Below are 61,450 nucleotides of genomic sequence, written 5' to 3'. Positions count from 1 at the left end.
CACTTATGAGTGAATACATACCATGTTTGCCTTTCTGGGTCTGGGTTACCTCACTTAGGATGATTTTTTTTTCTAGTTCCAGCCATTTGCCTGCAAATTTCCTGATGTCATTGTTTGTAGCAGCTAAATAATGCTCCATTGGGTAAACGCGCCACTTTCTTTATCCTTTCTTCGGCTTATCTTAGTGCTGTGGAATATTTGTTTAAGATGTGTTATATTCGTGTGTGCTGTGGAACATTTGTTTAATGATGCAAAGATGTGTTGCATTCTTTTACGTTGCACTTGTTTAACTCTGTAAAGCTGGGTTACTTTGCCTTTCTAAAACACCTGATTGGTCCAATAAAAAGCTGACCGCCAACAGCTAGGCAGAGGAGGGGGATAGGCAGGGTTGGCAGGCAGAGAGTTTAAATAGGAGGAGACCTCTCTGGACGTGAGAAAAGGAGGAGAGGTGGACACCAGGGGCCAGCCACACAGCCGGCCACAAAGTTAGAAGAGAGAAAGATTATAGAATAAGCCCAGAAGCAAAATGAGGTTAAAGAGAGATGGGATAATTAAAGTTAGAAAAGCCAAGCTAAGGCCAGGTGATCATAAGAATAGAAATCTTTGTGTATTTATTTGGGAGCTGGGCCCCTAAAGGGTAAACACACACACACACACACACAAAGCCAAAAAAACTACACTTTAGTGGCATCCTTAGAAAGTGGCTTTCTCATAAGGCAGTGTTGGGGTTATCAGTCCGTTACAGTGTTCTGTTTCCAGCTGGATATGGTAATGTAATGTTCCTGACACTTTAGCTGGGATTAGTGAGTATGGACACAGTCCATACGGTATCGAGTTTGAATAGGCTTGCTGTGTACAAGGAGTGGGTTCACTGAGGCAGGTCAGGCAGGTGTGGTGTAGAGAGTGTGGGGGTGCACTCTGATTTTTCCTACAATAGGAGGAAGTGGTGGGCTCTGCGGAGCAATGGGGATCTCCTAGGCTCGAGCCTGTTCCAGAGGTGGCCAAGGGTACATGTCTACTGAATTGGCTACTGGTTTGGGGACAGATACTTCACAAGGAGAGAAAGGCAGGGGTAAGAAAATCAGCTCCACCTCCGTGGGTGGGACCTCAGCTCTGTGGCAATGTACACCCAGGATAGGGGGGCAGGACGGGGATGGAGCAAGGCATTTACGGCCAAGGGAGAGTTTCTCTCTAGACCGTCTTAGGCGATAGGCTTTGAGGGTGGAATCACAGCCAGAGCCAGAGAGGCATTCCCGGCACTCTGTAAGTGGGGAGCGATGGAAACTGAGTTCCTTCTCTGAACTGCTGGCAGCAGGCGCCATGGGTGGGAGAGCCACAGGTGAACCACAGTCACGTCCCCAGTCCTAGAATCCCTGGTTCTGTGGCCAGCACCCTCCACACCCCTCTGCATCACACCGCCAGCTTCCCGACACACGACATTCTCAGTGTGCACTGATTACTTCAAGTCAAATCTGGCTTATGAGGTTGCCATATCCTAAGCCTACTACACGCTGTGGAAAATGCATGTATTTCTGACCTCCAGTGCAGTCCAAATTGGGGAAGTACAGTTCCTTTCCAAGATGGCCCCAGCACCCTGGGGGTGGGGCACTGGGAGTCCATCTGCTGTCACTCACCTCCGCACACAGCTGTAAACCTGCTGCCCTGGAGCGCTCATCTTGCTGGTCAAGAGCCTTGGCTTTTATTGATTTGAGAAAGGGTCTCAAGAGTCTGGACTCGGTGTGGACTAGGCTGGCCTCGGAGTCAGAGATCGCCTGCTTCTGCTGTGCTCAAGATTACAGGTGTGTGCCAGCCTTTTCTTTTCAGGGTGCACTGGTGTTTGCCTGCGTGCATGCCTGTGTGAAGGTGCCAGATCCCCTGGAACTGGAGTTATAGACAGTGTGAGTTGCATCCAGGTCCTTTGGGAGAGCAGCCAGTGCTCGGCTAACGGCTGAACCGGCTCTCCAGTCCAGCAGCTTATATTTTTACATTTATTATGTGTGTGAGTGTGGGCACGCACATGTGAAGGCACACATGTGGAAGGCAGAGGACAACTTGCAGGCATTGCTTCTCTTCTTCCATGGTGGTGGGTTCCAGGGACTGGAGTTGGTCATCAGGCTGTGACCAGGGCTTCTGCCTGCTGAACCATCTTGCTGGCCAGAGATCTTTGTTTTTTATGACTAAAGTGTTAATTCTTTCTAGTTTTATATAGATAGCTTCCCACAACTTTTTTTCCCAAAATATTAATTATAGCTTTCTAATATGTGATTCAAACACAATCTTATATACAGATATTTCAACCTGTATAATCAAAAAAACCTTTCATGTGACTAATGGGTATATACATATGCATATACATGTGTGCATACCAGTGGAGAGGGGCAGAGGCCAGAGGATGCCCTGTACTCAGTGTTGAGGCTATAGGCCTATGTGGACACTTGTGACATTGGGCACTCAGGGACCTGTTTACACAGCAAGCACTTTTACTCACTGAACCATCTTCCAAGCCTCTCAAATAGGTTTTTTTTTTTTTTTTTTTTTTTTTAAATGTGCTGGGTGTTTGGCCTGTAAGCATGTCCATGTGAGTCAGATGTCTGGAACTGGAGTTATAGTCAGTTGTGAGCTGCCATGTAGATGACGGGAATTGAACCTGGGTCCTCTGGAAGAGCAGCAAGTGCTCTTAACTACTGAGCCATCTCTCCAGGCCCTCAAATAACCTACTTTATCTCTTGAAAGTACATATAGAAATTGTATGGTATCAGAAAAGGCTTTATAGTAATCCAGGGTAGGAATGTATGTGGGAAAGTGAGGGGAGATAGAAAAGGCTATCCATAGGTTGGAATTTTTTTTTTAATTTGTTTATTTATTACGTATACAATATTCTGTCTGTGTGAATGCCTGCAGGCCAGAAGAGGGCACCAGACCTCATTACAGATGGTTGTGAGCCACCATGTGGTTGCTGGGAATTGAACTCAGGACCTTTGGAAGAGCAGGCAATGCTCTTAACCTCTGAGCCATCTCTCCAGCCCAAGGTTAGAAATTTTTTAAGCTGGATCAACAGATGGGGACATTTTATTAAACTATTTCCTCCCTACGTATTAAAAACATGTTGGGGCTGGAGCGGTGGCTCAGAGGTTAAGAATACTGGCTGCTCTTTCAGAGGTCCTGAGTTCAATTCCCAGCAACCACATGGATGCTCACAACCATCTATGAGATCTGGTGCCCTCTTCTGGTGGGCAGGCATACATGCAGACAGAACATTGTATACATAATAAATAAATTAAAAAAAAACAGCACTCGGGGGATGGAGGCCTAGCCTAAATTAGACCCTATCTCTTTTCTAAAAACTCCACTAGTGAGGAAGATGGAGAGGAACGCATGTGGCATACAGTGGGAGTCGCGGTCACAGCACCTCTGACTGCGCCATCAGTGCCAGGATGGTGGAGCAGTTTCCCCAAAGTCACACGGCACTGGCCAGCAGCCAGCTGTGCAAGCAACAGTAACCACAAGAGCCATTCACTGAAATTCAGTTTTTATTCCAAATGACTGTAATGGAAATACAGCCGCTAATACTCAAAATGGTGTGCTCAGCTGGAAACAAAAGTAGTGGTTTTGGAGGGAGTGGCCAGCAGGTGCTGGCCTTGGCACCTGGTTATCCCAGGAAAGCATAAAATAGGTGGTGTTCCTCTTCCAGTCTGGAGGTGCAGCCTTTACAGTGAGGAACACAGAAAGTGGGAAAAAACGGAAGAAAAAAAAATCACATGATCCCAAGCCTTTGACATGAACACACAACAGGGGAAAAGGCTTTTGGTAGCAAAATTTTCACAATTCTTAAAATGGGAGTCTTCAAAAGTTCTTAAAATTCAAAAGTTTTAAAAAAATAAAACGAAACAAACAATCCTGGAGAGGGGACAGTCATACTGGCTTAGAAGAGCTGACGCATGTCGTGAAGATGACCATCAGTCCTCCTCCTGAAACAGTAAGGCCCAGTGTGCCTGATGAACCTGAACTGATTGTACTGGCGTGTTGCGAGCCCGCCTACGGCTCCTCCTGGCTGAGGCCGAGGCGGCTTTTCTGCACCTCTAGCTCCTCTGCACTGACCACTGACGGGTCGATGGCAGCATATTTGGTTCCATGGAACTGCAGCAAATGTATCTGGGAAAGTGCAGAAAGACTTGGGTTATTATTAGTGTTGTCTTGTTTATGGTGCTGACATGAAGGGGCTTCAGGGTGCTAGGCAAAGTGCTCCACCACCAGGACACCCCATCTCAGTCCCGAACCTTCTTGGTGAGTGTATGTGGAGGTCAGAGGTCAACATCAGAGCCGCTCCTCAGGACTCTAAAACATTACACTCTCCTTATTTCGTGTGTGTGTGTGTGTGTGTGTGTGTGTAGGCCAGGGACAACCTGTGGGATCGGCTGTCTCCTCCACGTCATTTCTGGCCCTGAACTCAGGTTGTCAGACTTGGTGGCAGGTCTTTCACTTGCTGAGCCCTCACTGGCCCTCTCTTGTCTTTTGAGACAGTCTCTCAAATGCTTCAAGTCTGACAAGTAGGCTAGGCTGACTTGCCAGCAAGCCCTAGGGGTTTATATTATGGGGACGGAACTCATCTTTGCATGGCAAACACTTTACCAACCAAGCCATCATCTCCCCAAGCCCAGCACCTTCATTTCTCAGTGACTATATTACAGAAGGCGTAGCACGTTATGAACAAGCGTGGTGGGAAAACATAAAAACTTCCTAGAATTACACACCAGTACAGGGAACTAGAGAAAAGCTGGAAAACAAACAAGAATATGGGTTTCACTATGTCACTGAGACCGGCCTTGACCTTACAGCACCGCCCCCCCCCCCCCCCCCCCCCCCCCCCCCCCCCCCCCCCGTTGGTCTCAAAGTTCTATGGTTACAACTATGCACCACTGTGCCTGACCAGAGAAATGGTGGACCTTTGGCGTCAAATTGTTTTGTTTTTTCAAATCCAGCTTCTCTACGTTCCTGACAACTTTTCATGGACATCCTCACCCCCACGGCCCCCATGTATAGAGTATATATGCACTTTGCATTTGTGGGCACATGGGGGGCTTTCTGTAGAGGATCAAGGTCGATCACTCTCCATCTTACTCACTGAGGAAGGTGGTCGCAATCAAATCCAGAGCTCTCTACCATGGCCTGTCTTTTTAATGTGTACAGGTGATTTGCCTGCATGCATGTCTAAGCGTTGTATTCATGCAGCGCCCATGGAGACCAGAAGAGGTGGATCCCCTGGACCTGGAGTTTCAGTTGTCAGCTGCCACTAGGAGCTGGGAGTAGAACTGGGGTCCTCTGGAAGAACTGCTGAGCCATCTCTCCAGCACCCTGGTATGGCTAGTCCCCAGCTTGCTTTGGGGAATCCCCAGATGCTACCTTCCCAGGCTTGAAGTCCAGGTAGGCAACCATGTGCACCAGGCATTTATGTGAGTTCTGGGGGAGTCTGAACTAAAGTCCTCACGCCTGAATGCCAAATACTTTAATAGAGCCGCCTTGCTAGCCCTTCATAAACATCTTTTCTTCTTAAAAATTATATGAATACTTTACTCACATGCATGTATATATGCCACATGTATGCCTGATGCCTGTGGAGGCTGAAGAGGACATTAGATCTCTTGAACTGGAGTTAGAGATGGCTGTGAGCTACAGTGTGGGTGCTGGGAATCAAACTCAGATCCTGTGCAAGAGCAGCAAGTGCTCTTAACCACCGAGCCATCTCCCCAGCCCTTCTTAGACATGCTGCTCCACCGGCGGATGTCTGTCCCGCCTCCCGCGGTGGTGGGAGGTCCTTCCAGTCTTTCCTACTGTGGTCCGTGGCATGATGAGCATCCCCAGGCACCACTATTCTCTGTTTAGGACCACCTCCTTAGGATCTACTTCCATGAGTGCACGGGAGCACTAAAGACAGGACTTGCTATGGAAGGCACCTGATGCTTCTTGCCAAATCATCAAGGCAGTCACTTGTCACCCTATTCTATAATCTCTTGAGAGAATGGAGTGTGTTTTTATTTTTGCCAATAGTGCATAATCAGATCACTTCATTTTCTGAGACTCAGACTGTTCCCATTCAGATGGTGTCTTGCTGTAGCTGAATTCCCTGTCTCCAGGAAGCAAGGTCACAGTGCAGGAATGCAGGCTGCTCATCCTGAAAAGGGCTGCCGAGGGAGAGTCGCCTTGGGGGGTCTCTACAAGTGCTGTGCATCCCAGGCTGGCCTTACCTGCACATAAAGATTGACCTCTGCACTCCTGCACAGGTAGGGGAAATTGCCTCCCGTCTTGAGGTGAGCCCTCCGGGCATTAGGGTACAGTTTGTACATCTCTTCCTTGGCTTCCGTTGACAGCGCACTCTGGTCAAACACCTTTGGAAGCACACAAGGTGAAACCTCATGGTATTTTTAGCACAGGACAAAAGTATCCCATTCCTGAGTGCCAGAGCAGCCAGCGCCCACCTCCTGGTGCTGTGCCTGGTCTCATTCAACTCTAACCCAACGGTGGGAATACAGCTGTGTAGTAGAACGCTTGCCTAGGGTGTTCTAGGCCCCATTCCCACGGAAGAAAATCCTAATTTTAACTGCAGCTATAGATTTCGCTGCCAAATGTCTGTTGCATCGCTCATCTGTAGCTAATTAACAAAATATTAATAGTGAATAATCACTGGAAATGTTAATTTCAAAAAAGATGAAATCTTGGGACTGGAGAGATGGCTCAGTGGTTAAGAGCCCTGGATCCTCCTCCAGAGGACCCTGGTTAGGTTCCAAGCCACATGGCAGCTCACAACTCTCTGTAACTCCGGGGATGCAACACTTGTGGCCTCCATGGACACTGCATGACATAGTGCACGCACATACACGCAGGCAAACACCCATACACACAAAGCAAAATAATCATTTATTTATTTATTTAGGCAGGGTCTCTCTATGTAGCTCTGGCTGTCCTGAAACTAGCTCCATAAACCAGGCTGGCCTCAAACTCAGAGTTCTGCCTGTCTCTGCCTCCCGAGTGCTGGTATAAAAGGCATGTACCACTATTACCTGGCTAAAATAATCTTTTTTAAAAATTAGAGACTAAAGGCAGGAAGTTCAGACTTTCTGGGAACAGTGGCTCTGGCAGCTGAGCACATGTGGTTTTTAATATCTTTCAGATGCTTTCAATATAAGCATGCATACAAGATATTTTTGAAAATATTTTAAAGGACATATAAATTTTGTGTGTATACGCATGCATGTTTGTGGTATGTGGGGGCCAGAGGTCAACCTCAGGTGTCATTTTCAAGAATTGGTGTTTTAAGACAGGGTCTCTCAATGGCCTGAAACTTTCTAAGCAGGCTAGACTGGCAGTCAGCAAACAGGACCCTGCCTGTTTGCACCTCCCCAATGCTGGTATTACAAGCATGTGCCATGGGACTGGAGAGACAGTTGGGGCATTAAAGGCTAGGCTCATAACCAAAATGTCAGAATGTTCGGTAAAAAGAACCAGAACCCTTGTGCACTACTGGAAATATAAAATGATACAGCCATCGGAAGACATGTCAGTTCCTCAAAAAGTTTAAAGCCAAATTACATGTGTGCCACTATGTGTGTGCGTACCCGAGACGCCAGAAGACGGCATCGGGTCTCTTGGAACTGAAGTTATGCATGGTTGAAGAAACCATGTAGGAGCTGGGAACAGAACCTGTGTTCTCTACAAGAGCTCTCTCTGCAGCCCCAAATTACAAGATTCGAAAGCAAGAACTAAGATCCTTTTACCCATGTTAATAGACATGTAATCGTCGACATCACAAACAACCAGCATGTCTACTGAAAGATGAAGACACCAACAAGATGTAAAGTTTATGTTACAGAGTATCATTCAGCCTTAAAGGAATGACATTCAGATACATTGTGGGGCTAGTGAATCTTTTTTCATTTTTTATTTTGATGTGTATAGTTTTTTTTTGCCTATATGTATGCCTATGCACCACAGGCATGCAGGCCAGAAGAGGCTCCTCTGAACTTTAGTAAAGAAGGCTTGTGAGCTATTATGTGGGTGTTGGGAATGGAACCCAGGTCCTCTTCAAGAGCAGTCACTGCTCTTAACCACTGAGCTCTATTATAATTTTTTCCCAGATTTTTATTTTTAATTATTTATACATGTGTGAATCTGTGTGGATATATGCATTTAAAATCAGTTTCTCCAGAAGCGAAAAGAGGGTTTCAGATCCCTTGGAGCTGGAGTTATAGGCGCCAGATGTAGGTGCTGGGAACTGAACTCAGGTCTTCTGTAAGAGCAGCAAGTGCTTAGCCACTGAGCCATGTTTCCAGCCCCACTACAGACAACCTTAAGAGCATTGTGCTAAGTGGAACAGTCTAGACTTGAACAAATGGTGTATCTAGAGCAAGCAAGTCCACAGAAACAAAGTAGATGGTTGGTCATCAGCCAGGACACGGAGCAAGGAGAGCTACTGGGTTCAAACTCAGGCTCTTGGCCTGGCAGCAAGCAATATTTTTAAATGTGATTTTAAAAAAAGATTTATTTATTTAGGCATGTTCTGCCTGCATGTATGCATGCATGCCAGAAGAGGGCATCATATCTCATTGCAGATGGTTGTGAGCCACCATGTGATTGCTGGGAATTGAACTCAGGTCCTCTGGAAGAGCAGCCAGTGCTGTTAACCTTTGAGCCATCTCTCCAGCCTGGCAGCAAGCAGTTTTAGTTGGTGGAGCCATCTTGCCAGTCCTACCTTACAGAATTTCTTTACTCTCACAAGGCAAACCTCCAGATGTGAAATGTTTAGTATCTGTGGTTGAGAAAATATAGACACACCAGCCAAGCTTGAGGTGTATGGCTGAGTGGGGAGTGTCTTCCCAGCACACGGAAAATCACGGGTTCTGTTCCTACACCCGAAAACAACCTCCCCAAATCAGGTAAAGACTACTAGGCTTACTGAAATTTGTCTCTACTTTATGTATCTTACTTAGCCGACATGAATGTCTGCACCACATTCATACATGATATCTGAGGCGGTTAGAAGAGGGCATGAGATCCCTTGAACTGGAGTTACAGATGGTTGTAAGACACCATGTAGATACTGGAAAACAAACCCAGGCCCTCTGCAAGAGCAGTCAGTGCTCTTAACTGCTGAGCCATCATCTCTCCAGTCTGTTTTCTTAACTTTTGGTGAGGGAAGAGTTGAGACAGTCTTATTACTTATCCTGGTTGGCCTAGAGCTCGCTGTGTACACCAGGTTGTCTCCAACCTGAGTATTTCCCTGCCTCTGTCTCTCCAGAGCTGGGATCACAGGCCTTCACCAGTACACCCAGCACAATGGTGTCACTCTTAGGAGGAAAACTCCAGGCTAAGCAGCAGATTTTGGAACTGAAGAAACCAAGGTATGTTTGCAGAAAGCAGCATGGTTAATGTCACAAAATAATGACATCTTGACATATACATTTTAAATAAGCACCTAATATTACTTCAAAAGAAACTTACATCCATGATGGTTACAGGGATGTCCCGAATTTTATGAGGTTCCACATAAGAATTCTGACAATTGAGAGTCAGTCTTGAAGCCAGTTCACTCTGACCCAAACTCTCCAGCTGCAGGAAGAAAGACAGGTAACGGCTGCAGTAATTTTGTTTGTATGCTTACAGTAGGTCCATAGATAACATCTATGTTTATGGTGTTGGCAATGTGTATGGTGGAAGATCCACCAATGAGAAAACACACTGCATCTGAGACACTGATCTGGGACTGCAGGGCAGTGGCCTTTTCTACTGTGGCACCCAAGTCGAGCTTTGTAACTGGAACGTGGTTTTCCTTTGGCTTCAGCCTGTACTACCTGCTTAGCCCAGGTGTCTACGGGACAACACACTGATCTGTGCAACTCAAAGGGAAAAAATGAGTACGTAAGGATGTCCTGCGCCTTGGTTCTGAAACACCAGTTTGCAGACGTGTTTGTCAGCTTGACCTGAGTTGTACAGGAGCTCAAGGGAAGAGATTCCAGCCGGCATGACAGCACACCCTGCACGCAGGAGGTGAAGTTTGAGACCACAAGATACCTTGTCTCGAGAAACAACAAAACTTAGCCAGGTAGTAGTGGCCCATGCCTTTAATCTCAGCACTTGGGAGGTAGAAGCAGGCAGATCTTTGAGTTGGAGGTCAGCCAGGGCTACCTGGAGAAACCCTGCCAAAGAGGTGAAAAAAAAAAAAAAAAAGAAACAACACAACCTCTGCCCACCCCATAGGAACCAGATTCTCAGATGCCCAAGAATTGCAGACGTATTGTCTAGTGTGAGGTCTCACAAGGTTTTGTTTTTAGAGACAGTCTTGCTGTATTACCTAGGCTGGCCCCAAAGTGGAGACCCTTCTGCCTCAGCCTCCCAAGTGCTGAGATTACAGGCATAATTACCATAGCCAGGCTGAAAAAAATTTTAAACAAAGATTTAATTTTATGTTTAAATTGTATGTGTACAGTTGCCTGTGAGGCCAGCTAAGGGTGCTGATCCTCAGTAGCTGGAGTTTCCGGCAGCTGTGAGCTCCTTGACATGCTAGGACACAACCCTCATCTTCTGGAAGTGCAGTACATGCTCTCAACCGCTCTATAATTTTTGTTTGAGGTTTGTTTTACTTCTATATATGACACAGACAACTTGAGTGTCAGCAAGTGGGTATGTGTGCACATGTGCAGGTGCCCTCAGTGACCAGAGGTGTTGGATACTCCTGCAGCTGGAGCTACCATCAAAGGTGGTGCTGGGAACCCAACTCACACCTTCTACAAGAGCAGCCAGTGCTCTTAGCCACTCAGCCATATCTACAGTCCCTTAAATGTTATTATTCATTTGGTTTTGAGACAGGGTTTCTCTGTATATCCCTGGCTGTCTGGGAACTCACTCCATAGACCAGGCTGGCCTCAAACTCAGAGATCCGAGTGCTGGAATTAAAGGTGTGTGTAACCACCACTTGGTCCTTAAATTTTATTTTAAACTGATTCATAAACAATGTACATATTAGTAGGTACCTTTCCAATGTATGTACAATTAGGTAATGTTACATCAGGTTAAAACGATCTATTTCCTTAAATGCTTACAGTTTACCTTTAAAGAATCTTCTACTTTTTAAAGAATCTATAGTATTTTACTATTACTGTATGTTGCAAAATTAAGTAGGGTCTCACTTTAACCCTAGCTGTCCTGGAACTCACACGCATCTGCTCGCCTCTGCCTCCTGAGCTGCTGGAGACACTGACGGAGCTAAGCCCTCCTCAGCAGTGGGGTCTGTTTGAAGGTCTTAACACAGAGGATTGCTTAACAAAGACCTCCTTCCCCCGTGCACAAAAAAGTCCCAGTACGAAGTGTTTGGCAGGATCTTGATCCTTACCCTGTCCACCATGAAGTCAATGGCATCAGCCATCATCGGGTCCACTGGGCCAGAGGAAAAGTTCCCAAGAACTATTTTCTTGAGCATAAATGCTGGCATCAGCCAAAAGCTGCAAAAAAAGAAGAGGCTGGTGACTGACACTGAATTCTGCACATCAACAGCGAGCCATCTTTAGCACTGAAGCTCCGTCATGACTGGATGGCCCACAACCAACTCCTATGGATCCCCCAAAGCTCCCAAGAGCGACACTTCAACTCAGGACTCAGCAATACTGCAAAATAACTCAGCACAGGCAAGAATTCTGATTACAAGTATGTTTTTTCTAACTAGCTTCATTTCCAGTGGGCATTTAGAAAATTCAGCATTAGGAAAAATATTCTTGGCCAAGCAGTGGTGGTGCACACCTTTAAATCCCAGCACTCGGGAGACAGAGGCAGGAAGATCTCTGAGTTTGAAGATAGCCTGGTGTACAGATTGAATTCCAGGACAGCTAAAGCTACACAGAGAAATCCTGTCTCAACAAACAACAACACATGGGGAGAGAGAGAGATTTTCCTTCCCTTTGGTTGATAGCATTTCTTGATTGATGTTTTGTGACAGATTTCAAAATACCAAAATGAAAGCTATTTTCTCTACTGAAATTTGCCACTATTACATTAACATGGGCTAATTTGAGAAATTCAATCTTTATGGATTTCTGCATATGATCTTTATTATATTACATTTTATATGTGTGGGAGCATATTGGCCACAGCATGTGTGTGGGAGGGAGAGGACAATTTGCAGGAGTTGAGGTCTTGTTTCCCGCTAAGTGGTCTGGGGATACACTGAGTTTGTCAGGCTTGGAGACAGCGCTTACCTGCTGAACCAGCTCAGTCCTCTAAACAGGACGCGCGCGCGCGTGTGTGTGTGTGTGTGTGTGTGTGTGTGTGCGCGCGCGCGCGCACACACCATACACACGCCTGGTGCCCTCAGAGGCCAGAAGAGCGTGTCCAGTCTCCTACTGGAGTTACAGGTGTTTGTGCGCTGCCACATGGGCACTGGAAACCAAACCGGGGGCCTCTAGAAGAACAGCCACTGCTCTTAACTGCTGACCCACTCTCTAAATTAAAAAATATATATTCTGGGCGGTGGTGGAGCACACCTTTATCCCAGCACTCAGGAAGGAAGCAGAGGCAGGAAGATCTCTGTGAGTTCAAGGCCAGCCTGGTCTACACAGAGCAACCCTGTTTCAAATATCACCCCCCCCCAAAATGTATTTATTGTATGTGTGCACTCATAGTACACATGTGGAGGTCAAAAGAGAACTTGAGGGAGTCAGTTCTCTTCTTCCGCCATATAGGTTCCAGAACTGAACTCAGGCTTGTAAGGTTTAGCAGCAAACATCTTCATCTGCGGAACCATCTTGCTCACCTTCTCTATGTGCTCCTTAATGGACAGGTATTCCCCGTGGAACACACTCACTCACTCCTCTCAACTGTGCTGACCTTTCTTCCCGAAGGTCCAGGCTATCTCCTGACGCTTACTGCTCAAAGCTGAGTTCCCTCTTGGAAGGACCACCACTCAATGTCTGACAACCTCGTAAGCGCCTCCCACCCCAGCCACTTTCTGAGCTCTTAGAGCTGAGGATGCCCTCTGTGCTCTTTTGCTCTGACAGCATCTTAATACGTAGCCCAGGCTGGCCTTGAACTTGTAATCCTCTTGCCTTAGCCTTCTTAGTGTTGTGATTGCAAGTGTGCACTGTGATAGCAGGCTTGGTCATTTTATTTCCCACAACGCTGGGATCTAGCCTAAGGCCTTGTGCATGTTAGGCAAACATTGAGCTACTTCCCCTCCATCAGGCACTCTGTTTGGAAAAGGGAACAGAGCTGGACTTTATTTCCATTGCAAATTAGTTCATTTGTGTACATTTTTCCTCCTTTCTTTAAAAAGGAAGACGTGTTTGTGGGGACAGACTTTAAAGCCAAGCGTGCTGGCACATGTCTATCATGCCAGTGCTCCAGAGACTGGGGCAGGAAGATAGCCTGGGCTACAAAGCGAGTTTTCCAACCTTCAGAACTGTGACCCCAATCAAGTTTTCATAGGCTGTGTATTTACCCTTATGCATAAGTTACAGCTACATGATACACTCCTCCGAGGAAGCCAAGTGTGGGAATACATGCTGAGAATCGCAGCACTCTACAGGAGGCACAGGAAGAACAAGAGCTTGGGACGAGCCTGGGTTACACGGTGAGTTCGAAGCCCTCCAGGGGAGCATAGGGAGATGACGACCGAGAAAAAAATTATGTAAAATCTCTAGTTGGTTTACAGACGAATGAATGCTTAAATAGAACAGAACTGATCTCATTAGACTAGAGGTCTTTAGGCTTACATGACTTGTGTGAATTTCAGTGGTGACCTATGTATCTTGAACCTATTAGCAAAGCGGGGTGAAAACTACATCTGGGGCTGTTAATAAACAGTTTCCCCAAACTGATTGCACATAGAAGAACATCAGGGTCGCGTTACTCTTTTTCTCTGAAGCTTTTTTTTTTTTTTAAAGATTTATTTATTATATATACAGTGTTCTAGCTGTATGTTTGCTGGCCAGAAGAGGGCACTAGATCTCATTACAGATGGTTGTGAGCCAACATGTGGCTGCTGGAATTGAACTCAGGACCTCTGGAAGAGCAGTCAGTGCTCTTAACCTCTGAGCCCTCTCTCCAGCCCTCTCTCTAAAGCTTTTGGAACCTGTCCTGGAACTAGCACTTGTAGACCAGGCTGGCCTCGAACTCACAGAGATCCACCTGCCTCTGCCTCCTGAGTGCTGGGATTAAAGGTGTGTGCCACCAATGCCCAGTGGTCGCTTTATTCTTGATCATCACCCTGAGTATGGTCCTGGGTGCTAAAACTGGAATTAACATGTAATTCAATAAGCAAATGCTACAAAAAGAAGCCAAGCTGAATTTTGATGAAAAAAAAAAAACCCATAAAATCATAAAATACATTTTACTGAGAAATATTTTGCTGAGAAAAAAATCTTATCTAAATTTGGAGATTTTGTCAAGTTTGAGACTGGGTCTCACCATATAGCCCTCGCTGGCTTGGAACTTGCTGTAGCCTCAAATTCACTTCCTCCAGAGTGCTGGGATTAAAGGCATGTATCTCACACATGGCCTGAAGATACATACTTTAGGGAAGGAACTGAGGCAGGAAAGGAACCAGCGAACACGGAAGAGAAAAATGTGAAGTGTAAGGATGAAGGAAGACTTTGTGGTCTGATGAGAAAATTAAAGACCTTTTTTTAAGAAAGGATTTTTTTGGGAGAAAATAAAATTTTTGTCCTAAAGTAGAACGGCTGGATTGTTCCAAATGGTACAAGAAAGGAAAGGAAACACCATAGAGCCCAGAGAGTAGCAAAGTTTGTGAAGGACAACTCAGGAAGGAACTCGGGAGCCATGGAGTCGGACAGCGTTTGCAGGCAGCCACCTTCCCGGCAATGCTATGGAGGTCTTTGGGTGGGGGGCACTTTAAGACATAAGGCTTGCTTAATTGACAGATGACAGAAAGACTTCCTTCCAAGGAGTAACTCCCCTCTATCTTTGCGATGCATCAACTGTACATGCTGCACAGGAGAGGAACAGGACTGACTGAAAGGCTGCAGCAGGCATGCCAGCTCCATCCAAGCAGCCCCCCAGGGGCCGACAGAACCTATTCCAATGATGAGACTACACTGGGATCCAATCGACAGGGGAATGCCTCCTTTGGAGAAGTACTCTATAAACCTTTTAGCAAGGGGTGGAGGGGTTCTCAAACAAGAGACCCAACAGAACTCAGGAGTTACAACAAAGCTCCCATCTACTCCAGTTCCTAGAGAGGCGCTCTGACCATGAGGTGGTCAACAGCACACGGGAAAGGTGAGCATGACCTCTTTTGTTTTCATACAAGGTCTCTCTCTCCATGTACATACAAGCTCAGGCTGTTCTCAAACTCGTGATCCTCTTGCCTCAGCACCACACCACAACATGTGGCATGAGCATATTTAAGAACAGGGTGGGATATGGCTCAGTTGGAAGAGAATGCCTTGGGTACATACCCAGGACTGATAAACTGGTATGGTGGTCCACACCTATAATTCCAGCACTTGGGAGGATCAAGACTCCTAGGCGACCTCCAGAGCACTGGAAGCCAGCCTAGAAAATATGAAAAGCTGTCATAAGAGACTGGCGAGAGGGCTCAAAGGGGTAAGTGCTTGCCCTGCAAGCCCGGGGACTGGAGTTCAGATCCCCAGTGCCTGAGCCAATGCTGAGCATGTGGGAGGTAAAGGCATGGGACGCCCGGAGCACGCTGGCCAGCTAGAAAGTCCTGGAGCTCCAGGGAGGGATTCTACCTCTACGAGGGCTGGAGAAAAACGTGTGCGGTCAATCTCTGGCCTCCACACACATACACGATACCCTCACCGTACCTGCCACAAAAAGCTGAATAAGGGAAAACTGTAACCGACTGAGGGAGCTTTTGGTACAAACCTGTTTTGGGGAAGCTGATGTAACACTTAAAGTTTAACAATGCACAGCACACAGCAGCCGCAGGTGTGTGGGGTGCGGGGCAGACATAGGCCGACTGGAGGTAAAGGTCTCCAAAAATGTAAGATACCCAAGGCAAAGGACTGACACCCCTAGTGCAAGGAGGAGGAATGGTAGAACAGAGTGCTCTAAAGTGAAGGTACAGGAGAGGAAAAGAGTAACTTACTTAGATACAGAAAGACACTATACAAACTGCCCCATAATAGGAGCCTGGGGTAAACCTGACAGAGGGTAATGAATTGATTTCCTGTTGGAAGCCAGTGCTACTTGATCAGAACCAAAATACTAGGTTGGCAAGATTTACAGCCACTCTCCTGATGGAGTCTTGGGAAAGGCAGAGGACCCATTTTTGTAACCATCCTGGAACTCTCAGCATCTATACTGACAGATGCCAGAATGCCTGATTCCCCTTCAAGGACAAGACCACCTACAAACCTCACATGCTCAGGAAACAACCTTTCTGCCAGGGCAACCAAGCATCAAGGTCCAGCTGAACAGACCTGAAGTTACCTGTGACAGGTAAGGCTCACGGCGAGACAAAGTTTAATTTCCCTGTAAGAACTGCCTTAAAAGAAGGGGCAAAGATCCTCATCACAAACAACACCCCTTGGGAAGAAGGAGGGATAAAACCTAGCCTCTTTTATATTATAATTAGATTTATTCATGTGTGTGTACCATGTGCTTGCTTGATGCCCTTTAACACAAGACTTATTAGCCAGGCATAATGGGATGTGCCGTTAACAGCAGCACTGGGTGGGGGGTGGGGGGCCAGAAGCTGGCAAATGCTGAGCTTAGTAAGATCTCTCTCAATAAATAAAAAGTAGAAATTTTAATATTTATATAAATAAAATCCTGCCAGACTCCATATAATACTGGCACTCAAAAAACTCACCTTCAACTGAGTATCAAGGTCTAAGGGAACTAGAACTCTCCAGAATCTGCACCCTAAGGCCTCTCACTCTGCGGACAAGTCTATTTGCGGTTAAGCGGCAGAGCCTGCCAACACAGGAGCGACTGCACAATTCAGACTGCCTCGTGCAAAGCCACAGACATGCACACACTTACCTAATGATCTCTTTGTCCTAGAGCAGCAGATCTCACCTTCCTAATGCCACGGCCCTTTGATACAGCCCCTCGTGTTGTGCTGACCCCCAACCATAAACTTATTTCACTGCTACTTCATAACTGTAATATCTGATATGTTACTCCTGTGGGGTTGTGACCCACAGGTTGAGAACCACTATCTAGAGGCAAGGAAACATTTGCCAGTGTATAAACAAGTCCAGACAGCACTTGCCTGGATCTGGGGTAAATGGCTGTCTTTGTTTTCTTCCCTTGCAATTATGGGTTTAATGTAAAACCACTGTATGGGCTTTTGTTTGTTTGAGACAGTTTTCTTAGTGTTGGGGATTTCAGGTATCTACCACCACATCTTGCTGCTACCATGTCATTTTCAGTGACATTAGTCTACAAAGGACAAGGGCTGGGGCTGTAGTTCAGAGGCTGCTCGTGAGCACATACCAAACCCTTGGGACGGCCTTGTGCATGCTCCCTACACATCCTTTCTTTATTAAAGACGAGGAATGGGAAACTACCCAGCCATTCTCACAGTCCCCGTGTGAAATATGAGCTACCTTGCAGTGAATTGTACCACTCTGCTCCCAAATGCTGTCTGATGCCCCTACCCCAGGTAAAACTGCCTATAGAATATTGAACTAGTACATCCAACCATCTGGGCCTCTCTGATCAGGCTTTGCCTACTGCTGAGCTGGGCACATGGTAAAAGCATCATGAGAAACACACAGGCAAGAATAATGGCTCAGGAGGCAAAAAGCATCATATAGGGCTCTAGGCTTAGCCAAGGGAAAGCGGGTTGCTAAAATCCTGCAGTTACTCGTGGCTGCTCACAGCATCCCTAGGTGATCATAAGCTACGGTTATGGCCACCAGAAGGGACAACCTAGTGAGTGGAAGCTGGCTCACTCAAAGCAGTGAAGACGGCTGCTGGAGTTGATGACAGCTTGGTTCTGAGTCTCTGGTTCCTCAAATTGATTTATCTCAATATAAACTTTTTTATCACATACTGATAAAAGACCTGAAGAACAGGCCTTTGCTTTGTGTGTGTGGCGCATGCCAGAGGACACAGCTGTCTTCTATCACTGCCTTATCTCCTTGAGACAGGGTCTCACTGAAGTTGGATCTCACTGTTTTCAGGCTAGGCTGTCTGGCGAGGAATCCTATCTCCACCCCTACCCTACCAGCACTGGGGTCATAGTGTGGATGTGCCCTGCTTATACATGGGTGCTGGGACCTTAACTCAGGCCCTTGTGTAAGCACTCTTACCAAGCCCCTAGGGTTTCATTTCTGACCACTAGTCCTAATGGAAAGGCTGTGCTCTGGAGGTGACTCTGATCTAGGAAGCCCTTGCAGAGACTGTGACACAACAGTCTCCCAATGGGTATGAATGTACACGCGGCTCATTTTATCCAGGACTGTTTAACACGCCACCCTAAACTTCCTGGTCTGCACAAGTTTAGTGGTATGCCTGTAATCCCAGCACTAGGGGAACAGAGGCAGGAAGATTTTGAAACCAGTCTGGGCTGGAGAGATGGCTCAGCAGTTAAAAACACTGGCTGGTCTCCGGCAGGCAGTGATGGTGCACGCCTTTAATCCCAGCACTTGGGAGACAGAGACAGGCAGATCTCTGAGAGTTCCAGGCCAGGCTCCAAAGCTACAGAGAAACCCTGTTTCAAAAAAACAAAAAAGAAGAGCGAGCACTGGCTGCTTTTCCAGAGATCTTGAGTTCAATTCCCAGCAACTACATGGTGACTCATAACCATCTATAATAGTATTTGATGACCTCTTCTGGCCTGCAGGCATATGGGCAGGCAGAGCACTTGTACCTTAAAAAAATTTATACATATGTGTGTATGTATGTATATAGACATCAGGCATGGGGATGCACATTTTTTAATCCTAGCACCCAGGAGGCACAGGCAAGAGGACTTCTGAGATTCTGAGAGATCAGGACTGTACAATTACACATTGAGTCCCTTTCCAAGCAACAAAACTAGCATGTGTTAAAAATCTGAAGGGAGATACAACCAAACCTCTGGGATCCAGCAAAGAGAGGCAAGTTAGTGTCCCTCCAGTGCTCTAAGACCTCTGAGTTTTGTGGATACATTTTCTAGGTGGGTAAAGGCCTATTGGACTTGTATTGTTAAAGAACTTTTAAGGAAAATATCCTGGAATTTGGCTTCCTTAAAGCCAGTGCCGGGGTGGGAGGGATGACTTGGCTGTTAAAAGCACCCATTGCTTTGTTCCCAGCGTCCATGTTGGGGGACTATAAAAAGGCCTGTAACTCCAGGGGCTCTGGTGCCCTCTTCTGGACTCCATGGGTATCTGCACTCACATGTGTGCATGTAGTATTTTAAAAAATGAAATCTTAAAAGAACAATGAACCTTCTTCTACCCCAGCTGTCACATAACTAGTGTCTCAAATACAACATATTACTTGAAAATTACACTCTTCTAGGAGGCCCTAGGCAATGAAAAAGACCAAGAGAAAACTGTTGCAAAGTCTATCAAGAAACCAACTTGGAATAAATAGTACCTGAGGCGGCTGTGCAACCTGAGCTCTGGTCTAGAACCCATGAAAAAGTCACACTGTGAGACGGGAAGCTGAAGAAGCACCAGGAGAAGCGCCCAGAAGCTTGCTGGGCCAGCCAGCCACAGGATGTAGCTTGACAGAAACAGAGACCCTGATGCTATAGAATATTTTTTTTCTTTTCTTTGTGCAACAGCTCTGGCTGTCCTGGAACTTGCTTTGTAGACCATGCTGGCCTTGAACTCAGAGATCTGCCTGCTTCTGCCCGCCCCCCAAGTGCTGGGATTAAAGATGTGCACTACCATGCCAGGCTGAATATTATTTTAAGATGTGTTTATGTTTCTTTATGCTGTGGAATATTTGTTTCAGGATGTAAAGATGTGTTGCATTCTTTTATGTTGTGTTGTTTAATTCTGTGAAGCTGTGTTACTTTGCCTGTTTAAAACACCTGATTGGTCTAATAAAGAGCTAAATGGCCAATATAGGAAGGCAGGAGAAATGACAGGTGGGGCTGCCAAGCAAGAGAACAAGGAGAGCAGGATGCTAGGGGCTGACCAGTCAGCCATGGAGCAAGAATAAAAGTAAGATATATGGAAGAAAAGGAAAAAGCCCAGAGGCAAAAGGTAGATGGAATAATTCAAGTTAAGGAAAGCTGGCTAGAAATAAGCCAAGTGAAAGCCAGGCATTCTTAAGACTAAGCCTCCATGTGTATTATTTATTTGGGAGCTGGGCGGCAGGCCCACCAAAGAAGTAAAGTAACTACCACCAACACTGCCTCGAGGTAGGAGGAACAGATTCCTGAAAGTTGCCCTTTAGCCTCCCAAAGCACTCTGGATATGTGCCTACACTCACACATCATATCAGTAATAAATGTAACACTGTACCATGTGCTAGGTCACTTGAGATCTCTCCCTTTGTAGGAGAATATGCTGACTTAGTCAAGGACCAGGGGTGACTGGTTATGCAAAACACTGGGGCGATATTAACCTTTATCCAAGTTTGCCTCTAGGAGGCTGCATAAACTACAGCCACCCACCCATTTCTGCCTGGCGAGCAGGTCCTACAGACCTCCCAGGAGCAAGAGAAGAACATGAGCATGCAGCAAAGTGGACCAGCCCAACTCAAGTACTTTCGAGAAGCCATCTGTCAAAGGGCCTAGATTAGCCTGTGGATCCAGCACTATGGGGCAATGTGGGCACTCAGACTCTCATGTCCCCACCAAGGACAGTCAGATTCCTGAACTGTCACAAGGTAGAGGTTTGTGACAGACACTGGTAGTACTTAGCCTTCCCTCTTGGTGGTAGCACAGAGAGGTGTGATACCACCCTTGCATTCTGACAACCTCCTGTGTTTGGGCAAAACAGCAGCCTTGGGGAAGACGGCTAATCCATTCAAAATGGCTGAGTCCTACAAGATTTCTGCTCAATTTTTCCCTTTAGTGAGAAATTTACTAGAATTAAGTAAGACATAGAGATGCGGCCTGAGGCCTTACCCAGAAACTACACAGGAAGGCTTTTATCCTGTGGTACAGTGAATGGGGATGGTGCAAATCCATCCCTGTCCTGGGCTTATTCCAAAGAGGAACGGTGGGTGTGCCCCTAGACAAGGAGGAAGGTTGACTTTTCACCTTTAACCAGGTCTGTAGTTAAAGCCCCAAGCCAGAACGCTGCTCAGTATACAGCCAAGAGCTGGTTTTGCTGGGATGGTTATACAGAAGTTCATCAGAGCAGGGCAGGATTTCTTCCTCCAACTTAAGCAATTCCATTTTGAAATCACCTCTCTTTTCTCATTAAGCCCCGGAGTCAGTGCCCTTGTCCCACAGGGCTGTGGACTGGATGTCAACACAGCAGGAAGAACAGCTGGTTCCCTTTGTTGGGAAGGCCTGGGCTTCCTTGAGGACACAGATCTTTCTCAGTATTTAAACCAGCCAGCCCTTCTAATCAACACATTACCAGGTCTCCACAATAAAAGCTTAAAACCTGTTCTAAACACAATAAAATAAAAGTCTCTGTTAAGGTGATCGTTTGGGACCCTGGTCTTCAGGTTTTCTGGGTCTTGCAACTTACCAAATCCTTTCCCTTACCCCAACAACTTGTCCATAATTCACTGGGTCTTTCTCAAGTGGGAAGTAAATGGATGTGTGTTCCGAGTAGAGACTAGCCTTCCTGACGAGTACATGTTTGCCTGAAGATACCATCTAATTTATCAAGTAAAATGTTAAAACCAGGCTGGGAAGATGACCCCATGGAGTAAGCGGTGAGGATCTGAGTTCAGATCCCTGCAAACCACAGAAAGCCGGAAGGAGGAGCATAAGCCTGTCATCCTAGAACACCTACAGCAAGAAGGGAGACTCCCTAGAAGCCCATGGGGCCAGTTACCATGGCATACACAGTAGTGAACGTCAGGACTCACACCCAAGGGGTCCTGATTGCCCCACATGCACCATGGCTCGCATTCACACAGGCAAAGATTAAAAATAAAATGTTAAAATCAATGAAAGGATTGTTGAGGGGAACCTGGTACCTTACTGGTAGCTCCTACAGAAATTCTACGATGTAAAATTTTCTGGAGCAGGGACATGAAGTGCCATGATCATACCACCGTGAACTGAGTGCTCTCGTCTCTCTCCATCACCCCTCAGGGCAACAGCCCAGAAAAGGAGGAAAGCAAACTGTATTAATAGCAGAGCGTGACAGAAAAATGGGAAAATCCACACGAAACTGTCCATCTAGAGAACTGCTCTTACAAGTAAGGACAGAACACCATCTGTGGGGCTCCAGAGACTGTGGAAACACGTGACTACACGCTGAGCCCAAACCGAGTAAAGGAAGAGCTGAATGTGGCATTCACAGCATTCTTTTCCTGCATCACCTTCTATTGCCACTGAATCAAAACTCCCCCAAAGCCAACATTTAAAATTATGTTCTTACCTGTTTGCAGTCCACGTTTGGTTGAAAATAGATGTGTCACTGAAGGCATTGCAGAGGATGAGGGAGTGGACTCGCGGAGACTTGTGAGTGTATTCAGCAAATTTCTGAGCCAAAAAGCCTCCCAAAGATGCCCCAAACAGATGGACCTAATTATACACAAACACAAGGCAGATCCTAAAACACTGAGTTGCTTCAATTTTTGTGAACCACAGAGTATGCCACCACTACCTAGCAGGCTGAAACGGCAACAGCAGTTAGAAATGTACAGACATTTAAATGTGTACACCCCATCAAGAGAACAACACAGGGAAGGTTAAAGACATGGCTCAGCAGTTAAGAGTGCTTGTTGCAGAGTCTGGAGGAGCAGAGTTTGGATTCCAACAGCCATGGGACAAGCCAGTATTCTGACCCTGCCTCAGAGGAATAGATGGAGAGTGACAGAGGACACCCAACACCCTGTGCAACCTCTGCAAGTACACGTAGCTGTGCGTACACTAATACAAGTCTTTTTTTTTTTTAAAGATTTATTTATTTATTATGTATACAACATTCTTTCCATGTATGTTTGTATGCTAGAAGAGGGCACCAGATCTCCTTATAGATGGTTGTGAGCCACCATGTGGTTGCTGGGAATTGAACTCAGGACCTTTGGAGGAGCAGGCAATGCTCTTAACCACTGAGCCATCTCTCCAGCCCCCACTAATACAAGTCTTAAACAAGCAAACAAAAACCCCGGGAAGCCAAACTGGACAAGGCTGTCGAAGCGAGTGAATGTTTATCACTGACATGTGCACAGCCATGTCAAGGACCCATGGGACTAGCAAAGCCTTCCCTTGGACCAGACAAGAGTGCTGATGAACAATGGACCTTCAGCTAAAACCAGTGTATGCAGACATTATCAACCACAGCTTCCTCCTTCTGGATGACTGCAACCTGAAACTGCTCCCCACTACCTCCTACTGAGACTAGCAAAACCCGCCTCCTTGTTGAGTGGTTTACAATAAAGTCGTTGAGGTTTCACTGGTACATCTCCATCAGAGCACATGGCTCACCCAAACCCAGCTTTTCTGTATACATGACTGTCCTTTCTTCATGCCTTGTCACCCCAGCCAGGTTTCTAAGATCCAGCCTCATGGATTGCAGAGTGTGAAGGCTCATACCTCTAATCCTCCCCTCACTGGGAGGTAGAAGACCTAGAGTTCAAGGTCATGCTTGACTACATAGTGAGCTTGAGGCCAACCTGGGCTATGAGGCTCTCCCTGAAACAGAACAATGATCTAATGCCCTGTTAGAGTTTCGATTGCTGTGACGAAACACCAAGACAAAAAAAAGCAAGTTGGGAAGGAAAGGGTTTCTTTACCTTACACTTCTACAACACTATTCGTCACTGAAGGAAGTCAGGATGGGAACTGAAACTGGGCAGGAACCTGGAGGCAGGAGCTGATGCAGAGGCCATGGAGGAGTGCTGTTTACTGGCTTGCTCCCCAGGGCTTGGTCAGCTTGCTTTCTTATAGAAAGCAGGACCACCAGACCCAGGGGTGGACACACCCACAATAGACTGGGCTCCTCCCCCATCAATCACTAATAGAGAAAATGCCTTATAGCTGGAGCTCATGGAGGCCTTTCCTCTCTGACGACTCTAGCTTGTGTCAAGATGACACACAAAACCAGCCAGTGCATGCTCTAAAACCAAAACCTTTTTGAGGACATAATTCTGATAAAATCTCAGATTATACAGCATTTTGGATCTTTAGATCAGGGACACTCAACAGATAAAGTGTATGTGACTACTCCAAAATCTGAGCCACCATCTCAAGCATTTCAGACAGGGCTGCTCAACCTGTGCTGACCCATGCTGCCTTGGAAAGGACCTCAGACACGCTATGCTAAGCAGAAAAAGCCAGTTCTTATATAATTACACTTAGGTAAAATGTCCAGAGCAGATAAGGTCATAGAGGTTGCAGAGCTAGGAGGAAAGATGGGGGACGACTGATAATAACTTTCCTATGTACGTTAAAAAAAAAAGTGTGTGCAGATGCAGGTGCATATGTGCCCTGGCATGCTTGTGGAGAGGGTGGAGGAGGCACAGAGGTCCTTGTGCTCACAGGAAGGCACTAGGGAAACCAGGATGTTAAACGTGAAGGGCTGTCTCTTCAAAGGGAGATGTGTATCATGTTTTCCTCCCAGAAGGCTGGAAGGTGGTTAACAGCCTGGTGCCCTTTGTGATATCTGTGTGATAGAAACCAGACCAGATCCTCCCCGAGACCCTATGATGTCACATGTGGTCAGTCTACAGAACACATCGTTATGGATGATGTCACACATACTCCAAGAAAGTTCTGATATACTCATGCCTTAAGCTCTACTGTGCACACAGCACAAGATAATTATCACCAGAAACGTTTCGAATGCTATGCTTAAATATGCCTAAGATACACGCTGGTGTCAGACTCTCCACCGGCTGCCAGTTGTGTTGACCCCGACTGCCTTCTTATCTCACAGAGACCCCCACAACTGGCGCCCAGTGTATAACTGGCAACAGGGCAAGCCACAGTTCTCCACCTGCCATGTGGCCCCTTGGTGACTTTGGTGACAAGTACCTTTACCATCTCATTGGTTCAAAAAATTTCCTTTGGTGGGGGGTGAAAAAAAGGCTCCAAAGTTGACAGTGCTGACAGCTACAAATATATCTTGGAATTTTAAATATGTGACTTTCTACTTTAAAAACAGTATATTGTGTGATATGTGAACTGTATCACAATAAAGCTATTACTACAAAATAAAAGACAACCTAGCCTTTATAAGATGCACAGACATTATTAGTGTAGGTACTCACTTTATCCAACTGTAAGTGGTCTAAAAGTTTTCTGAATCCATCACAGAATTCAAGATGATCCCAATAAACTGGATACTGCAACTGAAATAGAAATTTTATGTTAAAAACTTAAAATGCCGCAACTCAGTATTCGAATAGTTCAGGAATCACATGACAACATTTCCCATTGCCCGCCTTTGCTTCTTTTTCAAAGTGTGTAAAAATGGCATCATTTAAGGTTTTTATTTTTTTAAAGCTTATCTTTAGGTGTGTGTTTGTGTCTGAACGCCACATGCATGTGGGTGCCAATAGAGACCAGAAGAGCTGTCAGGTCTCCGGGGGCTGCTATTACAGACGCCCATGTGCTGCCATGTTGGTTCTAAGAACTGAACCCGAGCCCTCTGGAAGAGCAGCCAGTGCGCTTAAGCACTGAGCAGTCTCTTCAGTCTACATACAACAATCTCAATACGTATCAATTTCCTTTTCAAATAGACTGAGGGGCAAGAACAACTTCTGGAGAATTCCTCCAGGTAAAGAAACCCAATTTCATTCTGAATTGAGAACAAGAGGTTCAAAGAGCCAGGAGAACTGGAGATAAAATCTTTCCTTAAGAAAGCCCCTCCCTGCCGGGCATTGGTGGCGCACGCCTTTAATCCCAGGCAGAAGCAGGTGGATCTCTGTGAGTTCGAGACCAGCCTGGTCTACAGAGCTAGTTCCAAGACAGGCTCCAAAGCTACAGAGAAACCCTGTCTCGAAAAACCAAAAAAAAAAAAAAAAAAAAAAAAAAAAAAAAAAAAAAAAAAAAAAAAAAAAAAAAAAAAAAAAAAAAAAAAAAAAAAAAAAAAAAAAAAAAAAAGAAAAGAAAGCCCCTCCCTTTAGTAGGATTTCTTTAAGGAAATGTTCAATAAAATCATCCTTTGCAATTTTCTTAGATTTTCTGATTTCCTGTACTTTCACTATGACAAAAGACCCTAAAAATTAGCCTGTCTGATAGCGCTGGTGATAATGAAGACAAAAGTATAAACAACAAACTCATTTCTAGGGACTGAGACTTGTCCCCTAAGAATTTCTTCGTGTGTGTGTGTGTGTGTGTGTGTGTGTGTGTGTGTGTGTGCGCGCGCGCGTGCGCGCGCGTGCGCACGTAAGCTCAACAAGTCCTTTATCACTGAGCTCTATCTCTGGCCTCATTTACAAATACATAAACCCTACCAACAAGCTTGTTTTGTTGTTTCAAGCCCTTAGATTTATATTGTCATTTAAAAAAATCAGTAGGATAGATCCTGCTATGTAAATTATAGGATAATTTTGGACTTGATATATTTTATTATAAAATTCTCTTTGCGGAGAAGGCTTCTCGACTAGGATGTAGATGACACCCTAAAAGAAAGGGGATGTATTCATAAAGGCTTTCATTTGAAAGTCTTCACACTAAGACCAGGGCTTGACTCAGTGGTAGACATGTGCCCAGCTTACATAGGTTCTGAGCTTAATCCCCAAGACCAAACCCAACTACATTTATAGGTAATAAAGTTGTACACGATTTAATACCCTCTTCCCACATGCACAGTTAAGACAGTAAAGCTGAGTAAACTGACAGACTGTATTACATTCTTCAGAGCTGTAGATGGCTCAGTGGTTAAGAGCACTGTCTGCTCTTCCAGAGGACCAAGTTTGGTTTCCAGAATCCACTCTGGGCAGTTACAGGAGTACAGCTCCTCGGGCATGCCACGTGCACATACACAGATGCACAGACAGACAGACAGACACACACACACACACAAACAGTAAACAAACAAACAAGCAAGCAAGCGTAATTTTCAAAAGAATCTTGCAGGGTGTGCTGACTTGGTTCCTGGCACTGAGAAAACAGAGGCAGGTGGATCTGAGAGTCTGAAGCCAGACTGGTCTACAGAACTAGTTCTAGAACAGTCAGGGCTACACAGAGAGAACTTGTCTCAACAGCACACCCAACCCTGCCACCCAAGCCAAATCAAACTAAACCAGAAAGGAACCTCAAAGGCAAAGAAAATCAGAGGTAAGGCCTCTGAAACCAGCCAGTGTGAGGCAGGAAGCCCTGCCATCATTTGCTTTCTGGAGGACAGACTCCTGAGGGCAGCTCAGGCTCCACGCATGGCTGTGGAGGGCTTGGGTGCTCACCCTCCTGGGGGTGGTGGTGGTGGTGGTGGTGGTGTGTGTGTGTGTGTGTGTGTGTGTGTGTGTGTGTGTGCTGTGTGTGAAGGACGACTGAGCACCCAGGACACAGGAAGTTAACCCAAGACTCACACCATCTGAGGAATGGGGAAGAAATGAGAGATGAAGCCAGAGAGCGCCTGGAGCAGCGCTGGAGCCAATTGTTCTCTCAAGAGAAGGGCTGTCAGGACAAAGAGCACTCGGATTTTCTAATGGGACCCCCATGTGTAAGCCAGTTTCCTTCCGTGATGGTTAATATGGACAGTCGGCTCTACAGGAGGTGTGATGAGGGACTATCCATCACACGAGCTGGGGTCACAGACCGAACACGAAAGCAAGCTTTCTCTCTGCCGCTACCTGCAGTCGCAACACAACCACCTGCCCCAAGCCCTCGCAGCCCTCACGCCCGCTATGATGATCTATACCCTTGACTGTGAGTCACGCAAACCCTTCCCTCCTCACGTTGCTTCTGTCGAGTGTTCTATCCCAGTAACATGCCAAGTAACTAATTCCCCTTCCAACAGAAGGTAGCTGACCACTTTCTCTCTCCCTCAGACAGTGACTGACTGGATCTCCATAGGGAGCTGGGGAACGGAACACCGCAGGTCCCAGAGGCCACTGCGGCTATACAAAGCTGCAGACAGGCTCTTCCTCACCAACCTGTGCTGAGGCACAGGCATCACAACGTCTGTCACAAGCAACAGTACCTTCCACGTAAATACTCTTGATCTACAGAGAAAATTCAGAAGGAACAGTGGGAAATAAGAGCAAGCCCTAACTCTGCTAAGAAATAATACTCGGGAACAAAGCCTTTCTGACGAGACCTTGAGGATACTTTAAAAGAGGAAACAAGCGCAGGGCGCACAGCTTAGTGGTGTGGAGCTCTCGGCCATGACTGAAAAATAAGACAGGAGAACACAATCTGACTCCAGATAAAAAGCTCCCATTACTATAGTTAGTGAGAAGCAGAAGGGCCAAGGGGCACAAGCCCGCGTTTCAATGCTGAAGTGTCATACTTACAGCTATCACCCGATAACCCCAGCCAGTCAGAGCCAAGACCTGCTGGAAAAACACATCTGCCGTCCCGCTGACAGGAGGGAGGAAGATGAGAGGACACCGGATGCTTCTGGGGCCGGCATCATAGAGCGACCATATCTTACTGTCGTCGTCATCGACGATTATCTGGAAGGAAAGTTAAAAGGGAACAAAGGAAAATCGTGAGCCAGGGTTTGAAGGTGCTGGTTTTAATAGTCAATGGCAATCTTAACAGAGCTTCCACGTTTGTTCCAGGGTAACATGGGGGTCACAGATGGGCGCCCCACAGTAAACTGCTTTGGTTTCTTTTTCTTTCTTCAGTGTGTTTTGTCAACTTCCCAAGAGTCACCTTTTCTCTTTTTAACTGACCTGCTTACCCAGAGTAAGAGCAAGTCTGTTTTGTTTACCACTAAACAGTAAACTCTACATGGCATTTTATATTTTCCGTGTGTGCACACGCATGTATGTGTGTGCATGTGTGTGCGTGCGTGCGTGTACACAAGAGCAGTTTGCAGTCATTCCTAAGTGCTGGCCCAGAGGACTGGCTAGGGTCAGCAGGGTCAGAGACTGAACAGGGCAGGCCAGGAGGAACTGAGAACCCACTCTGGGGAGGCTAGACAGACCCCAGGAGCTTCAGGATCCAATCTCGAGCAAAGCTGAGAGGGAGGGAGGGATTTCATCAGCGGATGAGGACCAGGTAGGTGTGTGTCACTGTCCTAGGAAAGGCTTCAACATTCACTTGAGGTTGGGAAGTGGAAGAAAGCGGTTGTTTTAGGGATGGGAGGAAGACGAGGTCACCAGAGGCCTTTGTGATTCCTGACAGGGAAGAAAGGATGAAACGAGGCGAGTCAAGAACATCACCCAGAAATGCAGACAGTGGGGAGTTACTCAGTGCCGGCTAGCTGTTACTACACTTCACTGTACCAACACTCAACAATAAAAACAATATCCATTTTTTTTCTGAATTCTAGCTAGCAGGACTGTGGACTCGTGTCCATCTGTGGGGAACAGCTGACGAACAGGGGTCACCGGGGTCACTAAGAGCTGACAAATGGGACAAGGCAAAGTCCAGGGACTCCAAATAATTTCCGCCTGGCCTTCCCCAGATGGTGAGAATACAGCTCATGTTCTTGACCTTTGTGTTTGCCATTTGTTTTGATTCCTAGATCCCCTTGTGATTGTGGTTTAAAAAAGCACACAACAAAACCGACGACCTTTCCAGCCCGCACAACGAATCCCAGTCTTACAGAATCAGGTAAGAAGAGCACAGACCTGAGTCTTCCAGGGATGGACTTGTTTGACTGATCGAACTTGGAGAGTATCACAAACATCAGGGTCTGAAATAGCAGCTCGTGCACACACTCTGAAACAGCGTGCTCTGAAGTGACAGAGGCACTCTGAACATGAGCCAGAAATACCACAAGTATTTAGCTTCAACTTCCCCTGAATTCTCTGAATGTCAGTTTCATCAGAGCTTCTTCAGAACACACAGAATCTGCTTGACAACCTTTTTGTGTTTTGTTGTTTTGTTTTTCAAGACAGGATTTCTCTGTGTAGCCCTGACTGTCCTGGAACTCTCTCTGTAGACCAGGCTGGCCTCGAACTTAGAGATCAGCCTGCTTCTGCTCCCAAGTGCTGGGATTAAAAGCATGCGCCACCACCATCGGCTCTGCTTGACAACTTAAAACCAAACTACTATGGAATTTCAAGCAAATTTATACTAACAGATAATTGGGGGGAAAAAACAAGCCTATCAGTGAAATGACTTCCAAGACTATTTAGTTGGTTTGGTGTTTTGGGGCTGGCAATCAGCTTGTTGAGGAAGTGAGTCTATCAAGAGAAGCTCATGGTAGTTAATTGAAGGGGGGGTGAGGTAGAGGGACCCCACTTCTTCTATGATGGCAACAGTCTCTTAGGAAACAAAAAGGAAAGGGAGTTCCCTTAGTAAGCAGCCCAGGTTTGTCTAACTTTGAAGCCAGATTAATTTGATTTTCAAGCCAAAGTCTAGCAGGCTATATGATCTCTAGTATGCTAATTAACTCCATGGACCTCAGATTTCTTGTCTATAAAATATGCACCCTAGCACCCATCTTTCTAACTGTTGGAAGAATTAAATAAGATGCCAGAGGAGGGCTAGAGAGATGGCTCAGTGGTTAAGAGCACTGCCTGCTCTTCCAAAGGTCCTGGGTTCAATTCCCAGCAACCACATGGTGGCTCACAACCATCTGTAAAGAGGTCTGGCGCCCTCTTCTGGCCTTCAGGCTTACACACAGACAGAATATTGTATACATAATAAATATATATTTAAAAAAAAAAAGATGCCAAAGGAGTCTCCACAATAGTGCTTCGCCTATTTGCAGGAAGCCTATGCCCAGCAAAATGCAGCTCAGATGTCTGTATGAATTCATACTTGCACAATACTTTCTTAGCTGTCTGTCTTGCTAAAATGATTAGCACACAACACAGATGATCCTGAGACCACAGTATTCGAATGCTGCTGCAGGGGGATCAGCCCTTTGTTTTAGGAGTAGCATGGGGCTGGCTCATACTCAAAAGCAAATTTCAATTGAACTGTTGAGGATTTACAAACATCCTAAGCAAATGGGCGCCGGAGGATGACCAGGGCTGAGTAAGTATGCATCTGTGCTGTGGGATGAGACATTTGAATTCTTGGTCCTCAGTTAGGGGAACTGTTTGGGAACGTGTGGCCTTGTGAGAGGGGATGTGTCGGTGGGCATGGGCTTTGAGGTGTCAAAGACTCTCAGTGTCTTGTGTCTTTCTTCACCTCGAGCTTGTTGATCAGGATGTAAGTACTCAGCCACTGCTCTGGCACCAGGTCTGCCTACCACATTCCTTGCTGTGAGAACCAGAGACTCGATCCTTCTAAAACCGAAACCCCCAAGTAAAGTCTTCTAAGTTGCCTTGGTCACGGTTTTTGTCACAGCATCACCGCACACACAGTTCTATGAAGCTTACGTTTCAGGAACGGAAACAGAAATGACTGTACTTACTGTATAGAAGTTGTTGCGAGCATTTCACTACATTATCCAAGGCTGAGGATGTAAAAGGAATTGCAAACAAGAAAATCATCACACTTGATTCTACTGCAGTCAGTCTACGAAGATGCATGTGACAGGGAAGCAGTGACCCTTACACTCTAAAACACCCAATCATAGTATTCAGCAGTAACCTTCGCTCTCACACAGTACTGAGGCACAGCTTCTGAACCACACATGACGATTAGTGATTACGAACAGCAGTAAAAGCATACTTGCCTTCTTAAGGGGAACTGTGCTTCTAAACCAATTGTAATCTGGAGAGACTTTGATCTCCCCCATGATGAGCGGAAATGGAGGTGAACCCTGAAATTAAAAACAGGTAACAGTTTCACAGTGAGAATTCTCATAACATCTGAACTCAATGCAGAGGCTGGTCTAGCTGCACCGACAAAACTTTAACTAACGAAAGGGGCTGTTTACCTCATCAGTACAGACTTAAACTAGAGAACCAACCCGGCTTCTGACAGCATCTTAAGAATCCCTTTTAAGTGGGGCGGTGGTGGCGCACGCCTGTAATCCCAGCACTTGGGAGGCAGAGGCAGGTGGATCTCTGTGAGTTTGAGGCCTGCCTGGTCTACAGAACTAGTTCCAGGATAATCAGAGATGTTACACAAAGAAATCCTATCTCAAAAAACAAAACAACAACAACAACAAAAGAATCCATTTTAATAACTTCCCATCTGTTTATAGGATATATATGATAAAGGGGTTAGTAAGCCCGTCATAATATGCCACAAATCTAACTTTAGTTCACATGTAGTTAATACCCAGTGGGGAATGCAAATATATCATTCTCACTGATACTAAAAGGCACATAAGCTGGGATGTAATTGGGTGTAATAGAGCACTTGCCTGGCATGCATGAAACCTGCGTTCAATTCCCAAGTGCTGAAAAGTTACAAAAAGTCTCTCTTGAAATACCTGGGTCATAAATGCAAATATGCTGTAACAATACAACAAAATGTCTGTCTCTAAGGGAAAAAGGTATGTCTTTTGGTTTTGATGGCTCCATGACCTCTGCACTTGTTTCCTCTGTGGGATTCATCTTTGCTTCCCCAGAGTCAAGAATGGTTTGGCAGTCAGCCCACCTGATCTGCTGACTGAGGGATGACTAAGTCTTAAAGAGATGAACGAGGCCCTCTGTGAACCCCTCCTAATCCTGTTACTGCCGGGCTGTGAACTGGGTATCTTCTGCTCCACCATATAATGCCATAACAGGAACCTGAAAGTAAGGTTCCCGGCTGAAGATTCTTATTGCCAAGAGAGGCACTTGTGCCCACCTACCAGAGAAGATGAAGATTCAAATACTTGCCTTGCATGGTGTTCCCTGCTTCAAGAGCAGGACTTAACTCTAGGCTGCCTTTGAATCTCCATTTTAGAAAAAGCTCTCAGATGGCAGGGGCAGAGGATTGTAAACTCAAGGGAACACTTCCTCATTCTCTGGGCCTCCCTCAGGGACAAACACTGGATGCTAACTTTGAGAATCACTAAACTGAACGTCCAGGAGACTGTGAATGTAGACCGTGCAGTATTAAACTCTAATTACAGTGCTAGCAGGACAACGGTCTCTCATCTCAAAGCAGAGGGAGACACTTTAAGAGAGGGTTGTTAAATCGTAATTTTGTTTTCTTTTGTTTTGAGGAGGGATTTCTCTGTGTAGTCCCAGCTGTCCTGGAACTCACTCTATAGACCAGGCTGGCCTCAAACTCACAGAGATCCACCCACCTCTGTCTCTGGAGTGTTGGGATTAAGGGTGTGTGCAACCACTGCTTGACTAAAATTGTTAAGTTGTTTAAAAATACAAAGTAAATCACCACCAATCTGATGCTGAAAGCAGTGTGCACAGAATTGGTTAATAACACTAAAACAAAAAACACAATCTTTAACAAAATCCATCTTATCTTAAATATTAACATGTTTAAAATATCTAAGTCATTTAAACTGTTTTTGCAACATGACTTTCACTACTTTTAAAAATTCTTATGATTTGGGCCGGGTGGTGGAACTACAAGAGCTAGTTCCGGGACAGGCACCAAAGCTACAGAGAAACCCTGTCTCGAAAAACCAAAAAAAAAAAAAAAATCTTATGATTTGATAATTTCATGCATTTATGTAATAAATTTTAGTCAACCTACCTCTTCTGTCTCCCATAAGCTATTACTTTTTAAATGAAAGCAACCAGCAGCACATACAGTTAATTAGGGAATATTTCATACTCTGACTTGAAATGCCCCACAGATAGCATCTACGCACTACCACTGGAGACATTTTCTAGAAACAATTTCTGCAGGAGGGAATATTAAAAATACATGAAACGGTCAGGTATTATGGCACTAAGGGAGGAAGACAGATCTCTGTGAGTTCAAGGCCATCCTGACATACATAGTGAGCTACAAGCCAGCCAGGGCTATACAGTGATAGGTGAGACCTTGCTTCAAAATATCAGCGTGTTAAAGTTTACTTCTAGAATCAACGAACTTACAATAAAAACTGTTCATAGTTTTGGACTCAGCGGCAATCCGTAACCCAAACTACAGCACAAACACATAGGCAGGCACACAGCGCACTGAGTTATCCACTTCCTTCCCACAGCAGTGGGTAGAAGGGCCGTCCTTACCAAAGCCTTCAGTGTAATTCACAACCGCCTCAGGATTGTAACGTTCAAATCTAATCTTGATAGATAGGAGGTTTTACCCCGCTGTGAGGACACTTTTGTGAAGACGAGTGATCCTAACACTTGTGCCAGTTTGGCAGTCAGGAAAAGCGAGACAGACGCTGCATGTGGCCAGCTGACGGCTAGGAAGGACGAAAGGGAACACCTGCTGCAAAGGGAGGCAGCTGTGGCAGTATGAAAAGGAGTTTGTTCTAGCTCTCTTTCATCCGCCCAAGTCGGATGCTTTTCCAAGGCACAGGAGAAACATTCTGTCCAGGGCCCAGAAAGTTAGCTGAGATTGTGACCAAACTGGTCGGGATGAAGAAAGAATGTGGGCGGTGAGCTCGGGACAGGCTTGATTCAGTTCATTATGAAACAAAAGCACTTGTTCACGCCAGTAGGGAAAGGGCTAGAGATAAGCTTCAAGCACGATTAAGGAAACCCCTCCTCCAGGATGCTGAGGACACCCCGTCCTTTCTGGACCTGGTGTTGCTGGACAATAAGTCTGCTATATGAGCATGCACTTGTCCTTCAGGGTTTCAGTAAAACCTGCACCTTACAGCTGAGGAAATCACCTTTGCAATTGTTTACTTCGCATGGCCAGTCACATATTGCTGGCCCTTTATCTCAATCTATAATGGGCTTACATAGGGACAACCTGTGATTGTTATTACAACCAATAAAGAAGGATTGGAACTTGAGAGCCTTCAGGTGGCACAGTTATCAGGGCTGGGGATTGAACCTATGGCCTCGGGAACGCTAAGCACGAGCTTCTGCCACTAAACTACACCTAAAGCCCTGCAGCTGCTATTTACTGCAGATCTTCACCCCTCGCCACACCTGTGTGTATTAAATAGCCATCTTTCTATCTTTGGGGACGATTTCTTCGGGGAAGATTTATCCCTTTCTCCAGAAACCTATCCACTTATCTCTAAATGTCAGGACAGGAGACACTGCCTGCATGGCATCTTCTGATGCCTCTTCTCAAGGTCCTATTATAAAAGCCTTTTGAAATATAGCTATTAGATAACTTCCTAGTCTGTGGAATCCTTGCACCAAGAGGAGCTGGACAGTTGCAGATAGAGACAAAGGAACTGCATCAGCACATAACTTCTAACTCCCTGGGAAAGAAGAAAATGAGACCCTCCTGCCGTTCGTCATGACTCATTAACAAACCTCACACCTGGCGTAAGGCAGGATCTCTGAACAACTAGCCTCTACTCAGTCCTTAAAAGTTTACTGAAACCAATGTTCCTGAGCTTCTGCCCCGCGGCCCCACTTGTCCCCTTGAAATAAGGATGTCTGAATAAGACTTCTGTGCACCAACCCCCGTAGCGGCCGCCCTGAATCCCACTAGTTACAGCCATAGCCACACAATAGTGGGCTCATAGGCACACCGACCATCCGCAATGAACCGAGGCTGGGCCTTAGACACAGACACATACACACACGGTTATGGATCACGTGCATGGTCACAAGGACCGGCCCACTCGTGGACTACGCTCACAAGTCACGCATGCTCGATACACACCCACCTACAACCCTACACGCACCACACACCCACACTTCGGCTTTCCAAGGCCTGCCCCTCACCTGCCGTGGCCACCCCCGCGTCCCTTTCTCTCCAGCCCAAATGGCTCTTCGGCCCAGTTTAGGGCGCTGCGGAGGCAGGCGGCGGGGAGCGGGTGACACCGGCAGCTGCAGAGAAGAGGTTCCGCGGGCGCAGCAGACAGAGGGGGCGCGCGGCCGAGCAGCCAGAGGCCGCCGCCTCCCAGTTCTAAAACCCGTAGCTCCCTGGGCGCGCCTCCCGCTTCCGGGTTCTGAGGGGCGGGGCCGAGCGACGAGGAAGGGGTGGGGCTCTGGCGGTAACTATGACGACGGGGCTGGCGTGGAGCCCCGGATGAGAGCGTCCTTGCTGGCTGAGTTCAATTGATTTGGAGGGATACAGAGGCTGGAGCCAGGGTAGACGCTGAGCAAGGGTCGGTCCTAGGTCACCTGTCTGAAGTGTGAAAGTCTGGCCGGTAGGCTCCAGGGACCTGCTTCTGCCTTCAGTTTTCGGGTGTCTTCATGCTTTAGGGGAGACACCTTCGGGTCCTAGCTTTGGTGAATGGAGCTTTATATATTTTGTTTAGTTGGTTTTTGTTGTTGTTGTTGTTTGTTTGTTTGTTTTTTTATTTTTGTTTTTGGAGGCAGGGTTTCTCTGTGTAACAGCTCTGGCTGTCCTGGAACTCACTTTGTAGACCGGGCTAGCCTCGAACTCACAGAGATCTTTCTGCCTTTGCTCCTGCCCAGCCTCGTGCGTGCACAACCACCACCCGGCTATATATTCTTTTCTTTCTTAATTAGTATATATCAATTAATTAATAACAATAGCTTCATTAGGACATTTTCATACTGATCATCACCCTGTTAGTCTGTCTCCCTCTCATGCTCCCATCTTCTTCCTCTTCTCAACTACTTACTTTTTCTCAGCAATTTTGTTTTTACCTTTGTGCAGTTACCGGGGGCCTCCTCGGACCTCCTTTCAAAGACCTGTCTCCTTTTGCGGCTTTGTGCTGATGTTGAGGGGAACATAATCACCACTAGGCTTGCCCTCAGACACAGGTCCTTTTCTGTAAGGCACATTCTAATCACTGTTCTTACAAAAGATGTTGCAGACGTCATGACTCCTTTCAGTAAATACAGTTTTGCTCTGAAATAATGTATGATCATATTGAATTACCTGTAACTCTTGTTTAAAAATTTGTAAGAATTGTAAAGCAAGATCCTAATGTTTTAGGGAATTCTTAAAAATATTATTTTTAATTGTGTGTGTGGAGGGGTGAGCATGTGATCCACATGAGTGTAGTGTGTAAGGAAGGCAGAAGAGGTATTGAATCCCTAAGAGCTGGCATTCAGGCATTTGTGAGCTGTCCAGCTTGGGTGTAAGAGTAATATATACTCAATGTCTGAGCCTCTCAGCTCCTTGGCTTTACTTCCTACCCTCATGTGTGTATGTTGGTGCCTGCAGAGGCCAGAAGAAGGGCTTTGTGTTCCCTGGAGCTGGAATTGCCTATGGTTGTGAGCAGTCTGACTTGAGTACTGGGAACTCAATTTTGATTTTCTGGAAGAGCAGCTAGTGTGTTAACAACTGAACCGTCTCTCCAGTCCTAGAGAACACTTCTATCCTGTTAATAGGACCTATGAACTTTGCCCTTACTCAGACAACTGTTTTGAAATTACTGTCGAGGAGGATGCCAAGTGAACTGCATCCTTAGTCATGGTTGGCTAGGAGTGTTAGTGTTTACCGTGAATCCCAGCACTTGGTAGGCAGAAACAGGTGGATCTTTCTGAGTTCAAGGCCAGCCTGGTTTCCACACTGAGTTCTAGGCCAGCCAAAGCTGCATAGTGAGATCTTGTCTAAACACAACAAAACCACTGATCTATGACTCACAAGTCTTAGGTTCCAGTCTAGAACTTAGATAAATCCCAGACACATTTCCCCCAAAGCATCGTGATGTCTCAGCCCTTAAAAGGCTAAGGCAAAATGATCTCAAATTGAAGCTTTAGTGATTTTGTATCTCAAAGCTAACTGAATTGCTCAAAATTATAGCAAAAAGTGGTAGATACAGCACTTTAAAGGAAATTCTACCAGCTCTCAAGAAGACTGAGAGCTCTTCCCCAAGCACGTGGTAGATCGGCTTTGCTAAATATTTGATTTTATTATAATAGGAAAGACCTAAAATGTGTTGTGTCCCTTAGAAAAGTCCCATAGGGTCATTTGGACCTCAGTTGTTCTACAACACATGGCAAGCACACTGTCCAGTCTTTGACTCCACACAGAGCATTTAACATCTGTGTGTCCAGCTGTCTGGTAATCCACAAATGTGGGCGGCAGACTTCTGAGCCAGGCGGGCCATAGAGCAGACAGACCTGGTGGGCAGAGTGCTAAGAACTTGCAGCTGTCCTGAGTGGCATGTGCTGGATGTTCCCACAACATCTATGCCTGTGTGAGGAAAGAAAGTTGGATGTTCACAAAATATGCTGTGAATGCCAAGCAAAGTAAACAGAGGGCCAAGTGGCTTGTGGAATTTCCCAAACTTTTGGTGGGTGGAATGAGAGCAGGGTGTGTGTCTTAACACAGTTTTATTCTGTAGCCCTGGTTGGCCTGGAACTCAGTATAAAGACCAGGGGTAACAGGGTGCCAGACCTTAGCACAACTGACTGCATGATTGAGGTGCCATTCAGTCTGTAAAATTCAACATGTGCACAGCACCATCTGCCAGTCACTAAAACAAAGACCTAATCCATCACAGTCCCTCGCTATGGGAAAGTCTCTAAATGTATTAACCTCGCTCTTTGGCTTTGTGGCTCCGCTTCTAGCTAACTGTTCTTGTTATCCAGTGTATGCCAACCCAGATCATGGTTTTTGTGCTTAAAAGCTCACCCTGAGAAAGGCTTGGGGCTACACTGGGATCCTGAACACTCAGTGTAGTCACACCAGCTAATAAAGACTTTTTATCGGCTTCAGCCCATGTCCGAGCAGTCTTCTCTGGTGAATACCCCCATCCCACAGGCTTGACTCAAACTCATAGTTATCCTTCTGCCTCTGCCTCCTTAACTGTGGGATTACAGGTGTGTGCTATCACACTGGGCTTATTTCTCTTTTGACAAGATAACATTTGTTTTAAATCACACAGAACATTCATATACATATCTGAGAAAGATAGACATAAAGGGCTGGAGGGATGGCTCAGTGGTTAAGAGAAGTCATTGGTCAATGTCAGTATCTTCCTTGACTGTTCCCACCTTATGCCTTGAGACAGTTTCTCACTGAACCTGGAGCTCACTGAAGAGCTGGCTGGCCCAGGATCTTCCCATCCTCATCTTCGAGTTGCTAGGATAACCAGAGGATAATAGGAGGCTACTAGGATAACTTTTGCATGGTTGCTGGAGATCTGAACTCGGTCCTTATGCTCAAGAAATCACTATCCACTGAGCCATTTCTACAGCAGCCCTGAAAATCACCATCTTTTTACAGTTCTCCAGGATACTGACTGCTGTGCTAACATACTAGACAGTGCTGCTTCCCCATTGCTAGGTGGAATCTGTCAGAGTGCAGTGGGTTATAGGAACCAGACAGTAGACAAGTCCTCTAGACCTGCTGGCTTGCTACGCTCTAGTTTGTGATTTAAAGGCCCATAAGACAGAATATTGAAGATGAAGTTATTTGTGATTAATAATTTATTAGTTGCCATCTCTGAATTAAGATCCCTGAATTTGGGGTTGAGGCTATATAGCTCAGTTGATAGTGCTTGCCCAGCATGCATGGAACCCTGTGATTCTATCACTGACAAACAAGACACACACACATAACTCACAGCATGGGTTCTGGAAACAAACTCAGGTCCTCTGTAAGAGCAGGAAGTGCTCTTAACTACTGAGCCATCTTTCCTACTCCCTGCTCCCTGTGAGCGGGTGGGGGTGGTAGTGGTGGTGGTGGGAGGGGGAGCATCCATCACTTGAGAGGCAACGGCAGGTGGATTTCTGTTCTAGGCCAGTGAGACTCTGTCACACACAAAAAGAATGTTTGCTGTGCCCGAGGACCTGAGTTCCAATCCCTAACACCACATAAAAGTTATGCTTTTGAGACACGGTCTCATTATAAGGTTTTGTAACTCACCGTGTAAATCAGGCTGGCCTTGAATTCACAGAGACTCAGCTGCTTCTGCTCCCAAGTGCTGTGATTAAAGGCATGTACCACCACGGCTGACTCTAGATCTATTCTGTGTACGTGTACGTCTGTCTGTATGTATACATGTGTGCAGGTAGGTGTTCAGGGAGTACAGAAGAGGGTACCGAATCCTCTGGAGCTGAAGTTATAGGAAGCTGTAAAGCTGCCCAACATGGATGCTGGGGACTGAGCTCAGGTCCTCTACAAGAGCAGCAAGTGCTCTTAACACCTGAGCCATTTCTCCAGGCCCCCATCACTAACTTTTAACAATTAAAGTCCCTAAAGCAAAGTATCTATTTTCTCTGTCATCTGCCAACACAGTATCTCACTGAGTCAATAATAATAAGAGCAGTGTAAGGCTAGCAAGATACTACAGAAAGCAGTAAATGTCAGGTTTTTTTTTTTTAAAGCCACAGTGAAATACAAACTAAATGCCTTTTAAAACTATCTCGTACCAATTGTCTGTACTTTGGTATAGACAATTAAGTTCTATAACCAAGCATAAGAATCACTGTGGTTAAAGGCACTTGCCACCAAGCCTGAACTTACATGGAAGGAGAGGACCAAGTACTGAAAGTTGTCCTCTGACCTCCACATGTACACAGTGGCACACACAAACACAAAATAAATGTTAAATTCTGTTTTAGTCACGTGCAAAGGGATGCATGGTAATGGATGGGTTAAGTCCATGGAAAAGAGCCCCATCCGGAGAAACGATGGACTATTCTGTTTCGCAGGATTACCGTGAAGGCAAAGAGTTCAGGTCATTAGACAGTTGGCATGCACTCAGCAAGCATGAAGTTATACTAAATATACTGAATGAGCTGGAAGACCCAAGCTGTGTGTGGGGTGCATTACGTCTGTGTTCTGTGCCTCCTGACCGTCTCTGCAGAGCAGACAGTTGTCATTTCACAAGCAGGAGACAGATCAAGAGGATAAAAGAGCAGCTTAGGCTCAGTTAGTGTAGGGCCAAGGCTAGGTTTACTGACTACAAGTTTCTGCCACTCAAAATTATGACTGCATATGGAAATTGTTTGATGGATATAAAGAAATACAGCTAAAGCACATTGTATTTCCCTAAGTATAAAGTATAAAAGCAGTAAGGATATCTTCCAACAGCTGTTCTCAAGGGCTAGATTTTGTGCTCAGAAACATGTCTCCCAAATCAAATAAATCCTTAGAAAAAAGTCTAGGGGTCTAGGGCTGTCAAGATAACTCAGTGGACAGATACTTACCACCAAGTCTTGTAACCAGGACCTACATGGTGGAAGGAGAAAACTGACCTCACGTGGATGAATATAATAACTATTTTTAAAAAATCTATGGCCTTGGGTTCTGAATCCTCACAATGTAGCTGCCTGAACTCGGCCCCTCGTCTATGAGATGAAATTCTGAGTTACACAGATCCTTTCTCAATCCAAAACCATTTTCATCCTTTTGGGGTAAAGGGTCCCCTCCAGCTGTGGCTGCCTCTAGCGGAAAAGTACTGTAGAAGGTCTAAAAGTGGAAAACAGCAGCACCAGAATGACATAAGTAGTAAAAGTTCTGCAGAGAAACAGAACGGATTTATAACAAGTAGCTGGTTCATAAGGTTATGAAAGCCAGTGAGTCCCCAGCCCAGTAGAAAACCACTGGTTTATGACGCCATTCAAAGGTCAACAGGGTTATGTGTCAGAAGAGCAAGTTTCTATTCAAGTCTAAAGTCTACTGTACCCTCTTAGCTTTTCCTTTTTGAGATAGTTTCTTGGTGAACCTGGAGTTCACTGAGCTAGACTGGCTAGCCAGTGAGTCACTGGGATCCACTTGTCTCTGCTGCCCCCATACTGAGGTTATGGAAGTATGCCACCATGTTCAGCTTCTATGTGGGAGCAGTGGACCCAAACTCAGGTTCTTATGTTTTTGCAGCAGACACTGTACCCCTGATCTATCACCTCAGCCCAGCCTTTCATCTTTAACTGACTGGATAAGGTTCACATTAATGTAATCTGCTTTTTCAGTTTACCCACTAAAATGTTGTTAATCTCAGAGACACCTCTAGTACCCAGAGTGTCTGACCAAGATAAGGGCACCCTGTGGTGTAGTCACCTTGAAAGGTGACAGCAGAAGGTACCAATTATCAAGTATCCAGTCTGTGCCAGGTGCTTCCCTGGGCGTTCCCCGTGTAATACCATTCTGCAAGGCAGTTATTTATTTCCCACATTCCTAAGCTGAAGAATCGGAGTTTTAAAGATTTAGGTAACTTGTCCCGAGTCACTCAACTAGAGACTAGCAACAGAGTTCTTTTTCCATTTGCTTTTGTTTATAGACAAGTGATCATATGTCCCACGCAGGCCTCAAACATGCTTTGTAGTGATGGCTTTGACTTTCTGGTCCTGGGATTACAGGTGTATACCACCATGTCGCATTTGTGTGATGATGCAGGTGCAGCTAGTGCTGTGCACACAGCAGGCAAGTCTCCTACCAGCTGAGCTACATCCCCCCAAACCTGAGTTCAGTTTTAAATCTGAGGTAAAGTAAATATTTTCCAGCAATGATAAAAATCCAAAGAGGAATGTCTGGCAGAACTTGCTATGTAGCTGAGGATGACTTTGAACTTCTGATTGTCCTGCTTCCACTTCTTGAGTGCTACTCGAGGTGTGATTTGTGTGGTGGTGGGGATCAAACCTAGAACTTAACACAGACTAAGCAGGCACTTTACTTAGCTAGACCCTCAGTCTTTGAACGCACCATTTCTGTTTGCTTTGAAGACAGTTTCTCTGTGTAGCCCTGGCTGTCCTGGAACTCACTCTGTAGACCAGGCTGGCCTCTACTTTCTGACTGCTGAGATTAAAGGCATGCACCACCACTGCTGGCAACATGTACCATTTTTAAATACCCTTTTAGACTATAGACATACCATTTAGTTGCTTTGCTCTTCAAAACACAGAATATCTTTTAAGCTGAACATTATAAATACAAATTTTATTAAATTTCTTTTGTTATTCACATAGAAAAGGCTGCTTTTAACTGTTACACACAAAAAATGGAGAGCTCAGAATTTCCACCATCTTGATAACCATTTTCCCTTTGTCCAACGGTATCCACCATCTTGATAACCATTTTTCCTTTCTCCAATGGTGTCTACCATCTTGTTAACCATATTCCCTTTCTCCAATGGTGTCCACCGTCTTGATAACCATTTTCGCTTTCTCCAAATGATGTCAACTTTCAAAGTCGGTTGCTTATAAATAAAGCTTTTAAATTCAAGTGTGAAATAGGTCCTTGCCCATCTTCTTTCTAGCTACTTAATGCACTGTTGCATAGCAACAACTTGGTTTTCTGATGCTTCTTTGTTGGAAGTCTGAGAGTCTGAAATCTGCACTGGCTTGGGTGAGCATGGGGATTTTTCTGGTACCACGCATGCAAATATCCATTGTAGAAATCAGTAGCCGTTAGTGTTTTTTTAAGCATTACTGATCGTACTCCAATCCAGCTATCCTAAAGGGCAAAGGACAGACAGTGACTAGACAGTGGGGGCAAAACCTGAAAATGAAATAAACTGTACTTTATAAAATGTATCAGGCATGGTGGTGTAGCCTTTAATTCCAGCACTGGAGAAATAGGCAGGCTAGACAGATCTCTGAGTTTGAGGCAAGCCAGGAATACAGAGTGAGACCCCCATCTTAAAAAAAAAAAACAGAAAACCCCAAAACCCCCAAAGCATAATAGAAACCATTGCTTTTACTAGATGCAAAGAACATACCTTGTCTCTAAAGGTTCCTCGTGAAGGAATAACAACTGCCCTGACCTATTTCAACATAGGGAATAGAATAAAAAGTTCTATTTGCAAAGTGCTTTAGTCTTCTGAGTAGGTCCACTTATCTTACTGTGAATAGTTATCAAATCATAACAAACCAAGGCCCAAGAGCTGGCTCAGCAGTTAAGAGTGTGCACTGCTCTTCCAAAGGACCAAGTTTGATTCTCAGGACCCATTATCAGGTAGCTCACTACCTGTAACTGCATGTAACTCCAGCTCTGGGGGGGATTCAACACTCTGGCCTCTATGGGCACCTGCACTCATACTCATACAATATTTTTTTCAATCTAAAAACAAATAATCTAAGAGGTAGGCAGATGTCAGTGCTAGCTGTTCAATGTCAGCTAGGTTAGAAAAAGGATGCCTGAACTGGGGAGGCTCTTCCACAGGGCAGCTCATTAACTGTCTGTAACATCATAGAAATGGGTTAATTTAAGATGTAAGAGCTAGCTAGAAATATGCTTAAGCCATCGACCAAACAGTGTTGTAATTAATACAGTTCTGTGTGATTATTCGGGTCTGGGTGGCCAGGAAACCAATGCACAGTCTCTGCCTACACAAAACACCAATGCACATAAAAATAAATATAAAAAAGCGAGAGAGGGAGAGAGGAGAGAGAGAAAGCAATGCCTGAATGTCTGCAGCTGGAGGGTGACTTTTCCAAAGTAACAAATGGTAAGAGTCAAATTCACAAGTTCCCCAGCCACAGCTGCTTCTGTGGTGCTTCCTCACAGCAACAGAACATGATGAGGACAATGCCCTTGCTAACTGTTGAGGGTTAAAGTGGGACTCAGGCTGTGTGGTCACTCAAGAAGATGCTCTGATAACTAATATCAAATAGGAGCTTATTAATAAATTACTAAAAAATCACTCTTTCAGAAATCCATTGTTATGGGTAGCAATGATAAAATTTATCACTTTCAAAAATTATGCTGGAGATTCCACTGTTTAAGAAAACTACCTATTAGCTTAATCTGGTAAATCATTAAGTAAAATCTTAACGAAATTAGTGTCTTAATCAGTGTTCTATTGCTGTGAAGAGACTCTATAACCAATGCAATTTTTTTTTCTTGGTTTTTCGAGACAAGGTTTGTCTGTGTAGTCCTGGATGTCCTGGAACTCACTCTGTAGAGCAGACTGACCTTGAACTCAGAGATCCGCCTGAGTGCAGACATTAAAGGCACGCACGAGTACTGCCACACAACCAATGTAATCCTTTTTTTGTTGTTTTTTTTCAAGACAGGGTTTTTCCGTGTAGTTTTGGAGCCTGTCCTGGAACTCGCTCTGCAGACCAGGCTGGGCTCGAACTCACAGAGATCCGCCTGCCTCTGCCTCCTGAGTGTTGGGATTAAAGGCGTGTGCCACCACCACCTGGCCCAATGCAATTCTTAAAGCATTTAATTTAATGCTTGGTGCTGAAGTAGTTGATCCATAATCAGAGAGAGCTCTGGGCCTAACATAGGCTTACAGCCCATCCCCCATGACATACTCCCTTCTAATCCCTCAAATCCTTTCAAAAAGTTCCAAGCATTCAAATATATGAGCTCATGGGGGCCAATCTCATTCAAATCACCACAAATCGTAAATGGAAAGCTTGGTATGGTGGTACATACCTCTAATACTGAAAGACTTTGAGGCACCTTAGCATTACTGCACCCCCTTTCCTGGGATCCAGGCCCTTAGCATTACTGCACCCCGCTTCCTGGGAACCAGGACCCTGGTAACCAACCACACGTGCACTGAAGCTTTAAGTACTTTCCATCCCCTTTGTAGTCTTTCTTCAATAGACCCGGACCCTGGAACTGGGGTGAGATGACCTGCAGGTGTTCCTCCTTGTAATCACCATAACATTGATCAAGTAGAGTTAGCTGACCATTGAATGAACTAATCAAAATAGTTGACAAATGATTTTTGGACTTTCCCTTTGATTCTGTACTACTTCCTCCCTGATTTTGTGGTTTTTCCTTTAAAAGAGCTTGTAATAGACAAAGCGGGCGTCCTTCTCCTCTCAAGGCTAAGGGACCTCTGCTGTGTCAGAATAAAAATTCCTCTTGCTATTGCATCAACTGTGCTGAGAGTGTCTCTTGGGGCGACCTCCTCCTTGGTGGGGCTTTAGGACCCAACAATACCAACACTCAGGAGGCTGAGGCGGGAGAGTCAGTTTTAGGCCACACATTGAGTTGAAGGCTAGCCTAGGCTACTTAGTAAGATTTCATCTCAAAAGAAAAGGAAAAAGAAATTGCAAAGTCAGTAAAACAAGCACAATAACTGGAAGCCGAGTCAGCGTACCTTGCAGTGAACCAGCAGCATCTGTGATTGTCTGTGGTATACCACTGACCCTGGAGCCACAGTTTGTCCTGTTAATTTGGGGTCTAACAGGGGAGACAGGGAAAAACACAAGAGAAACAGAGAAATAAATCATGGCACTTCCTAAAAATCAAAAACATCTTGGTAGTTGGATAGAACAGGTATGGCACTTGCAAGACCCTGGGCTCCATCTCCAGCACTGATAACAAAATTTAAAAAATGAACAAAAAGAATCTTCAGAGGCAGAACTAATGATGGAAAGGACACACTTACTGAGGTCCCAACTCTGCAAACCCAAACCTAGAGCCAGGTGCTCTGGCTACATTACGGACCCAAAGGAAGTGTTCCACACATAAGGCACTACAGTCTTTTGCTCCGTCTCCCAAGGATCACCTTCAGTGCTCAATCTGTTTAGCACTGTCATTTTGACAGATGAACTGCCTAGCAGTGGAACAACTCACAGGATGTCGAAGACTTACAATGGGTCCTCCCACTGCCTCTGGACTAGAACAGTACCCACTGCAGCCCACAGACAGAAGAGCTGAGGGACCTCAGAAGGAACTGCAGGCTGGGATGCTTTGCTCTCGCTGCACTGTCACTATGATATTCACCAGCACGAAATCAACTAAGTCATTCCACAGCTCTCTGGTCCTGTGCAAGAGGACACAGAGCTCCAGCCTCCAGGGTTCATGTGATGATTGCAAAGGGTAAGACAAGGGACTGTGAGTGTCTGTGAGGTGTTATTACTACTGCACTAAAAAACCAAAACACAAATCCTTATGTTTAGTGGATATGGAAAATTAGAAATATGGGTGGAGTGGCAAACCTGACACAGTTTTAAATGGACTGTAGTGGAAACTTGCCAGCTATTCAAAAGTACCTGTGAGGGGGGGCTGGAGAGATGGCTCAGAGGTTAAGAGCATTGCCTGCTCTTCCAAAGGTCCTGAGTTCAATTCCCAGCAACCACATGGTGGCTCACAACCATCTGTAATGAGGTCTGGTGCCCTCTTCTGGCCTGCAGGCATACACACAGACAGAACATTGTATACATAATAAATAAATATTTAAAAAAAAAAAAAAGTACCTGTGAGGATGGAGTTGTTAACTTCTACCAGATCCAGAAGTTTAACGGTGTTCTCCAACCAGAGTGTCTGCAATGGAACCTGCAATTGGAATGAAGGACTTATGAAGGAATGCATTCAGCGCCCAAGGCCTTTTGACCCTGCTGCATATTAACTCACTCTGACTTTCTTCCACGTTCTGAGGAACTGGATGCTCAATCGCAAATCTGCTGAGACAGAGCCTGAATATGACAGTCTGTTTCGTCTCTGCAGTATGTATAAGATCTCAAGTTTTATGTAAGTAGCCTTAATATTTCCAATTAAACATTTATGCTCAGCCAGGCACAACTCTAATCCCAGTACTTGGGAGGCAGAGGCAGGTGTTTCTCTGTGAGTTCAAGGCTAGCCTGGTCTACACAGAGCTAGTTCCAGGACAGGATCCAAGCTACTGAGAAACCCTGTCTCAAAAAAAAAAAACCAAAACAAAAACCAAAAAGGCCACCCCCAAAATAATTTATGCTCAATATGAAGGCAAGAATTAAAATATTTGTGTTAAAATTTCAGAAAGTGATAGGATTTTATATTTTCACCACAAGAGGAAAGTGCTGGCAGGTGGTGGCAGCGCAGGCCTTTAATCCCAGCATTTGGGAGGCAAAGGCAGATGGATTTCTGTGAGTTTGAGGCCAGCCTGGTCTACAAGAGCTAGTTCCAGGACAGGCTCCAAAGCTACAGAGAAACCCTGTCTTGAAAAAAAACGAAAAAAAAAAAAAAAGGAAGGCACTGTGACAGTTTGATGTGTATGTCTCCATATTATTCTCCTCACACCAAATGTTATTAGCACAAAGACCTGAAACATGGCTGTCAGTGTATGTGTGTCTCTTTCACCTGAGCATGTGCTCAGCATCCTATCTACAATATCTTTATAAAAGACATTTCAGTTATTTCTAATTTCTTGCTATTTCAGACAGCAGCTTCTTGCTGCCAGTTTCTAAATTGCAGAGCTGGCTAGCTGAGTAGAAGACATTTGCTATTAAGCCAGATGGCCTGAGTCCTGCCTGACAGCCACTCATGATGGAAGGAGAGAATTGATTTCTGAAAGTTGTCCTCTGAACAACACATGCATGCCATGGCAGACACACGTGTACACACATACAGAGATGGCTTTGTAGAGACACCTTTAGAAACACATACCTTTTTGATATGGGAGGTCCTTCTGTATATGTGTTGCTCTTATTGGTTAATGAATAAGGAAACTGCCTTGGCCTGTGTAATAGAGCAAAAGAGTAGAGCTAGGAGGGGAAAACTAAACTGAATGTGGGGAGAAAGAAGGCGGAGTCAAGAGAAGCCATGGAACTGACACAGGAGAAAGATGTGAGTTGTAGCCAGAACCTTGCCAGTATGCCATGAGCCTCATGGTAAAATACAAAATAATAAAAATGGGTTAATTTGCCGGGCGGTGGTGGTGCACGCCTTTAATCCCAGTATTAGGGAGGCAGAGAGGCAAGTGGATCTCTGTGAGTTTGAGGCCAGCCTGGTCTACAAGAGCTAGTTCCAGGACAGGAACCAAAAGCTACGGAGAAACCCTGTTTCAAAAGATCCAAAAAAAAAAAAAAAAAAAGAAAAAAAATGGGTTAATTTAATATGTAAGAGCTTGCTTGGAATATGCTAGAGTCATTGGCCAAGCAGTGATTTAATTAATACAGTTTCTGTGTGATTATTTCGGGGCTGAGCAGCTGGGAATGAACAAACAGCCTCCTACGACAAATTGGCATACCAACATGGGGCTGACTAAATCCATATAAAACCTGAGAGGGCTTGGAAAGAAATTCTAGACACTAAAAAACAAAGTTTAGCAGCACTTTTTTTTCAGATGGGTTCTGCTTTCTGGCGGCATGCTGCAGCTCTTTTAAGTGAGGTTTTCCTGATTCAGCGGTAAGAAAAAAAAGCTGCACAGTTTTGAAATGGTGGCTTCCTGGGCTGCACGAACTCTGGCTCTTTCAGGAGGCTGAGCATTTTATGGGGTTTGTGGGTATCGTGCTGCAAGTTACTTGGTGGCAGCATGTGCCAACTGGTTGGTTATCAGAGTCGAGGTGGTGAGAGTTGCTCCTACCCGGCAGTCTCAGAGGCAGTGAATGGACATCCACCATGTTGGACTGGGCAGAGCAAGTAGGCAGGGCCCTAGCACTTAGCATTTTAAGACGCAGTTCTGGTCAGAAAATAATTACAGATACACAATAAAGACAGATTAAGACATAAAAGACCTCTAGACAAGACAGAGTGTTTAAAAAATGTATATAGGCTTGGGAGAGAAGAAAAAGAGTAAAGAGAAAGTAAATGTAATATAAAAGAGTACAGTCATAGATTAAAGGAGTAAAGATAATAAAATAAATATTAACTTGTAGAAAAAGTAATAGAGTAAGAAAAATAAGCCACGTAAACATGGAATATACACAGGGAGTCTGGATTATGTATATTATTGTGTTTTCTTTGAATTTTTTGACCGTGAAGGAGCTAACTACAGAGAGACATTTCATTGTATGGACTACAAAGTTAAACCAACATAATGGTATTTTGACTTCAAAATTTGGATCTAAGGATATGTTGCTTTGGAAGAGAGGGTCTTCCATTTCCACAGAGGATGAACACTCCAGAACGAACGTGCATATGTGTATCCACACAAGCCTGAAACCTAGGAAGCTGCCGTAACTGCAGCTCCAAAGCATCAGATGGTCTCTCCTGGTCTCTGTGCATGCATGGGCATGTGCACCTGTACACATATGCTCATATACTCAGACACACAAGGACACACATAAAGAAATGAAATAAATCTTAAATAAAAAGAAACGGCTTCCATTGGCAAGGGCTATCTAGCCACCCCAGTAGTACTATTTATTAGATAATCCACTCACCACAACGTGAAATGCCATCTTTGCTACTTTAACACATTTACAATATAAACAAACAATGTGCTGTTGATTGAAAGTTTAATAAAAATCAACATAACAGGAAATTATTTCTCTCAGTTTCTCTGTGTTCACTTATTTTCAGACTATACGTTGATGCTGAATTTTTAAAACATTAAGTATATGTGTGGAAACAGAGGGATCTAGAGTTCAAAGCCAGTTTGGGTTACACAGTGAAACTGTCTCAAAATAAATAAACAAATAGCAAAGGAAGGAAGGAAGGAAGGAAGGAAGGAAGGAAGGAAGGAAGGAAGGAAGGAAAAAAGAAAGGAAGGAAAAAAGAAAGGAAGGAAGAGAAAGAAACAAAGAAGCCAGGTATTGGCTTCTATCTGTAACCCCAGCACTCAGAAGTTTAATGCAGGAGGATGCCTGAATGTGAGGGCAATGTAGACTACACAGTGAGCTCCAAGTCAGTCTAGATCAAAGTGAGACCTGATCTCCAAACAAACAAGCAAATCTGGGCCTGGAGATGACTTAGCGGTCAAGGGCAAGTGCTCTCCTCATGGTTTGGGACAGTGGCAGGATATCTGAGAGGAGTTTCAGTGAGGGTCCAGTATTGATGGTGCAGCAAAAGCCAGAGGCCTTGAGCCAGACCAATAACTCACTGCAATAAACATTTGCAAGAAAAGCTGCTTAGGCAAAAGAGTATGTGCGTGATACACCACAGCTCCCAGTGCCACTATGACAGTTGAATATGTGATACAGAGGTGAGCGAGACAGGAATGAAGTGGTTTTTTTTTTTTTAATTATTATTACTGTTTTAATTTTTTCCTTCTCTTTTGTGGGGGAGGCTACAAGGGTTGAGGGTAGACATGGAAGGGCTGGGAAATGAGTGAGACTGGGGTGCATGATATGACATTCCCAAAGAATCAATAAATAAATTATGTTAGAAAAAAGAAGAGTAAGTGCTGTTCTTGCAGAAGATCCAGACTCAGTTCCTAGTGTCCATGCTGGATGGCTCACAGTCACCCCAAACTCCAGCACTAGGGAGATCTGGTGCCCTTTTCTGGCTTCCATAGGTATGGCAATCGTGCACATGCCTATGCGCGTACATATACACATACACCCTACCCTGAACACACATATACACATAATTAAAAATAAAATCTTCTACAAAGTGAGTTCTAGGAAAGCCAGGATTTTACACAGAGAAACCCTGTCTCAAAAAAATAAAATAAAACAGACAACCCTCTACCAAAAAAAAAAAAAATCAAAAACCCCCAAAAATCTTTTTATGAAATACTGACCAGAGGCAGAAAAATAAACTAGCTGGAGTTACAACACTTAAAGTTCACTACTTACTAACTGGCCACACCTAAGTTCCTTATCTTGTTTTTATTCTCCTTGTCTATGACAGGGAATCAAACCTGCTTAGGAAATATTGAAGAATGTACACCTGAAAGCACTTTGTGAATTCCAAGACCTTGGTCAAAACTTAAAATTTAACGTTTAAGAAAATTTCCTAGGTTTAGTTTATAAAATTTACTCCTAAATAAAAATACCCAGAAAGGAAACAATATGGTAAAAACACAATCCAAACTTTCAACTCACTATATCCCCAATGGCGAGGTGAAGTCTGAGTACTTGCTCTGAGGTTTGCTCCTCCCACTTGACACAGCTGGTGCCAGCAGAAACCTTAGGGGCTGAGAGATGAGAAAAGAGCAAGAATGAACATGGTTCCGTGTTCATGAACTGATAAGAGTGAGGCTGAATCACGAGCAGAAGAGAATGCTCAACTTTGGCATATGCCTACAACTTGCTACCATATGGCGTAAAAGTAGACTTGACAACCCCAGAGAGGAACCCTTCTAACTATGACTCAACTCCAGAGAGGGCAGGCAAGACAGCTTAGCAAGTAAAGGTGCTTGCTTCCAAGTCTGACAACCTGAGCTCATAGCCTGGAACCTCCATGGCAGGAGAACCAGCTCCTGAAAACCATTCTCTGGTCACACAGAGCCATGGCACACACATTTGCCTCTGTACAATAAATGAAGAAAACAATTTATCAGCCCAGAGCAATAAGATGGTTATGTTAGACTTATAGAAACAAACTTTTTAGCAGATTGTGGTGGTGTACATCTTTGATCCCAGCACTTTGGAGGCAGAGGCAGGCAGGTCTTTGTGAGTTTAAGACCAACCTGGTCTACAGAGCGAGTTCCAGAACAGCCAAGGGGTGCAAAGTAAGACTCTGTCTCAAAAAATAAAACTAGACAAATAAATAAAATAAAGCAAGCATTTTTTAAAAGACAAAAATAAATAATATGCTAGGCAGTGGTGGGTCACACCTTTAATCCCAGCACTTAGGAGTCAGAGACAGGCGTACCTCTGTGAGTTCAAGGCCAGCCTGGTCAACAGAGCTACACAGAGAAACCCTGTCTTGGGGGGAAAAAATATAAGTTAAAGTTAAAAAATGTCAAACTGAAAGAACATGTAGTCCATATTACAGAGGCTAAACTTTAGTATTATATACATGGATCTAAATAGGCAGGAGAAAAGACAAAATCTCCTGAGGAAATTGGGAACATGGGGGTCAGGGGAGACCCAAGTAGAAGGGGAAAGGAGAGAAAGAGAGGAGAGTGGAGAGAAAAATGTATAGCGCAGTAAAACAATAAAAAAAAGGAAAATAAAATAGAATACTCCTAATAAGTGAAAAGGAATAAATGAGAATCCTGATGGAGAAAGAAGGGCAGCAGTCAGTTCCTCCTTGGAAAAGGAAATATGAAGCATACAAATACTCCCTAAGCATATAAAAATATCAACGTCACTCGCAGAAGCCATGTACAGTAAAACGACTCCAGTATTTTATTTACTCATTTTCTGAGAAAGGGTTTTACTAGCTAGCCCAGGTTGGCCTTGAACTGGAGATCCACTCAACTTCAGTCTAATCTGCTGGATGAAAGACTGGAAACAGCTCACACAGCCTTAACAGGATCTGCGAATAAATTACAATAGATCCACACAACAAAAAATTCTGCTGATAAAAACAAAACAAAAAACAAAAAAAGCCTGGCGATGGTGGCGCACGCCTTTACTCCCAGCACTTGGGAGGCAGAGGCAGGCGGATCTCTGTGAGTTCGAGACCAGCCTGGTCTACAAGAGCAAGTTCCAGGATAGGCTCCAAAGCCACAGAGAAACCCTGTCTTGAAAAACCAAAAAAACAAAAAACAAAAAACAAAAAAAAAAAAACAGGGCCTGGACAGGCGCTCATTTGTTGCTCTTTGGTTCCCAGCATCCACAGGGCGACTCACAACCATCTGCAACCCCAGTTCCAGAAAACCCTCTTTTGACACTATCCACATGTGGTGGTGCACACATACACACATGCAGCAAAAAATTCACACACATAAAAAGATCTTTTTAAAAAAATTTAATTAAGGAAGCAGTATCAAAGATGTATTGTCAAGAGCAAAAATCAATAAAAGGTAAATGCATTAATTAAAAGCAGAAAGATAGTAAATTGTTGTTGTTGTTTTTTGGATAGGGTTTCTCTGTGCAGCCCCGAGAGCCCTGGAACTAACTCCGTAGACCAAGGCTGGCCTCCAACTCAGAGATCCACCTGCTTCTGTCACCCAAGTGTTGGGATTAAAGGCATGTGCCACCACTAATAATTTTTTTAATTAAATAAACAAAAAGGCCAAGTGTGATGCCATACACCTGTAAGTCCATAACTTGGGGGATAAATGCAGGAGAAGCAGGAATCTAAGGTCATCCTGAACAATATAGCCAGCCTGGGCTCCATGAGACCATGACTCAAAAAGCCAAATTCAGAAACAACAAAGCAAAAAGAAAGATTGACAGCAACTGAATCCTAAGGCAATCTCTTCTTAACTCAGAAGAATCTTTGTTATTATTTGGTTGAGGCTTCAGCACTATGCAAACACTCTTCTGGAGCTACACCTTGAGCCCTTTTGATATTAAAATTTGTTTTTCAAAAACTACATTTTTAGGTGTGGTAGTACATGCCTATAATCCCAGCATTTGGGAGGCTGAGGCAGGAGGATGGATGTGATTTCTAAGCTATCCTGGGTAAGATCCTGACTCAAAACAAAAAAGAAACTCAAAACACACCAAAAATTGTATATGTCTTGGTAACTAATTAGGATCATACTAGCAAAAACTAAAGATTCAAGCAGTCTTAAAAATGTGTTCCGGGGGGAGGAGGGGAGCTGGAGAGATGGCTCAGCAGTAGCTGGCTGTTCTCCTAGAGGACCTGAGTTCAATTTCCAGCACCCACACGGCGGCTCACAGCTGTCTGTAACTCTAAGATCTGACACCCTCACACAGACATACATGCACACCAATGCACATAAAATAAAAATTTAAAAGTTAAAAAAAAATGTGTTCCTTGATCCTAGTTTGTGTGTGTGTGTGTGTTTTAAGCAGATATAAAATCGATTCTTGGACATTTAGGAAAACCTGTGTGGACTGGATTTTGGATACTACCTACCGACCAGGACATGTTCAATGCCTTCTTCATTTTAAAGGATTAAAAATTTTTATTTTCATTTTAGACCTATGAGCATTTGGTCTGCATGTATGCCTTTTGTGGATCACATCCATGTAGTGCCACACGGGTCAGAAAAGGACATCAGATATTCTGGGACTAGAGTTACAATGGCTGTGAGCTGCCATATTGCTGCTGGGTGTCTAATCTGCAGCCTCTGCAAGAGCAGCCATTGCTCCTAACTCCAGCCACCTCTCCAAGAGTGCATGCTGATGAATTTATACCCGCTAGTGAGCAATCAGAATTTAAAATATATACACTACATATACAGACAGGAAGATTTGGAGCAAACAGGATCTACATGCTTCTTAAAATGTCGGGGGAAATGTTGAAGATGAAGCTATAGGCTAAGGGGGAGAGCCCACCAACCATTATCTGGGAAAGCACATACAAAACAGCAATGAAGTCAGAGCCTTCAGCCACCACCATGACAAACGAAACCTTTACAAGATGGCAGAGTGTCTGTGGCTCTCACTTACCATACGTCACTCCCTCAGCTGGCTGTGGCCTTCCGTTGTTCAGACTCTCGGGCAAACTTTTCAAAACTGAAATAAGCTACAAAAGGAGAGAGAGAGCACAGAGTATATTCAGCAGGACAAGCAGACCCATCACAGTTCGGTGCCATGTCCCAGCAGAGAGTGGTGGCAAACTGACTTCCCCTGTAAGGACCTGTGCTCGTGGACGCAGGCACTGAACTGCTGCCAGCGTTGGTAGCTCAGGCTATCTATCAGGCAGCCAGCGTGGAGCTCCTACCACTCTCACAATGTGAGGCAGCGGGGCCTCACGGGAGCATGTTCCAATCCCACCCAATAACCTCCTGGTGCTCTCATTCTGGAAAAGCTCTTTAACGTGTCTGTACCTCTCAACATTGTGTTTGCGAAATGAGTGACAGCGACAATTACCTCAGAGGATTGTTGGGAGGGTGCAAAAGAAAAATCACAGAGTATCTAGAACAGTCTTGATAAATGGCAGCCACCATAAAAAGTCACTTCTAAGGGAATGCCCAGAACAGGGAATCCTAACCATAAGCTGGGAAACGTACAGATTCCTAGGGTGTGGCTGGTAGCTGAGTGAGAGAAGTAGGCAAGGGATGTATAAGAGAGCAGAGAGGAGACCCAGGAAGAATAAATACCTCACTATGAGATGGAGGAACCTCTGAACATCGCCTATTTTATTGGAAAGCTTTTATTAAGAACCCACTCTGCAGTCCTCAATGGTCACAAATACTGAGCTAACTTTTAGGAAACAAGGGAGAGGAACCACTCTGCTGGTTGTTAAAACAGAATCTCATTACCCCGATGAACCTGGGGCTCCTGATTCTCCTGCCTCAGCCTCCTGAGTGTGAGGTTACAGGTGAATATAACCATGTCTGGTCGTAAGCTCAGTCCTGGTCTCACTTTCTCATGCTATTTTATTTCTTTATAGCGTGCGCATGAACCAAGTGACGGTCAGAGGACTTTCAGTAGTCGGTTCTCTCAGGTTGCTGGGCCTGGTGGCAAGCGCCTTTACCTGCTGAGCCATCCCACTGCCATGTACCCTCCCCCACCAATAAAGCTTAAAAATTATAAATCATAAGATCACTCTTTCCCTCATATTGCTTAAAAGCCTTCTAAACGCATGAAAAGCCGGGGTGGGGTGGGGGAACTGTACCATGTTGGCACCGAGTTTTGACAACACTGCTTCCAGTTCCTTTGATGTGCTCTTGGGAGGCACAGGGATGGTTTCCTGCTTGAGAATTGGGCCGATATCAAACCTAGCAAGAAAAAGGCAGCCAACATTATTACTTGTTAGGACAATATGTTTGTCTACATAGCACAAAGAGAGCTAATTGCAGGCTATTACTTGAACTGTTAGCCATTCCAATTTGAGGTCACCCTGGAATATCTGAGACACTGCCTCACAAGCAAGGTCGAGTGAGTGTGGGTGCACACGCTTTTAATCTAGGTCAACCAGGGATACACAGTGACTCTCTGGGGGAAAAAAAAAAAACAAGCTCCAAATCCTTCTGTCATTTACATCATTTTATAGAAAATCAGGTGTTTAGAGCTGGTCAGTGATGGCACGTGTCTTTAATCACAGCATTTGGGAGGTAGAAGCAGGTGGACCTCTATGAGTTTGAGGGCAGCCTAGTCTACAAAGTGAGTTCCAGGACAGCCAGGGCTACAGAGAGAAACCCTGTCTTGAAAAACCAAAAAAGAGGGCTGGAGAGATGGTTCAGTGGTTAAGAGCATTGGCTGCTCTTCCAGAGATCCTGAGTTCAATTCCCAGCAACCACATGGTGGCTCACCATCACCTGTAATGAGATCTGGTGCCCCCTTCTGGAGTGCAGGCAGATATGCATGCAGATCACTATATATACATAATAAATAAATTAAAGAAAAAAGAAAAACCAAAAAAGAGAAAAAGGGGGGGGGTAAAGGGAGGGCTGAAGAGATGGCTCAGCCGTTAAAAGAGCATTGCCTGCTCTTCCAAAGGTCCCACAACCATCTGTAATGAGATCTGGTGCCCTCTTCTGGCCTGCAGGCAGACACGCAGACAGAATATTATATACATAATAAATAGATTTTTTTTAAAAAAAAGAAATCCAAGTGTTAATAGTTCCAATGACAAATTTACAAGGACTTTAAAGAGACTGTATGAATCTCAAAGACATAAGGCTTATGTTAGAAATTAGGAATATTCAGAACAATCACTGGGGAATCACCCAAGTTAGCACACTCCAACCAGTCCCCAACCACCAAGGCCCCAGACAGACGACAAAATTCACGTTAATAAGCTCTACCTTTTGGGTCTAACTTGCATAACTGTTACGCCAGTGACTGTGTCTCCATGAAGCACTGTGTGGATTATCGGGGCAGGACCACGCCACCTCGGGAGGCAACTCGGATGTACGTTCAATATGCCACTGAGTTAGAAAAGGCAGAACTTAGTGTGGGAATTAGTTACTGCTACCAAACTAACATGCACTTTCAGCACTCAACTTTCAAGAGCCTGGTATGGTGGCACATATTAATCCTAACACTTGGAAAGCTGAGGCAGGAGAATTGCTGTGAGTTCTAGGCCAGTTTGTGCCACAGATTGAGACCCTGTTTCAAAACAATCATCATCTGCAAAATACGTAACACTTGTATCACCAAAACTTTAAAACCTGTAGGGTTAGAAGCACATGACCTTGAGGTTTGCGTCCCTAAAACTAAGGTAAGTTCACGCTCACCATAAGCAACCAGTAAATCTTAATTTAAAACTAGCCGAGCGGTCAAGAGCACCTGTTGAGAGGACCCGAGAACTGGTTCCCAGCACTACAGTGGCTCACAATTATCCCTGACTCCAGTTCCAGAGAATCTGACACCCTTTTCTGACCTCCCTGGACACCAGGCTCATACAGGGCACACACACACACATATTATGCAAGCAAAACACTCATACACATAAAATAAAAATATCTATGCAAAATAATTTAATTAAAAAAAACCACCAATACTCAGGAAGCAGGGGCAGGTGGATCTCTGTGAGTTCGAGGCCAGCCTGGTCTACAGAGTGAGTTCCAGGATAGCCAGAGTTACCTTGAATGAGACCCTGTCTGGAAAGAATAATAAAACAAACAGAAGGGGGTGGGGAATAAAAATTTCCATTATGGCCTTTTGGGTTCTAGACCTATTCATAGAGGCATGACCTCTACACTGTATTTCCTTATAAATAAAACTTACTAGGGAAACTTAAGAATAAGAGCCTCACTCAAAAGTCGGCCAAAGGAAGCCACCACTCCAACGTCGTACTCTCCGGATCCCACATCAGGCCACTCGTACACCGGGAGCCGGGACTGGATAGCGTACTGCTTCACAGGGAGTCCTTTGGGGGATGGTGAAGGCACTGTGACAACCTCCAGGCTTTCAATTAACTTTCCCTCTTTGTCATCTCTGAATCAGAAAGATTAGAGACAAACGAGACAGCATGAGCAGCTCACAGCTAGACTCCATGCAGAACAAAACTATTCTTAGAATTAAACTCACGACTCACTTATGGCTAAAATAATTAAAATTAGTACAAACAACAAACAGGGTTTTTCGTTTAATTAAAAAAAATAAACTTTTTGGGGTCGGAGAGATGGCTCAGTGGTTAAGAGCACTGACTGCTCTTCCAAAGGACCTGGGTTCAATTCCCAGCAGCCACATGGCAGCTCACAACTGACTATAACTCTAGCTCCAGGGGTCCCAACACCCTTGACAAAACACCAACGTACATAAAATAAAAATAATTAAAAATAAACTTTATTATTTAATGGGGTAGGTGTCATATATGTGTGTAAGTGCGGACATGTGCTACAGCATGTGTTTGGCAGTAAGAGGCTAACTGGCAGGAGTCAGTTCTGGCCTTATAGCACCCAGGTGTGTAGTGACACAACTGTCTTGTCACTCCAGTTCCAGAGAATAGGTGTAGGGCGGCAGAGATGAAGGTGACAGAACCGGGGGAGGGGAGACGCCAGGAAACGAGGGAATGATAAATAACCAAATAACCTTAAGCTGGGGGGAAGTGGGGCGCTGGACATATCAGACTTTCAGGAAAAGCTGGATTACAAATAACGCTCTCTCCAGCAGACGCGGTTTGTCAAATCTCCTAACTACTACACGAACACGGAACCGTTCTAACTTAGAAATGCATTCGTTTGAAAACGGTTCGTTCGGAAGCTGTTTGGCCCTAGAAAACACGGCGTGCAAAGAGGCAAGGAACTGGAGGCCACCGACTGGAGCGCAGCAAGCCCGGGAAGGGACGATCTTTGGAGTCACAGCCCGTGTTGGCTAAGCAGGCCTGCTCACGGCCTTGGGCTCCGGCGGGCCTCTCCGAGCCGGGGTTCCCTCGCGCAGGAGATGTAGGGCCTGGACCCCACGGACGCCTTCCCGGGACCCCGCGACCCTCCCCGCCCTGGGGTCGCCGTCGCGGTTCGGCGCTGGGACCCCGGCCCGGCCCGGTACCTGGCGGCGTGCAGAGCCCGCAGCGTCTCCCGGGCAAAGTGGTCGGTGCCAAGGAACAACACCCTCCAGGGCGGCTTCTTGCGGACTCGGGAGCCCCGGCTGTCTCCGCCGGAGGAGCCGCCGAGCCCGGCCTGTGTCTGACACGAGCAGCGAGGCCTCCCTACCGCCAGCCGCGGACCCCAGCAGCGCCGAACCAAGAGCATCACCTCAGCCCAGCGGCCCACCACGCGCATGCGTACCCAGGGGGCGGGGCATATGGCCGAAGGCCCAGGCTTACGCAGAGGACGGGGCGGGGCCTGTCGCGTGGGAGACTACACCCGATTGAGTGAACGCTGAGGAAGAAATTTGATGGTATTATTTAGCCAAGTCTCTTAAAAACACTGCACACACACACACACACACACACACACAAACAAGATACTCATACACATAAAATAAACCTTTAAAAGAAACAAATCTTTTAAAAACTTTACAATTTCATTTTTAATTCTGTGCATGCGTATATCTGTCTGTCCCATGGGGGTACTGGAAATTGAATTCTGTGTGTGTGTCCCGTGTGCATTCTGGGAACTAAACTTTTGTAAGAGCAGCAAGTGCATGTGAATGTTCTGCCTGCCTGCATGTATGTATGCGCACCACACATGTGCTTGTTGGATCAGGTGTTTTTGAGCCACCATGTGGGATCTGGGACTCGAATCCAGGTCCAGTTAAGAACAAGTACTCTTAATCATGGAGCCATCTCTTCAGTCCCCTACCCTTCCCCTCACCACCACCACCACCACCACCACCTCTACCTCCTCCACCACCACTCTACCTCCTCCACCACTACCTCCATCACCACCACCACCTCTACCTCCTCCACCACCACCACCTCCACCACCACCTCTACCTCCTCCACCACCACCACCACCACCACCACCACCACCACCTCTACCTCCTCCACCACCACCTCTACCTCCTCCACCACCACCACCACCACCTCCACCTGTTGTGATAGGAGCAGCGGGTATTCCCGGCATCCGGCCACCCACATGGCTAGCTTATGCCCTGAAATAATTACACGGAAACTGTATTTTTTTAAACATTGTCTGGCTCATTAGTTTTAGCCTCTTATTGACTAGCTCTTACATATTGATCTAACCCATTTTTAATAATCTGTGTAGCCCATGAGGTGGCTTACCAGGGAAAATCTTAACCTGCGTCTGTCTGGAGTGGGAGAATCATGGCGACTGCCTGATTTGGCTTTTTTTTTTAAGCATTTTGTTTTGTCTATTTTGCCTACCTAATTTTTTGTCCTATTACGGCCAAGGCAGTTTTTTTATTTAACCAATGAAATTAACATAAAACAGAAGACTCTCCCCCATCATTTTTTCTTTTTCTGTTTAAACAAAAAAGAAAGGCTTTCATTTTAACATAGTAAGAGTACATATAACAAAACAGTTATCAAGTAAGAATTATAGTTACAATATTTATATTTATTTTATCTTTTATCATAACAATGGAAAACTATAACTAACAATTCTTTAATTCCATCAAAGACTCCAGAAGGATATAATATTACCTAAGTAAACAAGAAGTCCAAAACTCTAGAAATGACAGAGACATCTTGCTGCCTGGAGAGTCACCCAAAGTTTCTCTGTACCGTTGGGGTATCCATCTTTAGCCTACAGGCCCATAGTTTCCAGCAGACATTTTCATGAAGCAGGAAATTTTAAAGACAGTTTAGTCATTTTCTGCTGTGTCCTGCAAACTGTCTCGCAGACTCTTTCATGAATCAGGAACCCCGAAAGACCATCTCACCTTTAGGCAAGTTCAGCAGTCCTCTCTCTGAGGGTTTTCTGTGTCCAGTTCATGCAACAGTCCAGGCAAGAACAGTTTCTTGCCCAAATGGCTATCAAACTCCATA

General features: G+C 45.1%; 2 protein-coding genes across 2 annotated transcripts; both read right to left on the bottom strand.

The window, feature by feature from the left end:
- Nucleotides 1-3,512: 3,512 nt before the first annotated feature.
- Spg21 (SPG21 abhydrolase domain containing, maspardin) lies at nucleotides 3,513-36,051 on the bottom strand. Its single transcript, XM_050151987.1, has 9 exons — nucleotides 35,824-36,051; nucleotides 31,794-31,880; nucleotides 28,504-28,665; nucleotides 25,315-25,395; nucleotides 22,479-22,624; nucleotides 11,381-11,489; nucleotides 9,493-9,600; nucleotides 6,243-6,383; nucleotides 3,513-4,152 (listed from the first exon to the last, which is right to left on the bottom strand). The coding sequence occupies exons 2-9, from the start codon at nucleotides 31,854-31,856 to the stop codon at nucleotides 4,036-4,038; spliced, it is 927 nt and encodes a 308-aa protein (XP_050007944.1). The 5' UTR covers nucleotides 31,857-31,880; nucleotides 35,824-36,051; the 3' UTR covers nucleotides 3,513-4,035.
- A 6,832-nt stretch (nucleotides 36,052-42,883) lies between these two features.
- On the bottom strand, nucleotides 42,884-59,886 carry Mtfmt (mitochondrial methionyl-tRNA formyltransferase). The gene is given in 10 exon segments (XM_050151990.1): nucleotides 42,884-43,256; nucleotides 43,259-43,420; nucleotides 46,029-46,111; nucleotides 47,131-47,209; nucleotides 51,622-51,713; nucleotides 55,054-55,129; nucleotides 56,225-56,327; nucleotides 57,357-57,479; nucleotides 58,282-58,491; nucleotides 59,545-59,886. Coding segments are annotated over 10 exon segments (1,194 nt in total). The 5' UTR covers nucleotides 59,778-59,886; the 3' UTR covers nucleotides 42,884-43,223.
- Between the last annotated feature and the right edge of the window lie 1,564 nt (nucleotides 59,887-61,450).

Source organism: Alexandromys fortis, unplaced genomic scaffold (assembly GCF_014885135.2).
Source record: "Alexandromys fortis isolate MF-2015 unplaced genomic scaffold, M_Fortis_MF-2015_v1.1 scaffold_70, whole genome shotgun sequence".
NCBI classification, from domain to species: Eukaryota; Metazoa; Chordata; class Mammalia; order Rodentia; family Cricetidae; genus Alexandromys; species Alexandromys fortis.
Note: the sequence above shows the minus strand (reverse complement) of the source record. Positions and strands in the feature narration are given on the sequence as shown.

Bases quoted from the DNA above. Each gene is read 5' to 3' on its own strand.
- Spg21 (XM_050151987.1), bottom strand. From the start codon at position 31,856: ATGGGGGAGATCAAAGTCTCTCCAGATTACAATTGGTTTAGAAGCACA. The intron at 28,666-31,793 runs GCAAGTATGCTT...CTTTCCTTCCAG, and splicing joins GCACAGTTCCCCTTAAGAAG to ATAATCGTCGATGACGACGA. The intron at 22,625-25,314 runs GTGAGTACCTAC...GTGTATAATTAG, and splicing joins ACCACTTACAGTTGGATAAA to GTCCATCTGTTTGGGGCATC.